Genomic DNA, 71,750 nt, shown 5'->3' on the forward strand with positions numbered 1-71,750 from the left:
AGCGCCGATTTGGCCTCTCAGAAATGAGCGAAGAGAGAGGAGTGCCAATTTCGCCTCTCAGAAATGAGCGAAGAGAGGGGAGTGCCGATTTCGCCTCTCTGAAATGAGCGAAGAGAGAGGAGTGTTGATTTCGCCTCTCTGAAATGAGCGAAGAGAGAGGAGTGTCGATTTCGCCTCTCTGAAATGAGCGAAGAGAGAGGAGTGTCGATTTCACCTCTCAGAAATGAGCGAAGAGAGAGGAGTGTCGAAAACTGTCGATTTCGCCTCTCTGAAATGAGCGAAGAGAGATGAGTGTCGATTTCGCCTCTCAGAAATGAGCGAAGAGAGAGGAATGTCGATTTCACCTCTCAGAAATGAGCGAAGAGAGAGGAGTGTCGATTTCGCCTCTCTGAAATGAGCGAAGAGAGAGGAGTGTCGATTTCGCCTCTCAGAAATGAGCGAAGAGAGAGGAGTGTCGATTTCGCCTCTCTGAAATGAGCGAAGAGAGAGGAGTGTCGATTTCGCCTCTCAGAAATGAGCGAAGAGAGAGGAGTGTCGAAAACTGTCGATTTCGCCTCTCTGAAATGAGCGAAGAGAGATGAGTGTCGATTTCGCCTCTCAGAAATGAGCGAAGAGAGAGGAGTGTCGATTTCACCTCTCTGAAATGAGCGAAGAGAGAGGAGTGTTGATTTCGCCTCTCTGAAATGAGCGAAGAGAGAGGAGTGTCGAAAACTGTCGATTTCGCCTCTCTGAAATGAGCGAAGAGAGAGGAGTGTCGATTTCGCCTCTCTGAAATGAGCGAAGAGAGAGGAGTGTCGATTTCACCTCTCAGAAATGAGCGAAGAGAGAGGAGTGTCGAAAACTGTCGATTTCGCCTCTCTGAAATGAGCGAAGAGAGAGGAGTGTCGATTTCGCCTCTCTGAAATGAGCGAAGAGAGATGAGTGTCGAAAACTGTCGATTTCGCCTCTCAGAAATGAGCGAAGAGAGAGGAGTGTCGATTTCACCTCTCTGAAATGAGCGAAGAGAGAGGAGTGTTGATTTCGCCTCTCTGAAATGAGCGAAGAGAGAGGAGTGTCGATTTCGCCTCTCTGAAATGAGCGAAGAGAGAGGAGTGTCGATTTCACCTCTCAGAAATGAGCGAAGAGAGAGGAGTGTCGATTTCGCCTCTCAGAAATGAGCGAAGAGAGAGGAGTGTCGAAAACTGTCGATTTCGCCTCTCTGAAATGAGCGAAGAGAGATGAGTGTCGATTTCGCCTCTCAGAAATGAGCGAAGAGAGAGGAGTGCCGATTTCGCCTCTCTGAAATGAGCGAAGAGAGAGGAGTGTTGATTTCGCCTCTCTGAAATGAGCGAAGAGAGAGGAGTGTTGATTTCGCTTCTCTGAAATGAGCGAAGAGAGAGGAGTGTCGATTTCACCTCTCAGAAATGAGCGAAGAGAGAGGAGTGTCGAAAACTGTCGATTTCGCCTCTCAGAAATGAGCGAAGAGATAGGAGTGTCGATTTCGCATCTCAGAAATGAGCGAAGAGAGAGTAGAGTCGATTTCGCCTCTCAGAAATGAGCGAAGAGAGAGGAGTGTCGATTTCGCCTCTCAGAAATGAGCGAAGAGAGAGGAGTGTCGATTTCACCTCTCAGAAATGAGCGAAGAGAGAGGAGAGTCGATTTCGCCTCTCAGAAATGAGCGAAGAGAGAGGAGTGTCGATTTCGCCTCTCAGAAATGAGTGAAGAGAGAGGAGTGTCGATTTCGCCTCTCTGAAATGAGCGAAGAGAGAGGAGTGTCGATTTCGCCTCTCTGAAATGAGCGAAGAGAGAGGAGTGTCGATTTCGCCTCTCTGAAATGAGCGAAGAGAGAGGAGTGTCGATTTCGCCTCTCAGAAATGAGCGAAGAGAGAGGAGTGTCGATTTCACCTCTCAGAAATGAGCGAAGAGAGAGGAGAGTCGATTTCGCCTCTCAGAAATGAGCGAAGAGAGAGGAGTGTCGATTTCGCCTCTCAGAAATGAGTGAAGAGAGAGGAGTAACGATTTCGCCTATCTGAAATGAGCGAAGAGAGAGGAGTGTCGATTTCGCCTCTCTGAAATGAGCGAAGAGAGAGGAGTGTCGATTTCGCCTCTCTGAAATGAGCGAAGAGAGAGGAGTGTCGATTTCGCCTCTCTGAAATGAGCGAAGAGAGAGGAGTGTCGATTTCGCCTCTCAGAAATGAGCGAAGAGAGAGGAGAGTCGATTTCGCCTCTCAGAAATGAGCGAAGAGAGAGGAGTGTCGATTTCGCCTCTCAGAAATGAGCGAAGAGAGAGGAGTGTCGATTTCGCCTCTCTGAAATGAGCGAAGAGAGAGGAGTGTCGATTTCACCTCTCAGAAATGAGCGAAGAGAGAGGAGAGTCGATTTCGCCTCTCAGAAATGAGCGAAGAGAGAGGAGAGTCGATTTCGCCTCTCAGAAATGAGCGAAGAGAGAGGAGTGTCGATTTCGCCTTTCAGAAATGAGCGAAGAGAGAGGAGTGTCGATTTCACCTCTCAGAAATGAGCGAAGAGAGAGGAGAGTCGATTTCGCCTCTCAGAAATGAGCGAAGAGAGAGGAGTGTCGATTTCGCCTCTCTGAAATGAGCGAAGAGAGAGGAGTGTCGATTTCGCCTCTCAGAAATGAGCGAAGAGAGAGGAGTGTCGATTTCACCTCTCAGAAATGAGCGAAGAGAGAGGAGAGTCGATTTCGCCTCTCAGAAATGAGTGAAGAGAGAGGAGTGTCGATTTCGCCTCTCTGAAATGAGCGAAGAGAGAGGAGTGTCGATTTCGCCTCTCTGAAATGAGCGAAGAGAGAGGAGTGTCGATTTCGCCTCTCTGAAATGAGCGAAGAGAGAGGAGTGTCGATTTCGCCTCTCAGAAATGAGCGAAGAGAGAGGAGTGTCGATTTCACCTCTCAGAAATGAGCGAAGAGAGAGGAGAGTCGATTTCGCCTCTCAGAAATGAGCGAAGAGAGAGGAGTGTCGATTTCACCTCTCAGAAATGAGTGAAGAGAGAGGAGTGTCGATTTCGCCTCTCTGAAATGAGCGAAGAGAGAGGAGTGTCGATTTCGCCTCTCTGAAATGAGCGAAGAGAGAGGAGTGTCGATTTCGCCTCTCTGAAATGAGCGAAGAGAGAGGTGTGTCGATTTCGCCTCTCAGAAATGAGCGAAGAGAGAGGAGTGTCGATTTCGCCTCTCTGAAATGAGCGAAGAGAGAGGAGTGTCGATTTCGCCTCTCAGAAATGAGCGAAGAGAGAGGAGAGTCGATTTCGCCTCTCAGAAATGAGCGAAGAGAGAGGAGTGTCGATTTCGCCTCTCAGAAATGAGCGAAGAGAGAGGAGTGTCGATTTCGCCTCTCTGAAATGAGCGAAGAGAGAGGAGTGTCGATTTCACCTCTCAGAAATGAGCGAAGAGAGAGGAGAGTCGATTTCGCCTCTCAGAAATGAGCGAAGAGAGAGGAGAGTCGATTTCGCCTCTCAGAAATGAGCGAAGAGAGAGGAGTGTCGATTTCGCCTTTCAGAAATGAGCGAAGAGAGAGGAGTGTCGATTTCACCTCTCAGAAATGAGCGAAGAGAGAGGAGAGTCGATTTCGCCTCTCAGAAATGAGCGAAGAGAGAGTAGTGTCGATTTCGCCTCTCTGAAATGAGCGAAGAGAGAGGAGTGTCGATTTCGCCTCTCAGAAATGAGCGAAGAGAGAGGAGTGTCGATTTCACCTCTCAGAAATGAGCGAAGAGAGAGGAGAGTCGATTTCGCCTCTCAGAAATGAGCGAAGAGAGAGGAGTGTCGATTTCGCCTCTCAGAAATGAGTGAAGAGAGAGGAGTGTCGATTTCGCCTCTCTGAAATGAGCGAAGAGAGAGGAGTGTCGATTTCGCCTCTCTGAAATGAGCGAAGAGAGAGGAGTGTCGATTTCGCCTCTCTGAAATGAGCGAAGAGAGAGGAGTGTCGATTTCGCCTCTCAGAAATGAGCGAAGAGAGAGGAGTGTCGATTTCGCCTCTCTGAAATGAGCGAAGAGAGAGGAGTGTCGATTTCGCCTCTCAGAAATGAGCGAAGAGAGAGGAGAGTCGATTTCGCCTCTCAGAAATGAGCGAAGAGAGAGGAGTGTCGATTTCGCCTCTCAGAAATGAGTGAAGAGAGAGGAGTGTCGATTTCGCCTCTCTGAAATGAGCGAAGAGAGAGGAGTGTCGATTTCACCTCTCAGAAATGAGCGAAGAGAGAGGAGAGTCGATTTCGCCTCTCAGAAATGAGCGAAGAGAGAGGAGAGTCGATTTCGCCTCTCAGAAATGAGCGAAGAGAGAGGAGTGTCGATTTCGCCTTTCAGAAATGAGCGAAGAGAGAGGAGTGTCGATTTCACCTCTCAGAAATGAGCGAAGAGAGAGGAGAGTCGATTTCGCCTCTCAGAAATGAGCGAAGAGAGAGTAGTGTCGATTTCGCCTCTCTGAAATGAGCGAAGAGAGAGGAGTGTCGATTTCGCCTCTCAGAAATGAGCGAAGAGAGAGGAGTGTCGATTTCACCTCTCAGAAATGAGCGAAGAGAGAGGAGAGTCGATTTCGCCTCTCAGAAATGAGCGAAGAGAGAGGAGTGTCGATTTCGCCTCTCAGAAATGAGTGAAGAGAGAGGAGTGTCGATTTCGCCTCTCTGAAATGAGCGAAGAGAGAGGAGTGTCGATTTCGCCTCTCTGAAATGAGCGAAGAGAGAGGAGTGTCGATTTCGCCTCTCTGAAATGAGCGAAGAGAGAGGAGTGTCGATTTCGCCTCTCAGAAATGAGCGAAGAGAGAGGAGTGTCGATTTCGCCTCTCTGAAATGAGCGAAGAGAGAGGAGTGTCGATTTCGCCTCTCAGAAATGAGCGAAGAGAGAGGAGAGTCGATTTCGCCTCTCAGAAATGAGCGAAGAGAGAGGAGTGTCGATTTCGCCTCTCAGAAATGAGTGAAGAGAGAGGAGTGTCGATTTCGCCTCTCTGAAATGAGCGAAGAGAGAGGAGTGTCGATTTCGCCTCTCTGAAATGAGCGAAGAGAGAGGAGTGTCGATTTCGCCTCTCAGAAATGAGTGAAGAGAGAGGAGTGTCGATTTCGCCTCTCTGAAATGAGCGAAGAGAGAGGAGTGTCGATTTCGCCTCTCTGAAATGAGCGAAGAGAGAGGAGTGTCGATTTCGCCTCTCTGAAATGAGCGAAGAGAGAGGAGTGTCGATTTCGCCTCTCAGAAATGAGCGAAGAGAGAGGAGTGTCGATTTCGCCTCTCTGAAATGAGCGAAGAGAGAGGAGTGTCGATTTCGCCTCTCAGAAATGAGCGAAGAGAGAGGAGAGTCGATTTCGCCTCTCAGAAATGAGCGAAGAGAGAGGAGTGTCGATTTCGCCTCTCAGAAATGAGCGAAGAGAGAGGAGTGTCGATTTCGCCTCTCTGAAATGAGCGAAGAGAGAGGAGTGTCGATTTCACCTCTCAGAAATGAGCGAAGAGAGAGGAGAGTCGATTTCGCCTCTCAGAAATGAGCGAAGAGAGAGGAGTGTCGATTTCGCCTCTCAGAAATGAGCGAAGAGAGAGGAGTGTCGATTTCACCTCTCAGAAATGAGCGAAGAGAGAGGAGAGTCGATTTCGCCTCTCAGAAATGAGCGAAGAGAGAGGAGTGTCGATTTCGCCTTTCAGAAATGAGCAAAGAGAGAGGAGTGTTGATTTCGCCTCTCTGAAATGAGCGAAGAGAGAGGAGTGTCGAAAACTGTCGATTTCGCCTCTCTGAAATGAGCGAAGAGAGAGGAGTGTCGATTTCGCCTCTCTGAAATGAGCGAAGAGAGAGGAGTGTCGATTTCACCTCTCAGAAATGAGCGAAGAGAGAGGAGTGTCGAAAACTGTCGATTTCGCCTCTCTGAAATGAGCGAAGAGAGATGAGTGTCGATTTCGCCTCTCAGAAATGAGCGAAGAGAGAGGAGTGTCGATTTCGCCTCTCTGAAATGAGCGAAGAGAGATGAGTGTCGAAAACTGTCGATTTCGCCTCTCAGAAATGAGCGAAGAGAGAGGAGTGTCGATTTCACCTCTCTGAAATGAGCGAAGAGAGAGGAGTGTTGATTTCGCCTCTCTGAAATGAGCGAAGAGAGAGGAGTGTCGATTTCGCCTCTCTGAAATGAGCGAAGAGAGAGGAGTGTCGATTTCACCTCTCAGAAATGAGCGAAGAGAGAGGAGTGTCGAAAACTGTCGATTTCGCCTCTCTGAAATGAGCGAAGAGAGATGAGTGTCGATTTCGCCTCTCAGAAATGAGCGAAGAGAGAGGAGTGTCGATTTCGCCTCTCAGAAATGAGCGAAGAGAGAGGAGTGTCGAAAACTGTCGATTTCGCCTCTCTGAAATGAGCGAAGAGAGATGAGTGTCGATTTCGCCTCTCAGAAATGAGCGAAGAGAGAGGAGTGCCGATTTCGCCTCTCTGAAATGAGCGAAGAGAGAGGAGTGTTGATTTCGCCTCTCTGAAATGAGCGAAGAGAGAGGAGTGTCGATTTCGCCTCTCTGAAATGAGCGAAGAGAGAGGAGTGTCGATTTCACCTCTCAGAAATGAGCGAAGAGAGAGGAGTTTCGAAAACTGTCGATTTCGCCTCTCTGAAATGAGCGAAGAGAGATGAGTGTCGATTTCGCCTCTCAGAAATGAGCGAAGAGAGAGGAGTGTCGATTTCGCCTCTCTGAAATGAGCGAAGAGAGATGAGTGTCGATTTCGCCTCTCAGAAATGAGCGAAGAGAGAGGAGTGTCGATTTCACCTCTCAGAAATGAGCGAAGAGAGAGGAGTGTCGATTTCGCCTCTCAGAAATGAGCGAAGAGAGAGGAGTGTCGATTTCACCTCTCTGAAATGAGCGAAGAGAGAGGAGTGTCGATTTCACCTCTCAGAAATGAGCGAAGAGAGAGGAGTGTCGATTTCGCCTCTCAGAAATGAGCGAAGAGAGAGGAGTGTCGATTTCGCCTCTCTGAAATGAGCGAAGAGAGAGGAGTGTCGATTTCGCCTCTCAGAAATGAGCGAAGAGAGAGGAGTGTCGATTTCGCCTCTCTGAAATGAGCGAAGAGAGAGGAGTGTCGATTTCGCCTCTCAGAAATGAGCGAAGAGAGAGGAGTGTCGAAAACTGTCGATTTCGCCTCTCTGAAATGAGCGAAGAGAGATGAGTGTCGATTTCGCCTCTCAGAAATGAGCGAAGAGAGAGGAGTGTCGATTTCACCTCTCTGAAATGAGCGAAGAGAGAGGAGTGTTGATTTCGCCTCTCTGAAATGAGCGAAGAGAGAGGAGTGTCGAAAACTGTCGATTTCGCCTCTCTGAAATGAGCGAAGAGAGAGGAGTGTCGATTTCGCCTCTCTGAAATGAGCGAAGAGAGAGGAGTGTCGATTTCACCTCTCAGAAATGAGCGAAGAGAGAGGAGTGTCGAAAACTGTCGATTTCGCCTCTCTGAAATGAGCGAAGAGAGATGAGTGTCGATTTCGCCTCTCAGAAATGAGCGAAGAGAGAGGAGTGTCGATTTCGCCTCTCTGAAATGAGCGAAGAGAGATGAGTGTCGAAAACTGTCGATTTCGCCTCTCAGAAATGAGCGAAGAGAGAGGAGTGTCGATTTCACCTCTCTGAAATGAGCGAAGAGAGAGGAGTGTTGATTTCGCCTCTCTGAAATGAGCGAAGAGAGAGGAGTGTCGATTTCGCCTCTCTGAAATGAGCGAAGAGAGAGGAGTGTCGATTTCACCTCTCAGAAATGAGCGAAGAGAGAGGAGTGTCGATTTCGCCTCTCAGAAATGAGCGAAGAGAGAGGAGTGTCGAAAACTGTCGATTTCGCCTCTCTGAAATGAGCGAAGAGAGATGAGTGTCGATTTCGCCTCTCAGAAATGAGCGAAGAGAGAGGAGTGCCGATTTCGCCTCTCTGAAATGAGCGAAGAGAGAGGAGTGTTTATTTCGCCTCTCTGAAATGAGCGAAGAGAGAGGAGTGTTGATTTCGCTTCTCTGAAATGAGCGAAGAGAGAGGAGTGTCGATTTCACCTCTCAGAAATGAGCGAAGAGAGAGGAGTGTCGAAAACTGTCGATTTCGCCTCTCTGAAATGAGCGAAGAGAGAGGAGTGTCGATTTCGCCTCTCTGAAATGAGCGAAGAGAGAGGAGTGTCGATTTCACCTCTCAGAAATGAGCGAAGAGAGAGGAGTGTCGAAAACTGTCGATTTCGCCTCTCTGAAATGAGCGAAGAGAGATGAGTGTCGATTTCGCCTCTCAGAAATGAGCGAAGAGAGAGGAGTGTCGATTTCGCCTCTCTGAAATGAGCGAAGAGAGATGAGTGTCGAAAACTGTCGATTTCGCCTCTCAGAAATGAGCGAAGAGAGAGGAGTGTCGATTTCACCTCTCTGAAATGAGCGAAGAGAGAGGAGTGTTGATTTCGCCTCTCTGAAATGAGCGAAGAGAGAGGAGTGTCGATTTCGCCTCTCTGAAATGAGCGAAGAGAGAGGAGTGTCGATTTCACCTCTCAGAAATGAGCGAAGAGAGAGGAGTGTCGATTTCGCCTCTCAGAAATGAGCGAAGAGAGAGGAGTGTCGAAAACTGTCGATTTCGCCTCTCTGAAATGAGCGAAGAGAGATGAGTGTCGATTTCGCCTCTCAGAAATGAGCGAAGAGAGAGGAGTGCCGATTTCGCCTCTCTGAAATGAGCGAAGAGAGAGGAGTGTTGATTTCGCCTCTCTGAAATGAGCGAAGAGAGAGGAGTGTTGATTTCGCTTCTCTGAAATGAGCGAAGAGAGAGGAGTGTCGATTTCACCTCTCAGAAATGAGCGAAGAGAGAGGAGTGTCGAAAACTGTCGATTTCGCCTCTCTGAAATGAGCGAAGAGAGATGAGTGTCGATTTCGCCTCTCAGAAATGAGCGAAGAGAGAGGAGTGTCGATTTCGCCTCTCTGAAATGAGCGAAGAGAGAGGAGTGTCGATTTCGCCTCTCTGAAATGAGTGAAGAGAGAGGAGTGTCGATTTCGCCTCTCTGAAATGAGCGAAGAGAGAGGAGTGTCGATTTCGCCTCTCTGAAATGAGCGAAGAGAGAGGAGTGTCGATTTCGCCTCTCAGAAATGAGCGAAGAGAGAGGAGAGTCGATTTCGCCTCTCAGAAATGAGCGAAGAGAGAGAAGTGTCGATTTCGCCTCTCAGAAATGAGCGAAGAGAGAGGAGTGTCGATTTCGCCTCTCTGAAATGAGCGAAGAGAGAGGAGTGTCGATTTCACCTCTCAGAAATGAGCGAAGAGAGAGGAGAGTCGATTTCGCCTCTCAGAAATGAGCGAAGAGAGAGGAGTGTCGATTTCGCCTCTCAGAAATGAGCGAAGAGAGAGGAGTGTCGATTTCACCTCTCAGAAATGAGCGAAGAGAGAGGAGAGTCGATTTCGCCTCTCAGAAATGAGCGAAGAGAGAGGAGTGTCGATTTCGCCTTTCAGAAATGAGCGAAGAGAGAGGAGTGTCGATTTCACCTCTCAGAAATGAGCGAAGAGAGAGGAGAGTCGATTTCGCCTCTCAGAAATGAGCGAAGAGAGAGGAGTGTCGATTTCGCCTCTCTGAAATGAGCGAAGAGAGAGGAGTGTCGATTTCACCTCTCAGAAATGAGTGAAGAGAGAGGAGTGTCGAAAACTGTCGATTTCGCCTCTCTGAAATGAGCGAAGAGAGATGAGTGTCGATTTCGCCTCTCAGAAATGAGCGAAGAGAGAGGAGTGTCGATTTCGCCTCTCAGAAATGAGCGAAGAGAGAGGAGTGTCGATTTCGCCTCTCTGAAATGAGCGAAGAGAGAGGAGTGTCGATTTCGCCTCTCAGAAATGAGCGAAGAGAGAGGAGAGTCGATTTCGCCTCTCAGAAATGAGCGAAGAGAGAGGAGTGTCGATTTCGCCTCTCAGAAATGAGCGAAGAGAGAGGAGTGTCGATTTCGCCTCTCTGAAATGAGCGAAGAGAGAGGAGTGTCGATTTCACCTCTCAGAAATGAGCGAAGAGAGAGGAGAGTCGATTTCGCCTCTCAGAAATGAGCGAAGAGAGAGGAGTGTCGATTTCGCCTCTCAGAAATGAGCGAAGAGAGAGGAGTGTCGATTTCACCTCTCAGAAATGAGCGAAGAGAGAGGAGAGTCGATTTCGCCTCTCAGAAATGAGCGAAGAGAGAGGAGTGTCGATTTCGCCTTTCAGAAATGAGCGAAGAGAGAGGAGTGTCGATTTCACCTCTCAGAAATGAGCGAAGAGAGAGGAGAGTCGATTTCGCCTCTCAGAAATGAGCGACGAGAGAGGAGTGTCGATTTCGCCTCTCTGAAATGAGCGAAGAGAGAGGAGTGTCGATTTCACCTCTCAGAAATGAGTGAAGAGAGAGGAGTGTCGATTTCGCCTCTCTGAAATGAGCGAAGAGAGAGGAGTGTCGATTTCGCCTCTCAGAAATGAGCGAAGAGAGAGGAGAGTCGATTTCGCCTCTCAGAAATGAGCGAAGAGAGAGGAGTGTCGATTTCGCCTCTCAGAAATGAGCGAAGAGAGAGGAGTGTCGATTTCGCCTCTCTGAAATGAGGGAAGAGAGATGAGTGTCGATTTCGCCTCTCAGAAATGAGCGAAGAGAGAGGAGTGTCGATTTCGCCTCTCTGAAATGAGCGAAGAGAGAGGAGTGTCGATTTCGCCTCTCAGAAATGAGCGAAGAGAGAGGAGCGTCGATTTCGCCTCTCTGAAATGAGCGAAGAGAGAGGAGTGTCGATTTCGCCTCTCAGAAATGAGCGAAGAGAGAGGAGAGTCGATTTCGCCTCTCAGAAATGAGCGAAGAGAGAGGAGTGTCGATTTCGCCTCTCAGAAATGAGCGAAGAGAGAGGAGTGTCGATTTCGCCTCTCTGAAATGAGCGAAGAGAGAGGAGTGTCGATTTCACCTCTCAGAAATGAGCGAAGAGAGAGGAGAGTCGATTTCGCCTCTCAGAAATGAGCGAAGAGAGAGGAGTGTCGATTTCGCCTCTCAGAAATGAGCGAAGAGAGAGGAGTGTCGATTTCACCTCTCAGAAATGAGCGAAGAGAGAGGAGAGTCGATTTCGCCTCTCAGAAATGAGCGAAGAGAGAGGAGAGTCGATTTCGCCTCTCAGAAATGAGCGAAGAGAGAGGAGTGTCGATTTCGCCTCTCAGAAATGAGCGAAGAGAGAGGAGTGTCGATTTCGCCTCTCAGAAATGAGCGAAGAGAGAGGAGTGTTGATTTCGCCTCTCTGAAATGAGCGAAGAGAGAGGAGTGTCGATTTCGCCTCTCTGAAATGAGCGAAGAGAGAGGAATGTCGATTTCACCTCTCAGAAATGAGCGAAGAGAGAGGAGTGTCGAAAACTGTCGATTTCGCCTCTCTGAAATGAGCGAAGAGAGAGGAGTGTCGATTTCGCCTCTCAGAAATGAGCGAAGAGAGAGGAGCGCCGATTTGGCCTCTCAGAAATGAGCGAAGAGAGAGGAGTGCCAATTTCGCCTCTCAGAAATGAGCGAAGAGAGAGGAGTGCCGATTTCGCCTCTCTGAAATGAGCGAAGAGAGAGGAGAGTCGATTTCGCCTCTCAGAAATGAGCGAAGAGAGAGGAGTGTCGATTTCGCCTCTCAGAAATGAGCGAAGAGAGAGGAGTGTCGATTTCGCCTCTCTGAAATGAGCGAAGAGAGAGGAGTGTCGATTTCACCTCTCAGAAATGAGCGAAGAGAGAGGAGAGTCGATTTCGCCTCTCAGAAATGAGCGAAGAGAGAGGAGTGTCGATTTCGCCTCTCAGAAATGAGCGAAGAGAGAGGAGTGTCGATTTCACCTCTCAGAAATGAGCGAAGAGAGAGGAGAGTCGATTTCGCCTCTCAGAAATGAGCGAAGAGAGAGGAGTGTCGATTTCGCCTCTCAGAAATGAGCGAAGAGAGAGGAGTGTCGATTTCGCCTTTCAGAAATGAGCGAAGAGAGAGGAGTGTCGATTTCACCTCTCAGAAATGAGCGAAGAGAGAGGAGAGTCGATTTCGCCTCTCAGAAATGAGCGAAGAGAGAGGAGTGTCGATTTCGCCTCTCAGAAATGAGCGAAGAGAGAGGAGTGTTGATTTCGCCTCTCTGAAATGAGCGAAGAGAGAGGAGTGTCGATTTCGCCTCTCTGAAATGAGCGAAGAGAGAGGAATGTCGATTTCACCTCTCAGAAATGAGCGAAGAGAGAGGAGTGTCGAAAACTGTCGATTTCGCCTCTCTGAAATGAGCGAAGAGAGAGGAGTGTCGATTTCGCCTCTCAGAAATGAGCGAAGAGAGAGGAGCGCCGATTTGGCCTCTCAGAAATGAGCGAAGAGAGAGGAGTGCCAATTTCGCCTCTCAGAAATGAGCGAAGAGAGAGGAGTGCCGATTTCGCCTCTCTGAAATGAGCGAAGAGAGAGGAGTGTTGATTTCGCCTCTCTGAAATGAGCGAAGAGAGAGGAGTGTCGATTTCGCCTCTCTGAAATGAGCGAAGAGAGAGGAGTGTCGATTTCACCTCTCAGAAATGAGCGAAGAGAGAGGAGTGTCGATTTCGCCTCTCTGAAATGAGCGAAGAGAGAGGAGTGTTGATTTCGCCTCTCTGAAATGAGCGAAGAGAGAGGAGTGTCGATTTCGCCTCTCTGAAATGAGCGAAGAGAGAGGAGTGTCGATTTCACCTCTCAGAAATGAGCGAAGAGAGAGGAGTGTCGATTTCGCCTCTCTGAAATGAGCGAAGAGAGAGGAGTGTCGATTTCGCCTCTCTGAAATGAGCGAAGAGAGAGGAGAGTCGATTTCACCTCTCAGAAATGGCGAAGAGAGAGGAGTGTCGATTTCGCCTCTCAGAAATGAGCGAAGAGAGAGGAGTGTTCCTCTCTGAAATGAGCGAAGAGAGAGGAGTGTCGATTTCGCCTCTCTGAAATGAGCGAAGAGAGAGGAATGTCGATTTCGCCTCTCAGAAATGAGCGAAGAGAGAGGAGTGTCGAAAACTGTCGATTTCGCCTCTCTGAAATGAGCGAAGAGAGAGGAGTGTCGATTTCGCCTCTCAGAAATGAGCGAAGAGAGAGGAGTGTCGATTTCACCTCTCAGAAATGAGCGAAGAGAGAGGAGAGTCGATTTCGCCTCTCAGAAATGAGCGAAGAGAGAGGAGTGTCGATTTCGCCTCTCAGAAATGAGCGAAGAGAGAGGAGTGTCGATTTCGCCTTTCAGAAATGAGCGAAGAGAGAGGAGTGTCGATTTCACCTCTCAGAAATGAGCGAAGAGAGAGGAGAGTCGATTTCGCCTCTCAGAAATGAGCGAAGAGAGAGGAGTGTCGATTTCGCCTCTCAGAAATGAGCGAAGAGAGAGGAGTGTTGATTTCGCCTCTCTGAAATGAGCGAAGAGAGAGGAGTGTCGATTTCGCCTCTCTGAAATGAGCGAAGAGAGAGGAATGTCGATTTCACCTCTCAGAAATGAGCGAAGAGAGAGGAGTGTCGAAAACTGTCGATTTCGCCTCTCTGAAATGAGCGAAGAGAGAGGAGTGTCGATTTCGCCTCTCAGAAATGAGCGAAGAGAGAGGAGCGCCGATTTGGCCTCTCAGAAATGAGCGAAGAGAGAGGAGTGCCAATTTCGCCTCTCAGAAATGAGCGAAGAGAGAGGAGTGCCGATTTCGCCTCTCTGAAATGAGCGAAGAGAGAGGAGTGTTGATTTCGCCTCTCTGAAATGAGCGAAGAGAGAGGAGTGTCGATTTCGCCTCTCTGAAATGAGCGAAGAGAGAGGAGTGTCGATTTCACCTCTCAGAAATGAGCGAAGAGAGAGGAGTGTCGATTTCGCCTCTCTGAAATGAGCGAAGAGAGAGGAGTGTTGATTTCGCCTCTCTGAAATGAGCGAAGAGAGAGGAGTGTCGATTTCGCCTCTCTGAAATGAGCGAAGAGAGAGGAGTGTCGATTTCACCTCTCAGAAATGAGCGAAGAGAGAGGAGTGTCGATTTCGCCTCTCTGAAATGAGCGAAGAGAGAGGAGTGTCGATTTCGCCTCTCTGAAATGAGCGAAGAGAGAGGAGAGTCGATTTCACCTCTCAGAAATGGCGAAGAGAGAGGAGTGTCGATTTCGCCTCTCAGAAATGAGCGAAGAGAGAGGAGTGTTCCTCTCTGAAATGAGCGAAGAGAGAGGAGTGTCGATTTCGCCTCTCTGAAATGAGCGAAGAGAGAGGAATGTCGATTTCGCCTCTCAGAAATGAGCGAAGAGAGAGGAGTGTCGAAAACTGTCGATTTCGCCTCTCTGAAATGAGCGAAGAGAGAGGAGTGTCGATTTCGCCTCTCAGAAATGAGCGAAGAGAGAGGAGCGCCGTTTTGGCCTCTCAGAAATGAGCGAAGAGAGAGGAGTGCCAATTTCACCTCTCAGAAATGAGCGAAGAGAGAGGAGTGCCGATTTCGCCTCTCAGAAATGAGCGAAGAGAGAGGAGCGTCGATTTCACCGATCTTAAAAATGACCAAAGTGAAGATAACCCATGAATCCTCTCAAAAATGAGAGAAATGAGAAGAGAGTCAACTACTTCTCTCAAAAATGAACGAAGAGAGAGTAGAGATAATTTCGCCTCTCAAAATCTCGCGAACGTGAGAGCTATGTATGACGCTAACGGTCCGCGAGCTGAGCGGTTCTCGAACGAAAGTGCCGATCCTTTGCGCGGGCTTTTTATTATGTAAATGTGAGCGTAATATAAGAAGGCATAATGTACGGTTGCGATTTTTTTATTTCTTTGCACGGGCCAAAATATTTCGCTTTTTACCAAACATTATTGCCCTATCGAATGTCATTTTTTTTCGCGTTGGGAACAATGTTGATTGATCATCGGACGAAATACGGGGTGCTGGCCTCAACCATTCTACTCCCGGCATCTCTCGATTTCAAACTTTTTTTCAGGAACGTGAAAATTTCGCTATAAAAGAAAAAAAATATATATGGAATTGGATTGAAATATCCTATAGTTCAAAACGGTGTTGGGTTACATTTAAATCAAAGGCCTGTCGACCGGTACAGTTTGTTTTTTATTTATTCGTCGATGCATGCGATTTGAATCTTGAAGAGGCTTTTTGGTGTAGTGTATCTTTGTTTAAAGCAAAATTCACTTTATCACTAATCGCGGTTTTAAATTTGTAATTTTTTATTTTAATTCGTTGCGTTTTCTATTTCAATGTGAAATTTGAGATTCTACTTTGTACCAAAAGTAAATAATGTTGCGTATGTAATATCATAAGTTTATAATATTGTTCCATCAGTTTGTCACTTTGGGGAATATTTTACTGAGAGCTAGTAACGGGGTGACGTCATCACAAGAAGAAAATCTCCCCCTAGCGAGGCGCTGTCAAAGGCTACGTGTGACGCGTTAGCAAGCGGACGCAAAACTGTGTTGTGAATCGCTCTCAGTAAAACTTTTGCATGTGAAGAATAGGAAGTGTCACACTTCTGTAACAATATTATACACATAATATGGTAATATTAATGTATTTTTAGTTAAACTGTAACTTTGTATATTTGAATTAAATTGGAAGAAACAATTTAAGGTTTTCTTAAGTACCACTCGGACTATGCAATTTTATTGGTACCAAATTTGTTTTATATTGATTTAGGGGTGTGCAAAATATTTGGTCAGACCAAATAATTCGATCGAATACCAAATCGAATATTCGATTCGTCGAATCGAATAGCGCTTGGAAAAGTTCGCGAATAATCGAATATTTGGATCAAATAGTCGAATATTCGAAAAGATAGGGAAAAAGTATTTGGTATTTTCAAATAGTTTGCAAACTGGTCGAATAACCGCGGGTCTTTTTCTAATTTGTTGAAGTTCAAGGCCATCCCAGGAGAGCGTAGTGAAATTTCCGAACTAGTCCTTATTTCTGGCACCTCTCTTTAGGCCGCAGCGCCAAGGACCATATAAAGAGTAGCTTGCACGTCCATTGTCCATACCGTTTGTATTAAAACTTCTTAGCGAAAGGCAGAAGCTGTTTATTCTAGCGCCTATTGGCCAGATTACTCGCGTGTTCTCTTTTGTTATGGAATTTTCTAGAATAGCAAAGTAAAACTAAAATTGAGTCTAAAACGTAAACCAAGTCTAAAAGACCAAAACAAAACTAAAAACCGGGAGGAAAGTTGAAGTAAGTAACTTTATGGATTTTTCTGTTTAGAATTTTTAGTTAACTAAATTAATAATTATTGATTTAAAATTAATATAAATGCAATTTTTTAATTTGTAACAAAAGATCTGCTCCCTCGCGTTTTACATATATTTAAAAACTTTAAATTTTAATTAAGTGTTTGCAAACTATGAAGTATGTAGCATGTCCTTTGATTTTAATTGTAGTTAGTAGTTACTAAAGGTTAAAAGTCGCTAGAAGACTTGGTCCTGGAGTGGTACCTAGGATATTAGCCTAGTTAATTATTATTATTATTATTATTTTGACATGGTACCCAATTAAAATATGTATGATAATTGATAAGTTGATATGCACTATATTTTTGTACGTTACGATTAACTCATTTTGATCAAATCGAAAAAATTGATCGAAGGAAGGTTGAAAATAAAGACATTTTGTACAACAATTAGAATTAATTTGAATGGTAAGTTAGAGTTTACCACAGTGGCGTAATATAAAATTCTGGGCCCGCCTGCAGCCTAAGACAATGGACCCCCTTCAGTGTTTTTTATTAAGAGCCTTAGAGAAGGCTAAGTAAAATTAAAAATTTAAAAGACCATCTTTTAGGACGGGCCCGTCATTATACCACTGATTTACCAAGTTTAACTATTTTCAAGTAAAATGAACAGTGATTTCATTTACTTTTTTTGACAAATATGCAAACTATTTGGCCATTTGAAAACCAAATACGTCGAATAATTTGATATTCGAAAAACTATTTGGTATTTGATCAGTTAACTGGTCTAATTTTTTGCCCTAAAAATATTCGACCAAATTATTTGACGTTATAAATATTCGATTTGGTATTTGCCGTGCTTTGAAAAAATATTTGATATTCGATTCGATCCCCAAAAAATGGTATTTGCACACCTCTATTTATTGAATGTTTCCTGTTCACACTGCTTAAAGGGAGTATGACCTTCCTAGTTTGGTAGGGTGCGATAAGCTTACTAAAAATCCACACGAGGCGCTTCGGTTAATCAGTAGAATTAATTCCCCTAGAACTTCTACTATCAAGCTATTGATGACCTACAAGCGCAGCCAGTTGCCTAGTTAAATATAATGATTTTACTTCAAAAACCTACTGATTTTACGGTTATATTTTAAAACAAAACCATCTTAACTATTGAAATAACTATTTACATAGTCACTGAGATATAGTTATGTTATAACCCAACTATATTTTGAAAAACAATCTATTCGTGTAGGTTATCTTAGCTTTATGTTAAAAATCGACTATAATCGGATTTAGAAGGAAAATGATAGGTTGAAAAATCCTAATAATTCTTCCAAAACTACACCTATAATTTTCTTCTTTCGCGCTCGGGGGGAATGAAGGACTCTTCTCCCTAAATATCGATAAAGGTTATACTCCCTTTAACTAAACGCCAATTAGTTGGACAGGTTTGGTATGCCAAACTAATTGGTTTTTAAAAGTTGTATAATCTGAAAGCTCCTTCAAATTGAAACGTTTTTTGGTGATTTAAAGGTATGATACTTTTTGGGTACTTACTCTGAAAAGTACCTGAATTTCACTAACACGAAGAGTAGAATGAAGAGCAGAGTCCATTGAATGAGCCGTCTCCAAAACCTAAATATATCCATTATACATTTATGTAGATTAAACCTTTTTTTAGGGGAAATGGATTACGTTCTTTCATGAAAAGGTTTTTTTTTTTCAAATGTGTCACTCGGGATAACTTACAAGGGGAGTACCCGAGGTGTTTATTGCCGATTTTGTTCAAAGTAGATCTAAATGAGATATGAAATTTCCCAAAAGGAGACGTTGCACTACCCATTCGAAAATGATTTTGACCACTTAAAACAAAAAAATTCCTTATTTTATCCAAAAATTCTTACAATTTTACCTTAAAAATGTTCCAATCTTGATGAAATTTACCTAAATATGGTTAAAATTACCCATTTTGCGATTTAAAAAAACCATTTTAATTAAAATGTTTTTTTTTTTTAAATTTTCGTAGTTGAAACCGAGAAAATCGCATGCTTTTTTAAATGGAAATTTTTTGTTTTAAGTGGTCAAAAACGTTTCGAATGGGTAGTGCAACGTCTCCTTTTGGGAAATTTGATATCTCAGGTAGGTCTACATTACGCCCGACTTTGAACTAGAGGTCGGCGTTTGAATAAGAAATTATACGATTGTTTATATTTATCCATAACCGAGAATTATTCAGAAATATTCGAAAAAAATTATTAATTTTGCATGTTAAATCGTTGTTTATTCGTATAATTTATTCGTATAAAACAAATAATACTAATTTTAATGATTAATTGAAATTTTTGCGGGTAATTTATTTGTTCCGCCGACCTCTACTTTGAACAAAATCGGCAATAAACGCCTCGGGTACTTCCATGGGTAGAGTATTAATAGTATCACTGTATAGTATAGGTTTTAGGGCGAGGCATAATCGTAGTTGTTCCGAAAACTTACCAATTATTATTCAATTTGCTTCTCGCGTAATTTTCCACGAGAGGCGCATCCACTCTTAAAGTGTGAAAGATAATTTTCTTTACCCTTGGTTTAAATTGTCTCGACCTTATGGGAGAATTTCATAATCAACATTTGCGTTTTCAATCTGGGTTAGCGAACGAGGTAATATCGTTTGAGGGTCGCGTGATTTTCAAAATATCGAAAATTGATTACCGGTAGCTTAGGTAATAATGCAGTCATTAATTGAAAATGACGTAAATTTCGCGCTTCATATTCAACCAATTAAAAGTATGGTCATAATTGACTCCGCCCTCCCAAGTTTACGTTTAAGTTATATAAAAAAACGACATAACTTTACATTGATTGAAAATGTTATAAATTTAGCACTTCCTATTCAACCAATTAGGAGTATGGTCGAAATTGACTCCGTCCACTTTTTTTGAAGAATAATAAATAAACGAAAGTGATAAAGCGACTGGTAAAACCTGCAAATGTTTAATCATACTTTCTTATCATTATAAATCTTTGCATAATAATTTTTGCTTATAAATATTGTACATCAACAATCGGTATATTATTTTAAAATGCGGCGCGCGATTCACTATTTCAAAATCGTAAGAAGAAGAAAAATAATGATAAAATTTTAATTTCGAATAATTATCTTTACCGTCCGTTCTGTTCATAGAAAAGAATATAGGCGTCTTCAGTGACGATTTCGGTCTCGTTGGCCGTAGTGACGCGCGTGTCGTCGTACAGGTGCCATTGAGCGTCTCCGGGACGCTGGCAATAAGCGGTGTAGTGGCCGGACAGCGGCGTGCCCCGGTGGTTGGACACGGCGTACAGACGGTACTTGGACGGATGGCAGTCGGGCGACACGAAACGACTCACGTCCAAGGAATCCACAGGGAATTCGACCAGATTGCTCAGCTTGGCCCTGTAGCGTTCGCCCGGCGAGAATCGTTTCAAATGAAGCACCAAAATATCTGGCAGCTTGTGAATGCTGAAGCTCTTGGTGCAAACTCTCCTCTCTTTGCACCTGGAACAAGTGGGTTTCTCGTCACCGTCCAGTCGTTCCTCTTCCACGAACGACGCGAGGCACTGGTTGATTGTCACCCGGCCGACGGATCTCGGGATGGGCAGCGACAGATCCCAGAAGGGGTCGAAGGTGACGGATTTGTACCCGCAAGTGGTGCACGTCAGGGTACTTTTCAGTTGTCCAACGAAGAGATCCACCATTTTGCTATCGTTTCCTGACGTATATCGTTTCCAAGCTTGCACCGCCTTTTGGGAATCGGACAAGTTGTCGTCGATGTCGGTGGTGTAGATGGGTGGCTTTCCCGTGACTCTGTTGACGTCTTCGTGGATGCCGAAGACCAAGTAGCGCAAGAACTCTTGGGCGTCCTGTTGACTGTAACCAGTGAAGCGAGGAGCGAATCGCTCGATCTGTCTCTTAAAGTCCAGCGAACTTACCGCCGTCGCGTCGCTGTTGGCCAGTTCCTTGAGCATATTCGCGAAATGCTTGACCAGATCGCCCTTCATGGTGCTGGTCGTCGTGTTAATGTCCGACGTGTATCTCTGATTGACCAAATACTCTTGCAAAGGACGCGTTCGGTAAAGGCACTGAATTACCGAGTTCATGAAGCAAGTGTTTCCCAAATTTCTCAACCCCGCCGGTTTCGACTCGCTGGAGGTCACATCGTCGGCGTAGCTACCCGCTCTCGAGTAGCGGCTCGAGCCGTAGAGGTCGCTTCTCGATGATCGCCTGCTGACCACCGGAGAGTAGGACTTCGGACTGCCAACCTCCGAGAGGGTTCCCCTGCCGGATGTGGACGTTGGGGACGTGTCCCGACTGCTTCTGGAGACGCTGAACGTCCTGGGAAGCGTTTGGTATCCACGGTCATAGGCGCTGTCTCTTCGACGGGTCAGTTGCGGTGACGACAAGACGCTTCTGGTGGAAGAGTATCTGCTTCTGCAAAATATGAGAATAATTAATATACTTTCTAGTAACGGGATCTCTATCCCGCGCTTATAACGTTGAAGGGGTACTCGTCAGAAATCGCTTCATTGGCTCGTTAAAGATTGACTAGTTGAAAGTTCAATTTCGCGGAACATTTCAGAGAGTATGGGTTCATTTGACAAATACATTTGAGGCAAAATGTCTGTCGCAATTAAGCCTATCATCCTTTTAACTTCTCTTTGGATGAAAGAAAAAGAAAACCAATTGAAACTTTGTAGTTTTTCCCTTCGAATCAAAGAAAGTGACTTCAAAGCCAGGAAGAAATGAACTCGACAATACTGATCCTTAGTTGGGTGAATCAAATCCCAAATTCCCAATTTTTCATTTCCATCCTCTCGAAAAGTTTACAATGAGTTGGATTACTCTCGTCAGTCCCAAGAATGTCATCCAACTTCCGGGCATCCTCCCATCCCACGCATCGTCCGATTTGAGCCAATAACCGCGGGTCTCCGAAGATTTGACTACGAAAGATTGGTTTCTTACGTGGTGGGTGGCAAAGACGAGGAGTCCGTGGCATGTCGACTGGCGACTTCGGAAGCGTATTTGCTGATAGCGGAGCTCGAGTAGTCGTTGGAGTACCTGCTCGAAGAGGAAGAAGGGCTGGTGGAGCGGCTCGACGAGTACTTGCCGACAGTCAAGGAGGAAGTCGTGACGGGGGAACTGCCGTACTTGGACGAGACGCTGTTGCTGATGGATGAAGTGTAGCGGGATCGATAGGTCGGCGTGTATCCGCTCGAAGCCGATGAAGAGACGCTGCTGCTAGTGTAGTCGACGGTGGAGCTGGGTCGATATCGAGAACGCACCGACGAAGAGTAATTGGATTCCGTCGAAAAAGACCTGCGACGTTTAAGGATAAAAGATTTTTTCACTTTAGACGTAAATAAGGGGACACTTAGGGCGGACTGTCTTCGAGAATGGATGGTCTAATACGAAGGGAAAGTAAAGACTCTTTTGTATTCGTACCTGGGCGGTCTCTCAGTGAGAAGAGGAGACGATGCGACTGGCATTGTTGCTGATTACGGACTCTTCTAATTTTCGTCTCGGTACTTTAGCCGCCTCTGATCATCGTTAATTGTTCAGCTTGGGTTCCTTTTGAAAAACCAAAGACACGAAAGGCTGTTCAGAAACTCGGGATTCTAATAGATAAGTTATTAGTCAGTTTTTAATGTATTCGTTTGAATGGATTTAAACATTAATTTTGAACTAATTTTTTATTAATATTCGATACGTAGTTAGTATTCACGAAATTAACGTAATAACTATAAGTATGACACTTCCTATTGTTTTTATGTTAAATTGCTTTCATAAACGTTGTTCTCGCCACACTGGCTAAAGGGGTTTTCTCCACAGGTGTTCGCTTTCCCCTTTCCATAAAAACTTGTAGAGGTAATAGTAAGCTGTTGGCTCGCGTGTTATGAAGGGCTTGCCACCACCCTCCTACGAATTGTAACCCGGTCACCTGAATTAAAGGCAATAAATGTCGCTAGATGACTTGGGCCTAGGGTGGTGCCTTGATTATTAGGGACCTAGGGTGGTGCCTTGAGTATTAGCCTAGCTGATTCGTCCTTGGTAGTAATATATTTAGCTTTGTCCATATACACTAGGGGGCTCTGTTGAACAAAATATTGATAACTATGAAAATCAGTTCGGTGTTAATTTTGGCTAATTGCCATACTCATTGTTATTATGTTACTTATGGTATTAGTTACTATAGACCCATTTAACTTACGCAAGCGGGTTTAAACTCCGTATATTTAATCAATGTACACTTTAAAACGAACTGTACCATAAAAAATAAACTTTGACTTACTTAACCTGGTTTTATAAGCCCCGTCTTAAAAAGGTACGTGCAGTGCAAGGTTAAACAACTTAACTCAACCAATTTCAAACGGAATTAATATTTTTGTACGGAAGATTATTTATAAAATATGAATCACTTTTTGTACCAATATTCGAGACCTTTCTGTCTCCTAGCTATAGTAACGCGTGGGAGTTTCGATTCTGAGAAATTTCCAACCTTTCCAAAGCGACCAAATCGGGCTGCGTTCGTAGTACGGAAATGGAACCTACCTTTAAATTTTAATCCAAATTGGCACTGAGACGACGAAGTAATTGTTTAACATATCCGCTCGGTAAACTACGCCGGAAATCGTGGATCTTTTTAGAGAGCGGATCGAAGCTGCTGCCGGTTGCGAGTCGCGCTTAGCAAACTGGCAAAAAACAGTCGCCTCCCCTTTTGAACCTTGGTTGGCAGTTGGAAATGAGAACGCGGTCGTCGAGAAACTGTGCCAAGTATAGCGACGTAGCTGACGCCGCTACCTCTGGCCTCGTCGACGGATTTTTGCACAGTCACAAAACACGAGGCGAAAATAAAACTGGCTCGAGGATTCTGAAAGTTCCTTCTCCTCGCCCGAAAATAGAGAACGTTTCAATAATTATAGACGTGAGGCAAAAACAAAGACGAAGTCGAGGCTATCCTAACTTTGTACCTACTGTCGACTGACGTTTATTCGACTATACCCCGAAACCGCTATCCCTCGCGTAACATTTAGCCTACGCCATACGAGTATGTAGGTTTATCCCACTTTCGTTTTTACCCCGTCCAAAGAATTATTTACCCTTTGATAAAACCAGTGGGAATTTTCACGCTACAAGCTATTGAAATTTTAATCACTGTAATAATTTTATAATCATCTTTAATAATTAAGCCGTGTTCAAAGTTTCAAATTGACTAAGTTTAGGATATTTACACGGGCCTTATTTATTATTTATTTTCATTTAAAAATTTCTGGAATATTTAAAAAGTTGAATATTTTATCATTTTCTTCAATCTTTACTTCATTTAAATTTACCAAGCTAAATTACGAATATGAAATTCATATTTGTTAATTTTATTTGTCTAAAGTTATTTGTATTTTTTTAAATGTTCTTAAACTGATTGTATATTTTTCATTTTACTGCTACCGTTAATTAAAATTTTTTGTTATGATAAATTTATTCATTTATGCCAAATAGTCGTGCGAAATAGATTTAAAAGCTATTTGATTTAGTTGAGTTTTCGATACAGCTATTGTGGCAGGCAATTTTAATAATAAACATTTAACAGCTGATGCGAAAAGGTAGACTTTGACCTTAGCCAAACGATTAAAATAAATTCCGAAAACAATATTTTATGTACAAAACCAAATATGTACATTATTTTATGTACAAAACCGAATGTATACATTATTTTATGTACAAAACGAAATATTTACATTATTTTATATAAAAACCAAATATTTACATTATTTTAAGTACAAAACCAAATATTTACATTATTTTAAGTACAAAACCAAATATTTACATAACTTTATGTACAAAACCAAATGCTTACATAATTTTATGTACAAAAACAAATATTTACATTATTTTATGTACCAAATAAAAATTTACATTAATTTATGTACAAAACCAAATATTTACATTATTTTATGTAAAAACCAAATACTTACATTATTTTAAGTACAAAACCAAATATTTACATTATTTTAAGTACAAAACCAAATATTTACATAACTTTATGTACAAAACCAAATGCTTACATAATTTTATATACAAACCAAATAAAAATTTACATTAATTTATGTACAAAACCAAATAAAAATTTACATTAATTTATGTACAAAACCAAATAAAAATTTACATTAATTTATGTACAAAACCAAATAAAAATTTACATTAATTTATGTACAAAACCAAATAAAAATTTACATTAAATAATGTGCAAAACCAAATAAAAATTTACATTAATTTATGTACAAAACCAAATAAAAATTTACATTAATTTATGTAAAAACCAAATAAAAATTTACATTAATTTATGTACAAAACCAAATAAAAATTTACATTAATTTATGTACAAAACCAAATAAAAATTTACATTAATTTATGTACAAAACCAAATAAAAATTTACATTAAATTATGTGCAAAACCAAATAAAAATTTACATTAATTTATGTACAAAACCAAATAAAAATTTACATTAATTTATGTAAAAACCAAATAAAAATTTACATTAATTTATGTACAAACCAAATAAAAATTTACATTAATTTATGTACAAAACCAAATAAAAATTTACATTAATTTATGTACAAAACCAAATAAAAATTTACATTAATTTATGTACAAAACCAAATAAAAATTTACATTAATTTATGTACAAAACCAAATAAAAATTTACATTAATTTATGTACAAAACCAAATATGTACATAAAGAAAAGATGTAATAATTGATGTATTGCTAAAATTTAATCATTTTTGGATCGCGTGAGTTATCACGTCAGGAAAAAAACACAAACAGAGAGAAACATATACTAAATGTTTATCCTGCCTGTTAAAGACAGCTTGCTCCACTGCACTTTCACTTATTTCAAGTTTAATAATAATCAGCTAGGCGCCACCTTAGGCAAAAGTCATCTAGCAACTTATATTATTATTATTATAACTATGTTAAAGCTAAGTCAGCAATGTAATTATTCTGAAATTTAAATGACATTCCTTAAATTTAATTGTTTATCTAAAATTTTAATACGTAACTTTCAAATTTGTTTGTTTCTAATTGAACTTTATTATTCCACCAGACACCGGGTTCAATATGTGTGTACACTTTGAATATCCTGTACAATAAACCCATATTTATTATATTAGGTTAGTTTAAAGCTTGTGTAACCCTATGGGTGTAACTTACAAGGAGACGACCCGAGGTAATTTTCACCGATTTTGTTTGAATTCGGGGGATAAGTAAACCTTTATGTAACTTGAAATTTCCCAAAAGGAAAAGTTTCGACGGGCTTTAGTTTTTGCCATGGCAACCAAAAATGTTATTGATTACTTAAAATCTACTTTTCCCTATGGAAATTAACATGGATAAATCACTGATTAAAATTTTTTTATACAATAGAAAAATAAATTATGTTTGGAAAAAATGTACATTGGGTAAATGTCAATTTACTTGCATTTACCTAATTTACACATTTTACTAATATTTACCGAAATGTACATTTACCCATTTTAAATAATATAACTAAATTTACTTGTATTTACCCAATTTGCTTATTTCCCCCCAAAATTTACACGCATTTACTCAAATTAACCTGAATTTACCCAATGTACAATTTCTTAAATATAATTTATTTTTTAATATTTGAAAAATTTTCAAACTATTAAATCTGTGATTTCTCCATGTTAATTTCCATTAGGTTTTAAGTAATCGAAAACATTATTGGTTACCATGGGAAATCTAAAGCCTGTAAGTTTTTTTTTTCCTTTTTGGGAAATTTCAAGTTACATATAGGTCTATTTATGCCCCGAACTTGAACAAAATGGTGAAAATCAGCTCGGGTCGTCTCCTTGTAAGAGGGGTGGTATCGTCTACAGCTGACACGCGTCCTCTTGTTCGGCATCACCGTCTCCGGATGTATTAAGGAGGATTATTCTCGTAGGCGAGTATTTGGGTGGCGAGCTTATGCTGTTCCGTCGGAAGAGCTCGAAATAAAGTTCTGGAATTGTGCCCTGAACGCGACCCACCGGAGACCCGAGAGGGGGGGTCTTCTATATCCCAAATATCTAGTTTTCTAGCTCGAAGAAGTTTTTGCCATCGTTTCCATCTCAACAACTTCTACATAGACATAGCGAACAAGAGTGGCTTTGGTACTGCGGGGGGGGGGGGGGGGGGGGTGGGCTAGCACGTAGAGAATATACGCCTACGCCTGCCCCCAAACCATTCTCTTCCAGGAGTTGCGTAAGTGAATGGAGATTTATTAATTACTACTACCATTTTCGACGCGCGGCAGATCAGACACGGTTGTGTTCGCATCTCAGCTGATCGTTCTTGATCAGATCTTGGAGGGTGATAGCGTTTGGTTAGGCTGTCGACGTCTCTTCATTGTTGACGTATCTCTGTAATTGTCGGGGCCGTTTTAACCCATGGCAGGGCCCCTAGGCTTCGATATTCTTTGGGCCCCTCAACTAGAGGCCTGCGCCGATCTGATATAGGTCAGCGGCGGCGTTTGACCCAAAATATACCGGCGGCGTACACCGGCGTTTGTATAAATTTTAGAGCTATTAGCGTTAGTTTAAAAAACACGCGACCAGAAGGGCAAGGGCAAATACCAACTCGTACAAGTCCTTCCATGGACTAATTAATGTACTTCACACAGGGACGCCCTGTTTCCGAATATTTGCTTCGGGCGATTGTTAAATGTGCGCTCTGGCGGCGAACTAACGGAAAACTAGGGTCAACCGGGGAAGAAGGAAAAAGAGGGGGGGGGGGGGACATATCGATAAACCAAGCAACATTTTAATTTAAAGGGAATTAAAATGTGGATAAGCCTTGGTTATATTAGTGACTCTCTCTATAGCCAAGATAGCAATGCTGGAATCTATTGACGCTAAGTGAAAATGCTATTACTCTACATCGACCGAAATCCGAAAACGAAAATTTGACGTTCGACGTCGTGTTCAAATATCGTTATTTTCGCGTAAATGAAAACCAAGCTTAATATACCAAAACAAAAAGTGTATAAAGAAAAAAAAAGAAATGGCGGCGCGTCGTTCTTTGTATCGGCGGCGTGCGCCGATTTTCGAACAATCGGCGGCGGCGAAAGCCTCTACCCTCAACCTAGGCTTCTGATTAGTCAGCCATATGGATAATTTGTAACTCATAATTGTGGTACGTAAGTGTGGTAGTTTGTGGAAATAATTACTGATAATTATGTGTGGAGTTACGCCAAATTGACGTCATATCCCACTAGATTAGCGCCTCTAGCGGGAAATATTCGCCACTTAAAGGGAGTACGAAACTAGGAATAATTAACTATAGTCGTTGCTATAGTGTTAGAGGACGATTTTCTGTTTGAACTCTGAGATTCACCAATTAAGTGTGATCATTCTGAAAATGGCTATCAGTAAAGGGTTTACGCCCGGAAGATTAGAAACTGGCATACTTTCGGGAAATATAATTATAAATTTATTTGGTTACCTAACATAAAGGGAAAGTTAAATTTTATTATTATATTTAATAAAATTCTTGGAAAAATACATGTTGAAATAAAAAAAATATTATTTTAATTTATTTGGTTTGGTTTTTGAGAATTTTTATTCATTTCTTTTATAATACAGAGCTAAAAGAACGTTTTAATATTTGGAAATTTTGGACTCTGTGCCTTGGAAACATTTTTATTTTAGGATTTAGGATTCGCACTTCTTATTTATGGTTCTGTATTTAACTATTTAATTCAAATTTAGGGTTATGTGCTTCACTATTTATGTAAAAATTAGTGTTCTGTACTTAACAATTTATTTAAAAATTAGGGTTCTGTACTTCATTATTTATTTAAAAATTAGGGTTTTGTACTTAACTATTTGTTTAAAATTAGGGTTTTGTACTTAACTATTTAATTTAAATTTACGGTTCTGTACTTCATAATTTCTTTCAAAATTTAGGATTCTGCAATTTTCTATTTATTTAAAATTTAGGATTCTGTACTTTACTATATATTTAAAATTTAGGGTTCTATATTTCAATATTTATTTAAAATTTTGGATTCTATAATTCAATATTTATTTCAAATTGAACGTTTTTAAATTTCGTATATTTGGGAGCTGTACTTTAAATCGGTTTTGGGGTGTTGTCCGAACGTATCTTAAACTATACATCGTTGTTATTCTCGGATAAAGGTTTAAATATAATATTTTTTGACATTTTGAGGTTTTTGTGGAAGGGTGAGCTTTGGTTTTGCCCCCCCCCCTCCAAAAAAACTGTTGTTTTCTTCATCTTCCGGGTCAAATAGCATCTACTCTCCGTGGCTGGCCGACATATTTCAAATATTTTTACTTTACCCTAACTGTGAGTCACACTTTCCGAAGACTTTATTTAGGTTTTTGGCCCGATTTTGCCATACATTTGATATATTTTTTCTAATGTGCCTCGGGTATTTATCCCGCTTTCGTCACTGGAAAATTCCACAACGTTATTTGGCACGAAGTAAAACGGGATTTTAAGCCCGCTACCTCGCATTTACAAATACAACTAAAACACGCAGACTTTACCCCGCGACTTACGCTTCGTCTAAACTGGTGACTTATATAATTAATTATCCCTGTTATTTTAAAATTTCGCCTATATTTAGATCGAATAATAAATAAGTGACTGCCTCGAAAGACGGCAAATTCGTCGAAAGTTCACTGACGCTCGAAATTGAAGCGACCGTTATTTAGTTAGTCGCGTTTAATATAGATGGCGCCAAGAGTTCCGTGTACGAAATTTGTAATACGACCTCTTTCGATATAGTCGTATTTCCGTCGAGATTAATTACTATAGTACTCGCCGCGCAACCTCCGAATGTAGGCGTTACAATTCATCTCGTATAATTTGAGTTTGACTAAACCGAAACCCATTAAGTCAACTTTTGAGAATTACTAATTTAAATATTGATGTTAATGGTTTTATTTCGCTTTACAGCAAACCGCAATGAAGCTTACAAGTTCCAAACATCAAATTTAATTAAACAATTAATTTTTAATTAATGGCCTTGCGAATATTAAAACTTTCATTATACGTTGGCGTTTTCGAAGGAATGTTTATGGATAAAATTAAATAGTACGAATAGAATTTAAAATATGTAAATTTACCTAAATATCCCGCCCTCACTTTTGTATATTTTACTAATTTGGTGGAAACTCGATTTTAGACCTACCCACGCAGTTTTAGCCTTAGAATTCGCATTATACTTTAAGCTGATTAAATTCTGGAAGTTGATGTTTACTTTTAAAAGTTGCACACGGACGATTTTTAAATTTGTCTGCTTTTAAAGAATTATCTTAAATTTTTAATTTTTATTTTTTTGTTGTTTTGAATCTGTATAAGTCAAGAAGTAAAAAAGGCAGGTTTTGGGGAAAACTAAGCTTTGCTTGGGGCAAATACATAGTCATAAATAAATACATACTTGATTGTAAATATAATACGTAATTATACAGGGTGTCTACATTTGATCGGCTCAGGCATTTTTCTCAAAAACTATACCTTCTAGAAGTGTGAAATTTTCAGTATGTACTATCTCGGGGGAAATCGTTGTTATTTGTTATTTTAAATGATTCAGAAGTGCAAAAAAAAGCTTTCGGAAATTCCTTAAAAACTACTTTTTCTTGTTTAATAAAAAACACCAACTTTTTGTCCCTAGAAAACGTGTGTGGGGTCCTACTGTAATTCCTTATTATAATAATTGCACTTGTTCTAACACTTTATTTGTAAAAGTAAAACAATGATTTGGCTCAAAACATGTTCATTTTTCACAGACAATCATTACCATAACATCAGGCGTAAAAACATTTGGGTAGTACCAACTTGTTATTTTTCATGACCTATTATTTCAGTGACAAAATGTACGATTTTGATCAGACCAACTCCATTAAAGGTTTTAGAGTATGCTCTACAACTTACTAATTGAAACTTTTCGTCTACCACCTTGCGTTCAAAAATTACAAATTCTAAAACCGTGACAAATTTCACGATTTTTCTGAAAATCACAAATAACAACGATCTCCACCGAGAGAGTACATTCCGAAAATTTCACATTTCTAGAAGGAATAGTTTTTGAGAAAAATGCCTGGGCCGATCAAATGAACCCTGTATATAATAAGGTTATAAGATCAAGGTACTGCCTTTGTAAAAGATCTGAAATGACTTAGACGTCGAAATTGCTAAGATGTAGGAACCCTTTGAATAATTAATATTTTTCTAACTACCGAATTAACGAAAAGTAATTTCATTGGTAAAAATATAGAGAAGCAAATGCAAATGAATCACACGGTATAAATTGTAAACATTCGAGCTTTTAATATCCAATTACGTTCGTTTTTTTCGTATCTTTGAATGAAGTATACCGAATTGAGTACGGATATTTGAATAAATTATACCGAATACCTTTGAGACACCGCAATATTGAGTACCTATCTCAAATAACCCAAGATTAATACCAAACAAAAATCATAACTTGATTAATTTTTAAATTGTATCACTATATTTTTTTATATGAATTTAATAAATGAGGAAATATAATGAAAAGCAATTTGTTTTATTTCGCTTAAAAATGAACATAATTTGGGTGAAATGAACAGGGGTGCGAAATCGGAAATATTTCGGTGCTGAACCGATAAATTTGACAGAATAGCCGGAAATATGAAAAAATGCAGCTCAAAGCGGAAGACTGTAAAATAAAAACAAATATCATCATTAATTTATATTTTTCATCATATTTTTAAAAGGGACAGATCGCACTGTTTCAGGGTGTCATAATAATCAAGATTAAAAATTTAATAGTGATTTAATCATTTTTAATCTTTATACAGCCAAAGCTACAGTTTTTAATTTAATCAGATATCATGATTTAATCATACTATGGTGTTCTATTAATCAAGATTAAAAATTTAATAGTTATTTAATGCTCTTTATACCGCCAAAGCTACATATTTGATTTTAATCAGATTGAATCATGATTGAATCACTCGATGGTGTCCTAATAATCAAGGGTGTGATCTGTCCCTAGTATTTAAACAAGGTATAATGAAAATTACCTAAGTTGAACCTCCTCTTAGCTTGGAGCTGGACGTTATAATTTGTCGGTCAGAGTTTCAAAACAGTGTTGCGTAGCGTAGAAACTTGAATATACAAGGACAATGAGACAGTAAATTTTACAAAGCTCACAAAGCGGTGCTACAGCCGCCACGACCAAGTATTTTCAATTTACACTCAAAATGAACCTTACCCGATACCGCAGTCAAAGTCTGGACGTACCCTCGTACTTAGACGCTGCTAATATCGGGTAATGTTTATTTTCGGGTTAGAAGATTGGTTCACGTAACGACGAAGGATCAGGGGGACTTTTGCAACTTAGACTTTTAAATTAAATTAAATTCTACCCCTTTCAACTAATTGAGCTTCATTTCGATCGTGTTTGACGTCTTTAATGGCATTACGTTAATTTGCTCCAATTAGAAAGCGCGCTCTCTCTAGCGCGGTTTGAAAATACCTCGTCGCCTGCAATATAGTCGAGTCCGTAGCTCTGTCAAAGGCGGGTTGATAGTGAATCCGAGTATAAATAAACCCTATCTTTTGAGCGAACCACGCACCGACTATAAACTTCGGCTGGCGTAGAGTTTTAGTAATAAGAATATTATTATAAATAATATTATATAATACCCCTGCATTTCCCCGGTATATCAACATGTAATATTTTCTTAAAACAAAACACGTCATAGTTTTTTTATACAATACAATGAAAAAAAATAATAATCGAAAAAGGTCTACGAAATTAATATAAAATATTAATTATTTTTATCTAATTATTTTTAAATTATATTAAAGACGCGGACCTTTGTGAAAGCTGCTTAAACGGATAGTCGACTTTTTATTATCATAGTTCGTTATATATTTTTATATTAATTCGGTTAGTTTATTTTCGCCTTTTTAATTTAATTCGCTTAATTTTATTTTATCGTTGTATTATTTCGATTAAATCAAGATTTGTAGGTGGAAATTTGGATGGAATAGTTTTCAAAAAGTCTACTCGATTATTGACTATGGTTTTACGGGGACAGTTAATTGTGATTTGTATTTGGTTGGTTACGTTTAAAAATCATCTTCGTAGACGATTTCAACGTGCTGCGTGCCGGGCGGGGTCCTGTAGGTGGGTGGCACGTTAACGCTGGCGTGCTGGTAGATGTAGTCGTCGAAGCTACCCGTTTTCCTGCGGATAACCTTGGGACTGTGTTTGGGAGATTCTCGTTGGGCGGTGTGGGCCGGTGGCCAGACGATGTCCTTGTTGCGACGGTTGGGGGGCGGCGACGTGACGAACGGCAGAGATCTGTGACTGGAACTTTCCTCCGGGTGCCAGGCGTTTTGCACCCCTCCCGTCGGAGTCGGTGGCTGGGCGTGCGAAACTTCGTCTTTTGGCGGTGGCCAGGTGAACTGTTTGCTACCTGCAATTCGAGGTAAAAGAAATTTAAGATTTAGTTAAAACAGTTAAAATTTCATAATAGATGTTATGAGCTTATTTGCTGTATTTGCCTTATCTAAGAGGAGCCGGGTTCGATCCCAGCTTGTGGCACTCAGTGAAAACTCAGAACAACTCCTTCCGCGTTGAGTTTGCAAGTTCTCTCACCTCTGGTTTTAGAGATTTTCCCCCGAGCTCTTCAGTTTCACCTTCCATAAAAACTTGTTGCGGTTAACGGTAATAGTGAGTGTAGGGAGCTGTTGGCTCACGTGGCTTGCAGGGCTTGCGACCACCCTCCTACGCATTGTAACCCGGCCACCTGAATTAATGGCTTTAAAAGTCGCTTGATGACTTAGGCCTAAGGTGGTGCCTTGGGTATTAGCCTAGCTGATTATTATTATTATTTATTATTATACTAAGCTTTGATTTTAGCCAATCGACGAAGAAGGGAAATTGTTATTAAATTTCATTTTATACGAAATCATCCATTTTGTACAAAACCAAAATTTTACTTGTTACGTAAAGGATTTATTCAAATTTTGGAAAAATTAATAATAATAATAATAATAATCAGCTAGGGTAATACCCAAGGCACCACCTTAGGTTCAAGTCATCTAGCGACTTTTAATGCCTTTAATTCAGGTGACCGGTTACAATGCGTAGGAGGGTGGTGGCAAGCCCTTCATGCCACGCCAGCCAAAAGCTCCCTACACTCACTATTACCTTTAACCTCAACAAGTTTTTATGGAAGGGGAAACCGAAAAACTCCTTGAACCAGTGGGGAGAGAAGTTGCAAACTCAGCGCGGAGGGAGTAGTGGCGCCAGATGGGATCGAACCCGGCTCCTCTTGCTGCGACGCAAAAGTGCTAGCCACTCCGCCAGCCCACTCTATTATTAGTGCTCATGCATGGATTAAACGCTAAAGGATGTTCCACGAGCTAAGATTTCAATGCCGAGTTCGCGTTGGCTCGGTCGTAACGTGTTTCCTCCACCCGCGCTTAACTCCCCCGGGGGCACTGGATATGATTTTGTAGCGCCATCTCATATTTAAAAAAAAAAAATTCGCGGGTTTTTGTAATTTCGTGCTTTTCGTCTGCTCTTTTAGTTGAAGGTTATAACCACATGGATCAAAACACGCATCTTTTATCAATCTTCAATTTCGTTTAAAATTACAAATAGTAAATAGTGAAAAGGTTGAAACTGCAAAGCTTCAAATCCTAAAATAAAGATCTTTGGTAAGTATATAAACGAAGTATCATTGCACGCATGTTTGTTTGCCCCTGGATAGAAAACGATTTCCGGTGTGTGGGCTCGCGCCGCTAGGTGGCCAGGTTACAGAGTATTTTTGCGTTTTTTCGCTCGTGGAACATCCTTATAGTGTTTAATCCATGGCTCATGTATTAATCATCGAAGAAACATATTAGTATTGGCAAAAGTAAATATGGGGAGAAAGTCTATCAATGCCTTCAGATTTTACCTTCCACCATGCTTGACACCCTTTTTGAAGAGCTAGTGATCACGTGATATTTCTAACCAATAAGGATAGCGCATTACGCGCGAAGTAGAGCATTTGTGGTATTCCGGTCCGCGCTCAAGATGAAAATTTTGAATTTTATTCCCTACAACCGATACCTTTGTGTCCCTGTAAAGAGGCGAGGGGGAAGTCATTTCCGAAGCCCAAAAATTTTACCCCTCAAATAAGACGTCGTGCGGTTGGACCCAAGTGCCAGACTTTCTCCCCCTATTTATTTTTGGTATTGGTCATAGATGGTCATAATCAGTCTGCGCAAGAACCCATAGACGTACTAAGAACACGTAATCATAGTTTTAGTCCGTCGTGGAGCCTCCTAATTTATATTTTCAAAATAAGTCCCGCCTTTTTATATTTTCCGCCTGTAGTAACTTAAGTAACCAAAAAATAAGCGGTCTAAGAACTACTTAAACTAACTAAAAACATACTTAAAAACCACTTAAAACCAACTCTAATTTCGCTTAAAGCCAACTTAGAGCCAACTTGAAAAATTATAACGACAACCTAAAGCCAACTTGAAACAAACTTATAAATAATATGTAATTTTCTGTATTTGTAAGGGTTCGCGCCTTCTTCTTAGAAGTAACAATAGTGGAAGAAGACTCAATAGCTCCGCCTCTTTAAAAAAATCGATTAGGAGGCGATCCAGCAAAATTTCCTTTCCTCTGTTCTTGGTACGTGTATGGGTTCTTGGTCTGCGCCATTAAAATAGTTGTAACTGCATTTTTAATTTCAGTGTCATATAAATGGATTCCAAAATTGTTAGTATTTATTCCGTTCTAACTAAAAAGTTAAAATGGCGCCACCTTGTTGAAATACAAGCTTGAAAACTGTACCTCTAATGGCGTTGGTCTATATATTTGTTTCCCTGTAAGTCTAACACCCTCATCCTACAAGATTGTGAGGCCATTTATTTACGTCGCCTTATTAATAGGTTTCATGTGACGTCATCAATCTTTACTTCCTCTGATTTATATTAGTCCCCCGTCTTTAAATAGAACTTAGATATTGATGCGCTAATGGGATTGCAGCCTTTTACGTGATCTAAGAAACACGTTGCTAGCACCATTTGTTAAAGAGGATTAAATAGACGAAGAGTTTCAAACTTTATCCTAGTAGGTCTATTTTGGCCGAAGCAAAGGATATTTCCCTATTTCAGTTTGTTATTTTATCCTATTGGTACGTCTTCAATTTCTTGTTGGTCTCGGTTAATGTTCTAACTCTTCATCGTTCTTTGATCTAAAAATAGTACTCGGATATTTTTGGCCTACTAGCGCCTGTAGAAGTGTTTCAACCACATTACAAGAATGTTCAGGGAGAAGCTAGCTACAAATCTTTCACGGTTATCCTTCTCGTGATTAAAGCGCGTCTTTGATATATTTATGGTTCTCCGGATTGCCAAAACTATAGTTACTGTTCTGTCTTTAATCTTTTAGTGAGGAAAGCCAGTGAAACGAATTTTCGAGTATTGTAAGGAAAAAAATGTTGGTGTTCTTTTAATATAAGCGTGACTAAATGACGTAGAAGTACGCGAAGACGCTAGAAAAGGTTGACTTTGAGGACATAACTTCGGAGGGTGAAAGTTGCTCTTATTCTAAGCAATATCGCGCAGCCCGCCAAACTTTAAGGAAACGTTTTTCGACGAATACTAAAAATAGACACTGAGAGGAGAGAGAGAGAGAGAGAGAGAGAGAGAGAGGGGGGGGGGGGTATTAAAAGTTAGCTTTTTAACGAGTTTGGCACAGTTTTTAGGCCCTATGGTGAGTCGTTCGTTGCAGTTTGTTATGGTAACCTCTATTCCGCGACTGCACCCACGGAGACTGGAGCAGTGACAGGCGCTAGCGGCGAAATTCAACCAAAAGTAGTTTGCTGGCGAGACCATCATTTTTTCAAGCGCTTCGTTTCGTATTCGTCGAGCGCTCTTAATTTAGTTTTTAAGCGCGTAAAAGAAAAGATAAAAAACAAAGAGTACCGGGAAAAAAAACTAACGCTCGTAAAGTTGGAATTAGAGAAAATTTTCTAGTTACCTTTTTCGTGCGCTAGATTTGGCGAAAATCCAGTTCGTGGGTGATCCCGCGCGCTGGAATTCTACAAGGAAAAGAACGAGACAAAAAATTATTTTTCAATTAGTTTTAAGTTTGCTCAGTGCCTAGGGCCTATTCTTGGAAGCTTTAAAAGGTTGCGATTTAAAGTTTTGGAAGTTCTGAAATTTTTTGTCCGCTTTCGGATATTAGTCCCCTTCCATAAAAACTTGTCGAGGTTAACGGTAATAGTTAGTGTAGGGAGCTGTTGGCTCGATCTCGTGGCATGCAGGGCTTGCCACCACCCTCCTACGCATTGTAACCCGGCCATCTGAATTAAGGGCTTCAAAAGTCGCATGATGACTTAGGCCTAAGGTGGTGCCTTGGGTATTAGCCTAGCTGATTATTATTATTATTAAAAGGATTCGAAGCTCACCTTTGGAGGCCAAACGGGCACGCCCCCACCTCTTCTGGTGACATTGGGCGATCCCATTGTGGGCGTGTCCGGTGTCATCCTGCTGGTTGACGTCAAAGGTACTCTGTCCCCCGTTTTAGTCATTGAGCCGACGTGGGCTGCGTAATCAGGGTTGCTGACTACGCGGGGGATTTTCCTCCGACTTTGTGGTTGCTGAATGTTTGCTCTTTGTTGTTGCTGCTGCTGTTGCAATTGTTGTTGCCTCAGTTGATCCTGCCTAATTCTCTCCTGCTGTTGTATCTGTTGCTGCCTAAGTTGTTCTTGTCTAATTTGTTCTTGCCTAGCCTGTTCCAGTAATTGCTGCTGCCTCAATTGCTCCTGCCTAGCTGGTTCTTGTTGAAATTGTTGCTGCCTCAATTGTTCTTGTCGTTGTAGATCCTGCTGTTGCCTCAATTGTTCTTGTCGTTGTAGATCCTGCTGTTGCCTCAGTTGTTCTTGTCGTTGTAGATCCTGCTGTTGCCTCAGTTGTTCTTGTCGTTGTAGATCCTGCTGCTGCCTTTGTTGTTCTTGAATCGCCAACTGACGTTGGTATTCCTGTTGCTTCCTCTGTTGTTCTTGAATAGCCAACTGTCGTTGATATTCGTGCTGTCTGATTTGCTCTTGCTGTAGTTGTTGTTGTCTGATCTGTTGTTGATCTTGTTGAGTAACAACGCGATGTTCGTGCTGGCTGACCACCCTCTGTTGCGTCTGATACTGATACTGCTGATGATACTCCTCCTCTCGCTGTATCTGTTGCTGTTGAAACTGTTGTTGCGTCTTCGGCTGAATGCTGATCGTCTGTTGACTGGTGAAGGCGTTCTGGCTCTGGTAGCCTGGCCTCGTCTGAGGCGGGTTCTGCTGGTACTGCGCCGTGGTGGCTCGCTGCTCTTGGTTATAACTAGAGGCGTAGTTTTCTTTCGCCTGTAAGGGCACCCGAGTGGCCTGCCAAGAAACGTGAATAACGGTCGTGAGTTACTCCTTCAAGAATGTCACTCACTTCAGCTCGGAAACCCCCCGAACGAAATTAAACGAAAGAGAAAGAGAGAGTTGGGAACCACTGAACCCCCCGTTTCTTTCCCCGTTTTCTATCTCTCGGCGAGGGAAAAGGGTGGAGGCTTTTCGTTGATCCAATTCCGATGTTTTGTTATAACGAAAAAAAGCCTTGAAAAAACAAAATATTTCGGAGGCGGAGTGGGTGATAACTCTTCCCTCAACTTTCTCCTCGTTCCATCCCCGGATCTCAAATTAGCCATTGTCTGTTTTTCATCCGTTCTCCGTAGTCACCCGTCACTGACTCACTGGATGATACAGTCGAAGACGGGCTGATAAGGTTTACTTAAAGCCAGCGCGTTCTGCCGCGTGGGTCTAGCCTCATTTTCGTTTTGGAATTGTTCTCCAGGGTGGCCTCCCTTTTAACGACTCTGATTTAAATCGGCCATCCTAATTTAAAAGCTATTTTAAGGCGCTTTATCCGTATCACCCATTTTAAAGTGCCGAGACTAAATCTCGGTCTGGTCCGAAATTGAAACAAATACTTTAACGGTGTAACGGATTTAGCCTAGATTTTGGCAGAAAAATCTCTTTTGGTCCTAAACGTTTGGTCGGTCGCTTCGACCTTGGGAAAATTATAATTGCGTGACGTCACATTTGGCGTCATAATGAAGCTATACCGTAATTGCGATCGAGGTAGTCATAAGTCTAAAAATATATCTTAGCAGTAATATTACCTGTTGTTGAGTCTGTCCCGGGATAATCTTGGGCTCACCCCAAGTTTTCTGGTAATCGTCTTCTCGAATGTACTTGGCCTGTTGGTATCTGTTCGGGTCTTGGTAGTAGCTCGGCGGCTGGTGACTTTCCTGGTAACTGTTCTTCTGGGTCTGATAGCGCTGTTGTTGAAGCTGGTACTGCCGCTGTTGGTAATTGTCGTCCGAGATGGTCGCGTATTCTTTGATGTCTATGGCTGTGGATGGCGGATCTCGGAATCGGACACTCGGCTTCGGAGGTGGAGTTGGCGGGCTCGCTTTTCTATTGGCCAAACGGAAGATCAAAAATTATGATTGAACTTTGATATTCGGGAAATTTTCCAATTTTTAATTTACTTTCTGGCAGTTTCCAACGGGTGGGCGGTGCCGTTAAACAACCCTGAAATGAATATTACACGTATCATGTTACGCATTGTAACGCCGTCACCTGATTAAGGGCGTTAAAAGTCGGTAGTTGACTCGGACCTAGTCTAGCTGATTATGATTATTACTATTTCTGATCTAATAATTTAATTAATTAATTTAATTAATGTAAAAGCACTGGAGAACTGCGAAAGTAAAATTTCAATATAATGAGATTGTTATTATCATAAGTGTACAATATTATTTCATAAGTGAGACACTTTCTGTTCTTCATTTGCAAAAGTTTTACTGACAAGGAGAGTACCCGAGGTGTTTATTGCCAACTTTGTTCAAAGTCGGGCGTAATGTAGACCAATATGAGGTATGAAATTTCCAAAAAGGAGACGTTGCACTACCCATTCGATTTACCATGGCAACCGAAAATGTTTTTGACCACTTACAACCAAAAAATCGAATGGGTAGTGCAACGTCTCCTTTTAGGAAATTTCATATCTCATATAGGTCTACATTACGCCCGACTTTGAACAAAGTCGGCATTAACACCGAGCTATTCAGAGACTGCATTACGGGCTTCGTCGCCGTTTTGCGCCCGCTTGCTCCCGCGTCACACGTAGCCTTTGACAGCGCTAGGGGGAGATTTTCTTCTTGTGATGACGTCACTCCGTTACTAGCTCTCAGAAAAATATTCCCCAAAGTCACAAATTTATGGAATAATATTATAGGTTTTGGTATTATTTAACCCTATACCCTTGGGATATCATATAACCCTATGGCCATGGTTATTAGACTACCTGATTATTATTATTATTATTATACTTCTGTTAATACTATTTGCTAGTTTTAAATAAGTATTATAATGTAGTTCAAATGATAATTGTTAATGCTATATTGAAAGGATTGAGTACCACTTTTTCCAAACTCTTCTTCCTTGAGGAACTTCAGAACGTCTGATTGAGGTATCACCGGCGGTGAGGTGGGACCCAAATGATTCAACCTGTGGGACAATTTCAATTTCACTTTTTCAGTTTCGATACATTTTAATTTTTTAATGGAAGCGCCATGCTTTATTTCGACCAAAGTCCTAATTAAGATTAAAAACGCATTAGATGTTTGAAAATAATTTTTTTTTTCGGTGTCAAACCAAAAGTGACATAATTACCAAAAGTGTGTCAATCGGACCTATTTCTAATGAATATTACGAGCGAAATACAAGTTGGGAGGGGAGAAAGGAATGTATGCCTTGGGGAGGGAAGGAAGTTAAAACCAACAAATAACGCCTACGGAGGAACTAAGTAGTACTGGTCAAAGTTAGTGTATTTTTTTATTTTTCGTCGTTCTGTGGAGATGCCATCGCCATCTACCTACGATATAATACCATAGACTAAAAAAAGATCCAGAAAGGCGACAATAAATAGTCTTTTATGTGGTCGATCTCGAGTCGATCATTCATTAAACCTTTAGCATACGAAAGTACAGGGATTGTCACACTTTTGGTAATTATGTCACTTTTGGTCAAACTATAATAGCTGCAAAATAAGAGCCATTTTATTCTAAAGGGCCACATTCGCGTTTGGAATTTCTGGGTTTGAATTAAATAGCTTCACTTTTTCTTTACTTCGTGATATGGTATTCGGCCAATCATGTTCTGGATTGAGCCATATTACCAGAGCTTGAGCCACGATGTAAAATTCAAATATTCGCCTTAAATTTCAAATATTGGAGCCGAATAGTCGATAGTATAAATTCTTTGTGTCTCGTTCAACTTGTTAAAAAGTTCCACGCGCTCCTTAATATTTTAGCGTAAATGGCTCGCGAATTTTTTTATTTTAGAGAGCTCGCGCAAAATTGCTCGAGCCCCATTTACGCTAAAATATAAAGACGCGCGTGGAACTTTTTAACAAGTTGAATAAGACATAAATTAAGTTTATGCTATCTAGGAGCAACAAACAGAAGGAGAACGCAGCTAGACTTTAAGCACGCTAACGCAGTGTTGTGTACAAATTTCATTGGACGAGCGTTTACGGAAAGGGGGAAGACAATTTCCGAATTTTCCCCTTCCTTCGGCAGCAGGCGCTAAAGCGTCTAACTTATGAAAACTGTACACAAGAAAATGCATGAGTTTCGACCGGTTGCGTTCTCCTTGTGTGTTTGTTTCTCCTAGATGCTATCGTCTGTTTCAGGTAACTCCTCCCCTTCCGTCACGTGACTCAAGAACATTTTCACGCTTCTAAAATCACGTGATATTGTAGTCCCAGCCAAAGATATATGAAATAGCAGGGACACTTTACCCTACATACAAGCCCGTGGGAAGAACATGGAAGAGACAGCTAGCAGAAGACCCATATATTCTGGATTCGCTACGTAATAGTGCCATCTATCGGTGAGCAAAATTAGGATTTGGAAAATATATTCTGGATGCGCTACGTAATAGTGCCATCTATCGGCGACTAAAATTAGGATTTGTAAAAAAGAACGTGGTAGATTAGGCCTAATAATGTTGATAGCCCAAGAGTAGCCTGGAGTTGATGTCTAGTGTTATTTTTATTTGCTTTTGGTGGAAAGATGGCGCTATAACGTATCACATCCAGAAAATAAGCGTTGTCTGCTAGTTCTAACTTCCGTATCAGTCCCTCGTAGAATTGTAGATCTATACTATTTCATATATCTATGGCCCCAGCCTCAAAATTCAAACTATTCTGTGACTTTTTAATACGAATATCCTAGGACGCAAAAATAAGCTTAAACAGGTTAATACTAAAATGCGCGCTGCTGGCACGAGATACTTCGCAACGTCCGCCAAATCACCATGGTTACAGACGGAATTCCGAGGTGGCTAATTAATGTTCTTCAAATTTTCAGAAGAGGGCGCTTCGATCACTCCGAAATAAAGAAAGCTACAGTTTGAAAACTAATTAAAAAGAGGGCGCTTGATATATTTTAACGGCTCTTTCGCGTCTATTACAATCTAGCTACCTCTGTCCTACGTTTCAGAAACGCATTATCTCCAAAAATGGCATTTCGAGATTTTTGTAAATCGTAAGAAAAATACCAATAACTGAAAACTAGTTGTTATGGGTTTCATTTAGTTCGCAATCTAAATATGACAACGACTATAGCCAAAATTAAGTAAATCTCAGAATAATTTGACATAATGCGTTTTGTACGTTTATATTTGGCTAAAACTCTTGGCAGAAACGCATTATGTGGTATAATAATACTGAGTAACGGCCATGGCGACTGTTACCCTGAGAATGCGGCTGAAGAAATTAGAGCAGACGAATTTATACGAAACGAAGACTCTTATTGGTTAATAACGACATAATGCGTTTCTGGAAAATTTCCCACTGTCGTTAATGCGTTTCTGCGGAGTAATTTCGACACTTTTCGATTGTAATGTGTTTTTGCATTTTAACATCTCGGAAACTAGACCAGATAGAAAAAAAAAGGATTTTAAATTTAGAATCAGCGCCTTAAAATTAGTACGAGGCGCATTCAAACTCCAAAAGTCAAAAATGGTCGATAACGCGTTTTGGAAACGTAGGGCAGTACTGGCGTTTTCCAAGCTGAACGTACGACTTTGAAGGACTGTCGGGGCGTTCGGTCAGCACTGTCGTTTGCTGCGCTAAGGTATCAGCCACGTTCTCGGTGGAGTAGAGGGAGAAGGGAGAGTTGTACGGAGAATGGACGACGGCTTTCACCACTGGCGGCTCGTTCTGAAAGAAATAAACAAGACCCGGATGAAATATTTCGCTTAATTTTTCTCCCACTGTTGACACGAATGAGAATTTCTTGGCGGCCATCCACCGAAATTTCACTCCGAAATTCCCGGATAAAGGCTCTTTTTCAAAAGTGACATACCTCTTTCCTGCTCCTCAAAAGGTCTTCCCTGCGAGAGTATACGTTCGAGGTCCAATTGAGGCGATGAACGGGCCAGGAAATATAGGGAAGGGTGGAAAGAGAAAAAAAAAACATTTTCTAGTCACTCTTCGGCGTTGAAAAATAAAATAAAAACTAGTAAGAAATTTTGCAGCTTTCTACGGCGCTCTGCTCTCACGCCTTTTTTTCTTTCTTTAAATCGCGAAAATATTTGGTCTATTGGCGCTGCAACATCGGAATCTAACGCCCTCTATCTGAAGTTGCAGATAGCCCAATTTCTCGAATTCCAGAATCGGCATTCGTTGGCTTGAATTACACTCTTAAAAACGTTGGGTTAAATGATTTTGGTTATTTCATTTATAACTAGTTTTTGAGTCAAAAATAACCCAAATGTAGTTGAAAATCTTGAAACGCAAAATTGTGGTTAAACAAAATTAGGTGGTTTTTAAGATAATATAATAGCAACCCAAAATTGGGTCATACTATCGAATTTAAAGTTCCCGCGCGCCAAAGACGATATGAGCATCGAAAATGTGTCCATCGAACTTGTAGTCATTGGAAGACTGGAAATTAAAAATTTTGCGCCATTCTTGCATCGTTTCCATGAGTGCTTGAAAGGATTCTTAATTTATGATTCTAAAGGTATTGAATATTATTAATTTAATTTACTTTTTTAATTTAAATTTTTCAAATATTTTAAATTTATTTTTTTATGTTGTGTTGATATTTAAGCGGAAGAACGTAATGAGCTCCTTTGTTTAAATTTATTGCAAATTGACAAGGCCCTACAATATTCTTTCCAGTGTGATCAAATTTATAAACCAAATTAATTGTTAATTTATAACCCAAAATTGAGTCATATATTAACCATATTTTGGGAAACTTATAAATTTAACCCAAAATATCGTTATTAAAATAACCCATTTTGGGTGAAAACGAAAACCACCCAATATTTTGTTTGTTTAAATACTGACCCAACAATGGGTAAAAAAAAACAACCCAATTAATTGTTAAATTATAACCCAAAATTTAGTCATATATTAACCATATTTTGGGCTAATGTTCAACCCATATTTGGGTAACTTATAAATTTAACCCAAAATAGCGTTATGAAAATAACCCGTTTTGGGTGAAAACTAAAACAACCCAATATTTTGTTTGGTTAAATACTGACCCAACAATGGTAAAAAAACAACCCAATATTTTTAAGAGTGTACTTTTGTCGTTGAGTTGGCAAGTTCTCTCACCACTGGTTAAAGCTGTTTTCCGTCGAGTTGTTCGGTTTCCCCTTCCCATAAAAACTAAACTTTTTACCTTAAAACGTTTTATTCGCCTGTTCTCGGGGTAAGATTTACCCTGTCCCGAATTTTGTTCGCTTGTTCCAGAGCTCAAACGTTACACTTTTTACTCCTCCTCGAAAGGAGGTGTAGAGGGAGTAATCAAGCTTATATAGAAAATTCGTCTGCTTAAATTTCGTTTCACGAAAACATAACGGGTTTTGAACATCTTCACATGTCGCAAGCTTTTAATAACGAATATCCAATTGACGGCTTTTAAAATTCATTTTGCGCGTGAAAATATCTCTACATGTTATGGTAAAAAAAGCACGCAAAGAAGGCTGTGCGCCCAAGACATGTACCTGTAGTGTCGCGCGCTAAAACGTCATTTCAAAATCCGTCAATGCTATTTAATGACTTTAAAAGTTGCTTGATGACTTAGACCTAAGGTGGTGTCTTGGGTATTAGCCTAGCTGATTATTATTATTATTAAATAAATAAGAAAAATGAGTCCTATATTGATGATCTCACCACCGGTCGCCATCTTAAAAACCAAACAAATATATAACCTTTAACCTCTAACTACTCCCTTCTTACTCCAACTCGTTTTTTTCGTCAAGATAGAATTGGAGTAAAATGACGTCATAAAGCTACACTTTTGAACCTGCTCAAAAAACCCAGAACAGGCGAAAAAAAAACCACCTATAGAGTGTAGGGAGCTGTTGGCTCGCGTGACATGAAAGGTTTTCCACCACCCTCCTACGCATTGAATAATAATAAATAATAATTGTAACCCGGCCACCTGGGATAAGGCAATAAAAGTCGCTAGATGACTTGGGCCTAAGGTGGTGCCTTGGGAATTAGCCTAGCTGATTATTATTCTAAGAATGGAGGTCTTAACGAAGAAATGTGTCATCTTGCCCTCTTGGTATTCAATAGGTTTAGTTGAATGTGTAGCATCCTTATCACCGACTCAAAGGGCGAAATGTTTGTCCTCGTGGTAGGCCGACGTTCTAACCACTTCCTGTTTATTTGTTTACCGATTAATGACTTATTAAACCGAGTACAGCCTTTCTAAATTAGTTAAGTAATTACAAAGGTATCGCCTCTAAGGTTAGTAAACCCATTACAAGAATATATTGAGGTTAACATAGAATATGTAAAAACAACTACACAGTCTATGTTTACATGATTCTCGGGATATATTCTCTGAGAGAAAGCCTGCGTTCACCGCAGCACCGTATAGTGTCTTCGTGGTTTGAGATTTAATATTATCTTTATTGTGTACATTAACGTTACAATATTAACGTTACAACATAGTTCTGACCGAAAACAAATACCCTATCAACAATTTATTTTTTAAATTTAGGTATTCACTCACCGTACAGGTAAAATATTTAAATAATTAAATGATATTTAATTAACCATAGTAATAACAGAAAAGTCTACATTAACCTCTGACTGCGTGAAACAAATAATTAAGTAAATATTTTGATTTATGGATATGTACATTCATTTCGTTATATTTTAATAATATATTTTATTTTTCGTTTTATTATCGTTTTTATTATAATATATTTTTGATTGAGGTTCTTTATTTTTAATATCAGTCGAATAAATCCAGTTTCTTAAAGGGTTCAATTTTCAATAGTTTTTAGCTCTAGTCTCCGGAAATAGGGGTGTAAACTACAAATTAGGATTGGTTGGACCTCTTATCATGAGGTACTGATTTTGCGATAATTCAAATAATTCGATTGATAATCTGATTTAAGGCTTGTTCTCCGTGTAGGCGGAGATTATTTTCAAGGAATCAAGAAAACAGTGACTACAGTTGCTGCTACAGTTCACCTGTATACATTCTTGGTTCGTAGTGCTAAAATTTACCTTTTTTTTCTGCTAATTTTACATGGTGCTATTGAATGAACTTTCATATTCAGAATAGGTTTTCCTTTTGTGTGACTTTCTTTATGAGATATTTTACAGTTGTTATTTATAATAATTATAATGATTAATGTCATTAAATATATATTCTTAATAATTAATTTCATTAAATATATATTTTTAAGAATTAATTTCATTAAATATATATTTTTAATAATTAATTTCATTAAATATATTTTAAGAATTAATTTCATTAAATATATATTTTTAATAATTAATTTCCTTAAATATATTTTTTATTAATTAATTTCATTAAATATATATTTTTAATAATTAATTTCATTAAATATACTTTTAATAATTAATTTCATGAAATATATTTTTAATAATTCATTTCATGAAATATATATTTTTAATAATTAATTTCGTTAAATATATATTTTTAATAATAAAATGGCATTAAATAAATATTTTTAATAATAAAATGGCATTAAATATATATTTCCATAATAAAATGACATTAAATATAAAATTTGTATAATAAAATGACATTAAACATATATTTTCAATAAAAAATGACATTATATTTAATAATAAAATTACAATAAATTTATATTTTGAATAATAAATGCCATAAATTATATATTTTGAATAATAAGTGCCATTAATTATATATTTAACTAATAAAAAGCCATTAATTATATATTTTAATAATAAAATGACATTAAATAATTTTTATAATAATAAAATGTTATTAAATAATGTTTTAACAAAAATTTCATTAAATAATTTTTTAATAATAAAATGTCATTAAATATACATTTTTTATAATAAAATGTTAATAAATAATTTTTTAATAATAGAATGTCATTAAATAAACATTTATAATAATAGAATGTCATGAAATATACATTTTTCATAACATAATTTCATTAAGTATACATTTTGATTAATAAAATTTTATTAAATAATTTTTTAATAATAAAATGTTATTAAATATTTTTTAACAATAAAATGTCATTAAATATTTTTTAATAATAAAATGTCATTAAATATTTTTTTAATAATAAAATGTCATTAATTATATATTTTTATTAATAAAATGTCATTAAATAAACATTTTTCATAATATAATGTCATTAAATAAACATTTTTCATAATATAATGTTATTAAATAAACATTTTTCATAATATAATGTTATTAAATAAACATTTTTCATAATATAATGTCATTAAATAAACATTTTTCATAATATAATGTCATTAAATAAACATTTTTCATAATATAATGTCATTAAATAAACATTTTTCATAATATAATGTCATTAAATAAACATTTTTCATAATATAATGTCATTAAATAAACATTTTTCATAATATAATGTCATTAAATAAACATTTTTCATAATATAATTTCATTAAATAAACATTTTTCATAATATAATGTCATTAAATAAACATTTTTCATAATATAATGTCATTAAATAAACATTTTTCATAATATAATGTCATTAAATAAACATTTTTCATAATATAATGTCATTAAATAAACATTTATCATAATATAATATCATTAAATAAACATTTATCATAATAACAAGTGATATGGCGTTTTCTTAAGATTTTCCTCTCAACTTTATAAATCTCACAATGCCATAAATTATAAATGTACCTATCTTTATGAACTTTATCGAATCATTATCAAGTACAACATTCTATTGAAAATCTAAATTAGAACGTAAATCCGGCAGACGATTACGTCAATTGTAACGCAATTAAAAGCCCATTATCATTGCCACCCCACCCGCCACCCGCCTGAACCGATCGATTGCGCTGCCGTGCAAAGCACAAAAGCATTAACGACCAAATTTTCGATTTACAAATTTTGGTTTTATTTCACCTTATTTTATATACGTTAAATTCAATTTTGAACTAATTTTCGAATTTAAAATTTTTGTTTTTAGAGAAATGACTTGTTGCAAAACGCATTATTTTAGGTATTTGCATTATTTTCAAACCAAAAACGCATTATTGTGTTTATTTTCTTTAAAAGTCAAATCAAAACGCATTTTTTTCGCGTTTTAAGACATGGTTTTAATTATATTTCTGAAATATCGTTTGGCCTGTAAATTGTTTAGTACCAGAATATAATTTGAGTTGAATCTAAAGGCAAAGAAAGTTTGAATTTCGCGGGTTTTCTCCATATTTTGGTTTTGGTCGTTAATGCTTTTGTGCTTTGCACGGCAGTGCGGCTCTTAAGACAGATCGGAAGTAGTCGCTTTTGATGTCAGACCACAACAATATAAAAGGGGTGTGCTGGAAGGGGGTAACATTAGGAATTTCTGGAGGCGAGAAATTCGGAACTCCATCATCCAGACGAGTGTAACTTTGGCGCCAGCTCTCTTAATGAGATGCGAGGATGAAAATTTTAATCTTTAGCTTAACTTCATCCGCTTTCAAAGTCCCTCTTTAATACTAAATCGGATGGCATAGTCTCGCTTCTCAAAGTGCACGCGTGGCCTAAAAATAGCTGGCACCGAGTTTTTCGTTGAAAACGGAGAGATGTCTTGGCCTCACGGCTATAAACTCTGAGGTGAAACGATATTATTATCATATCAGTTTTTTGAAGTCGTCGAGGTTTAGCAGACGGTGAAGAGAAGGGTTGGATTGGAATTTTGTCTACCACGCGCCTTTCCGTGAACTATTTAGTGAGGTCTTACCTAGGGTATATGAGAATTTAACCTTGCCAGAGTGGGCTAAAATAATTTGAGGAGGTGCACGCGTAGATACGTTCCACAAACCTGACAATTTTGTTTCAGTTTTAAAGCTTTCTGCGCAGTTTATTTGAAGAAAGGAAGTGCATGGAACACGTAAATAATGATTGTTGGGCAGGTTATCTTCAGGGGGTTTAAATTTACGCTATTTGGTTATTATTTTTAAACTAAGTTCAGTATATATTTCTTATTTTTAAAATTTAATTTTAATGTATTTTGCTGCATAATTAATATTGTTTTAAAATTACTATACTTAAAAACTCTTCATAACTAGTGCACGAAATTGTTTATTCATTATCCACAAATTTTCCGATTTATTTAAAAAACGTTGGTAAAAAGAATATAATTTTAACTTATTTAATTATGTTTTTTACGCAACCAAGCATTTATTTGAATAAAAGTGGTATTTATTTAAATAATTGTTTGTTTTATTTAAATAATAGGCTTATTCACTGTCGATTATTTAAACATTTTACAATTTTTATTCAACTATTGGTTATTTAAATAAATATTATTTAAACATCGCCGAGCTTATTTTATTCATGGATAAAAATTAATCGAATGCCGAGCACTATTTATAACATCTAATATTTTAATTTATGAGCTATGTTTGGCCAATTATTAGATTGATGTTAATAACGTGGTAAATATTATTATACTAAGTTCCTTCTCTAAATATTTCTTATACTTAAAATTTAAATTTAATCTCTTTTACTGCAAAATAATTAATATTGTTTTAGAAATACAATATTTAAAAGCTTTTCATAATATCTAATGTTTTATTTTTGTTAGCTATTTTTGGTTAAATTATGAGTGATGTTAATAATGTGATCCATACTATAAATACTGTTTATATTCATAATTTCAATTAAATAACTTTTACGGTATAAGAACAAACAAAAATCTATACTTTTTTATATAGTTATGGTTAAATATCTCTTCATTTATTATCTAATATTTAAATTTATTTTTAACCTCTTACTTTAAAAGATAATTTATTATTCTAGGCGTTCAAAAAGAAAACTAATAATTTGAATACTTCGAAAAGCAAATTAACGCGTATCATATCGATCGCCGGTTCGTAATTTCATTTCATTCTGTTTACTTAGATACGTAATTACGTTAAAACTTTAGTTTTGGAATTAATATCGTTAAATTTAAAGGTGGGAAAATGGTTTAGATCATAATTATTAAACTAATAATTCAACACGAAAGCAAAGAACTTACTCTGATTCGTAAACTTTGCGTCCGACGAAGGTGTACGGAGTTCTCGCGTCAGGGAAGTAGAGTGTATACTCTTGTAATTAAGCCTTAACGTCCACCGTGTCGCGATAATAATGATTAAGAAGTCATTTTTGCGCCGAACTCGTTGAGCCGCCCGGGAATTCGCTTGTAGCGAAAAAGCCTCTAGAGATAAGGATGAGGATCCGGAGCAAAAAATGGGGAGGAGGACCTTCTCTTCCACCCCCTCTTAGACACCCTCCTGCAAACCTCATCCCTTCGCTATTTTGGGCATCCCTGAGGAAGCTTAGTACCAAGACGTAGCCGACATTTCAGGGGTTGCTCGAACTAACAGGTGATATTTCGTATGCCAGGCGCGAGCTCTCCTTCTCATATTTTTTGGCAGGTCGGGGGTGGCCTCCGCAACGATTTCTTATCATACACGCGCCAATTTGAACTCTTCAAAATACAATGTATATAAGAATGTACGTCGAAGCGAAGCGCTACTTAACAACACCAAATTTTCAAAGGTTAGAGGGAGTCGGCACGTTACGAATCCGCTTGCCAAAATTCATCCCTACTTTTTTGGCGTTCTTATAAAGTGGGTTATTGTTATTAAATTTCGTTCGCATTTTTGGCAGCATCCGGGGTGTGTCTACGTCGCTTGGCTAACTAATGCGTTAAGTAGTTCAGTGTTACGGAATTCGTAACCAAGATATGTGTAAACACGTTGTTATTGATTCAAATAGCATGGAGGTCGTTTAAAAAAACGAACTAAAGTTTGGCAAAAATCGGTTATTCGTGAGAAATTAATCACTTCATTTTCGAAATAAACTGAATCAGTTAAGTATTCGTAGATTTATGGCTAAATATAGCTATCACAGGCTAAATTAAGTCAGAGATTTCAACAGTAGACCCCCCCCCCGAAGCAAAATCCTGGCTACGCTACTGGCTAATGACTAACCTCTCAAAATTGTCGGTATCAATATAACCAAGAATAATTTTATATAGGTTAACAGGTAATATGTGGGAGCACCCTGATCAGCTCATGATTCCTTGGAGAATAACCACACCCCTCTGCTTTGCCTCGCGTAATAATAATAATCAGCTAGGCCCAAGTCATCTAGCGACTTTTAATGCCTTTATCTCAGCTGGCCGGGTTACAAAGCGTAGGAGGGTGGTGACAAGCCCTACATGCCACGCGTGACAACAGCTCCCTAACACAGTAAATCTCAGATTGTTCCACAAGTAACATAACTGTTTTAAGTATGACGCTGAACGATATCGGTTAAAGATAGTCTGTCGCGCAATAATTTCGTAGTCGTAGCTTGTGCAACAGGAAATGCGTCAGTCCATACTCTCTTAGGTACCGGAATGCAGGGCCGGATTAACCAATAGGCCTAGGGCACCAAGCCTACAAGGGGAACCAAGCCTACAAAACTTTAATCATTTGCTTTTCACAAAATATTTTCTGGAGTTATTTAAGTAAATGCGTCCACCCCTATGAACCAAAAACGTTTGATTGTCACATACTCTGGCGGACTGCCGTCTAGCCCTTGACGTCTGAAGACAAACTAAATCTGGCAGCAAAATGAATTTTCCACCCATTTCTCAATTATAAATTGAGGAAGCGCCTAGCTCGTTTCGCTCGCTATTGAAAAGGGGGCACCAAAATTAACTTGGGCATAGGGCCCCATAAAGTCTTAATCCGGCCCTGCCGGAATGCATTCTAGATAACAATCAATGATAATAATAATAATAATAATAATAATCAGCTAGGCTAATACCCAAGGCACCACCTTAGGCCTAAGTGATCCAGCGACTTTTAAAGCCTTTAATTCAGGTGGCCGGGTTACAATGCGTAGGAGGGTGGTGGCAAGCCCTTCATGCCTACACTCACTATTACCGTTAACCTCTACAAGTTTTTATGGAAAGGGGAAACCGAAGACGCCGGGGAGAAACCGCTTTAACCAGTGGGGAGATAACTTGCAAATTCAACGCGGAAGGAGTGTATAGTTCCTAGGTTTCAGCCAATGCCACAAGCTGAGATCGAACTTTTGAAAGCGTATCAATTTTCAATAAGTTTTGACTAATAGATCATTCTATAAAATACTACTTATGTGGTTTGTTACTTATGTGTATTATTCCAGGCAGAAGGAGTAGTTCCAAGTAATCATCCAGTGCCACATGCTTGGATCGAACCCGGCTCCTCTTGCTGCGAGGCGAAAACTAGCCGCTCCGCCAGCCCACTCTAGTATTAGTGCTTATGTATTAGTCATCGAAGAAACATACTATTATAGGTCACATATGGTCACTATCAGTCTGCACCATTAAAATAGTTGTAAATTATATAATTAACTCTATTTCTAATTTCAGTGGAAACCCCTTTAACCAGTGAGGAGAGAACTTGCAAAGTCTACGCGGAAGGAGTTGTTCCGGGTTTTCACCCACTGCAGGCTCCCCTGAATAGCTAACAAATAACCAACATAATGATTATATAATTGGTTATTATATAGAGATTATTTGATGTATTTGCCTTATCTAAGAGAAGCCGGGTTCGATCCCAACTTGTGGCACTGGGTGAAAAATCGGAACAACTCCTTCCGCGTTGAGTTTGCAAGTTCTCTCCTCACTGGTTTAAGGAAATTTCCCACGAGTTGTTAGTTTTACCCTTCCCTAAAAACAAGTAGAGGTTAACGTTAATAGTTAGTGTATGGAGCTGTTGGCTCGCGTGGCTTGAAGGGCTTGCCACCACCCTCCTACGCATCGTAACCTGGCCACCTGAATTAGTGGCTTTAAAAGTCACTTGATGACTTAGGCCTAAGATGGTGCCTTGTGTATTAACCTAGGATATTATTATTATTATTATTATTATTATGGTGATTATTATTATTATTATTATTATTATTATTATTATTATTTGATCCAGAAAGAAATGGAACTCAAATAACTTTAGATCAAAAATAGTCGAAAGCTCGTGTATATTAAGCAGAAATGACCCCATGCATTTAAGGACCTTAAAATAACCACATTTCGTGATTTTTTCGGTAACTTAGCTAGATATTTTGCTTATGTTAGCAGTTTAGCTTTCCACTAGGGCCAATAATAGTAATTCTCATGAATGAAGAAAATAAAACCCAACAGATGGCGACACATATTGCTATTTTAAAGATGGTGGTATTCCTTAGCGTAAATATCGAATTATCTTGGTTCCTAAGAAGGAACATAATCGTAAAAACGTACGTCTTGGAAGACATAAATTAGATTTATACAAGCCCGTTGGATCTCTTTTATTTCTCTGGTTGTTGGTGGATGTCCGCTTCCGGTTCGAATACATTACCTAATGACAAACAGTTCCATGCGGTTGCGGCACTGCGCGATGACCTCTTGAACTTCTCGGTGGTTGAAGCTCTGTACGTTGAACCTGCCCACTTGGATGACCTCGTCGCCTTCGTGCAAGCCGGCCTTTTCCGCTTGGCTGCTCTCCAGAACCTCGACGGCAAGACAAACAAAAGTTAAGTACAGTTACTCGGAAACGACCGTCGCGGGAAGAAAGAGAATTATGATTGTTGATATTTCTCTACGATTTAGGCGTAGTTCCGCCTTTTTTACTTTTTGAAGTATTCCTTTTGGCTCTTCGCCAAGACCATCAAGCCCCGACATCTATTAACTAAACTCTTTTAATTCGATTAAGTCTACGCGCGATTTGAATAAATATTATTTTTAATAGTCTCCGTGAACCGTAAAAGGGTTACCGGCTTCTATTCTCCGAAATCTTGGGAATTTTTGTTGTCGAAAATCTCGTTGTTATTTTAATTTAAAATTAAACTTATTTAAAATAAAAAGTTAGAAGTTACTCAGGCGGCACATGTAGATTAAAAAGTTTAAAATAAATAAAAATTTAAGAAACTACTAATTGCACAATAAGTGGTATAATTTATTGTACAATAAGTGTTTTTTTTTAATTTTTTAATTTTAAATTAATTTAAATTGTTTATTTGGATAATGGTAAGTTATAATTTCAACTAATTGGATGATTTTAAAAGTAATTTGTATTGTATTAAAGTTTTATGTTGTTTTCCATTCTTAGAAACCCTTTTAAAAATGGGTTCGTATATATAAACTAAGGTTGGTTCGGATTCTCAGAAACTCTTTTAAAAATGGGTTTGTATATTTAAACTGAAGTTGGTTTGGATTCTTAGAAACTCGATTAGAAATGGGTTCATATATTTATCATTAAGCTGGTTTTGATTCTGATAAACCCTTTTAGAAATGGGTTCGTATATTTATCATTAAGCAGGTTTGGATTCTTAGAAACGGTTTTAGAAATGGGTTCGTATATTTATCTAAAAGTTGGTTTGGATTCTTAGAAACTCTTTTAGAAATGCGTCCATATATTTATCATTAAGCTGGTTTGGATTCTTAGAAACGGTTTTAAAAATAGGTTCATATATTTATCACTAAGCTGGTTTGGATTCTTAGAAACGGTTTTAGAAATGGGTTCGTATATTTATCTTAAAGTTGGTTTGGATTCTGAGAAACTCGTTTAGAAATGGGTTCATATATTTATCATTAGGCTGGTTTGGATTCTTATAAACCCTTTTATAAATGGGTTCGTATATTTATAATTAAGCTGGTTTGGATTCTTAGAAACGGTTTTAGAAATGGGTTCGTATTTTTATCTTAAAGTTGGTTTGGATTCTTAGAAACTCTTTTAGAAATGCGGTCATATATTTATTATAAAGTTGGTTCGGATTCTTAGAAACCCTTTTAGAAATGGGTTCATATATTTATCATTAAGCTGGTTTGGATTCTTAGAAACCCTTTTAGAAATGGGTTCATATATTACTCATTAAGCTGGTTTGGATTCTTAGAAACGGGTTTAGAAATGGGTTCGTATATTTAACTTAAAGTTGGTTTGGATTCTTAGAAACTCGTTTAGAAATGCGTTCGTTAATTTATCATAAAGTTGGTTCGGATTCTAAGAAACCCTTTTAAAAAAAGGTTCGTATATTTATCATAAAGTTGGTTTGGTATCTTAGAAACCCTTTCAAAAATGGGTTCGTATATTTATAATAAAGTTGGTTTGGTATCTTAGAAATCCTTTTAGAAATGGGTTCGTATTTTTATCATAAAGTTGGTTTTGTATTTTTAGAAAACTTTTAAAAATAGATTCGTATATTTATCATAAAGTTGGTTTGGATTCTTAGAAACTCTTTTAGAAATGCGTTCATATATTTATTATAAAGTTGGTTCGGATTCTTAGAAACTCGTTTAGAATTGGGTTCATATATTTATCATTAAGCTGGTTTTTATTCTTAGAAACGGTTTTAGAAATGGGTTCGTATATTTATTTTAAAGTTGGTTTGGATTCTGAGAAACTCGTTTAGAAATGGGTTCGTATATTTATAATTAAGCTGGTTTGGATTCTTAGAAACGGTTTTAGAAATGGGTTCGTATTTTTATCTTAAAGTTGGTTTGGATTCTTAGAAACTCTTTTAAAAATGCGGTCATATATTTATTATAAAGTTGGTTCGGATTCTTAGAAACCCTTTTAGAAATGGGTTCATATATTTATCATTAAGCTGGTTTGGATTCTTAGAAACCCTTTTAGAAATGGGTTCATATATTAATCATTAAGCTGGTTTGGATTCTTAGAAACGGGTTAAGAAATGGGATCGTATATTTATCTTAAAGTCGGTTCGGATTCTTAGAAACGGTTTTAGAAATGGGTTCGTATATTTATCTTAAAGTTGGTTTGGATTCTTAGAAACTCGTTTAAAAATGGGTTCATATATTTATCATTAAGCTGGTTTGGATTCTTAGAAACGGTTTTAAAAATAGGTTCGTATATTTATCTTAAAGTTGGTTTGGATTCTTAGAAACTCTTTTAGAAATGCGTTCATATATTTATTATAAAGTTGGTTCGGATTCTTAGAAACTCGTTTAGAATTGGGTTCATATATTTATCATTAAGCTGGTTTGGATTCTTAGAAACGGTTTTAGAAATGGGTTCGTGTATTTATCTTAAAGTTGGTTTGGATTCTGAGAAACTCGTTTAGAAATGGGTTCATATATTTATCATTAGGCTGGTTTGGATTCTGATAAACCCTTATATAAATGGGTTCGTATATTTATAATTAAGCTGGTTTGGATTCTTATAAACGGTTTTAGAAATGGGTTCGTATTTTTATCTTAAAGTTGGTTTGGATTCTTAGAAACTCTTTTAGAAATGCGGTCATATATTTATTATAAAGTTGGTTCGGATTCTTAGAAACCCTTTTAGAAATGGGTTCATATATTTATCATTAAGCTGGTTTGGATTCTTAGAAACCCTTTTAGAAATGGGTTCATATATTTATCATTAAGCTGGTTTGGATTCTTAGAAACGGGTTTAGAAATGGGTTCGTATATTTATCTTAAAGTTGGTTTGGATTCTTAGAAACTCGTTTAAAAATGGGTTCATATATTTATCATTAAGCTGGTTTGGATTCTTAGAAACGGTTTTAGAAATGGGTTCATATATTTATCATTAAGCTGGTTTGGATTCTTAGAAACGGTTTTAGAAATGGGTTTGTATATTTATCTTAAAGTTGGTTTAGATTCTTAGAAACGGTTTTAGAAATGGGTTCGTATATTTGTCTTAAAGTTGGTTTGGATTCTTAGAAACTCGTTTAGAAATGCGTTCGTTAATTTATCATAAAGTTGGTTCGGATTCTAAGAAACCCTTTTAAAAATGGGTTCGTATATTTAAACTAAAGAGGGTTTGGATTCTGAGAAACCCTGTAAAAAAAGGTTCGTATATTTATCATAAAGTTGGTTTGGTATCTTAGAAACCCTTTCAAAAATGGGTTCGTATATTTATAATAAAGTTGGTTTGGTATCTTAGAAATCCTTTTAGAAATGGGTTCGTATTTTTATCATAAAGTTGGTTTTGTATTCTTAGAAATCTTTTAAAAATAGGTTCGTATATTTATCATAAAGTTGGTTTGTTATCATAGAAACCCTTTTAGAATGGAATAGTTTAATTATTAATAAAATTCCTAATAATTTAAAATATTTAAGTTTCATTACGCTCCGTTAGATGGCGTTGACGCGTATGAATGTTTCGTGGCAGGTTTAAATCAGAATATTTCCGAACAAAAGTTATAATAATCGGTAGAGTCGTAAAGCCTAAGAGTCATTAAATAGAAAATAAGGATGAACGCCCTTAGTTAATATAAATCGACGCAGGCGTATTTTCAAAGTATTCTAACAATATTCCTACCCGCAGAGCCCATTGCAAACAGAAAGTAATTCTTATCACAATGAACGATTATATCAGAACACGGTTTCCATATCTTACCGTGTCCCACGAGACACATTTTACAACAACGGAATAATATTTGTCCAACGAATAATGATAATAAGACTGAGAGGCACCTGAGAGTCCGCTTTCCTACACGACGGCGACACTTGCCCCGATATCCCGACTTGATAAGATTATAAAAGTAGGTACGTAAAGGGGACCCCGGAGAATTTCCGACGTTAGGATTACCGCCCTCCGAGGTACCGAACAAAGGCTTAAAGAAGATAAATTTATGGGACAGAGAGAGAGAGAGTATTCGGCTATTACCTGTTGCACGACGTGTTGAGGCTGCGAGTCGGTGCCCCCCACCAGGCGAAATCCCCAGGACGTTCTTTCATCTTGTCTTCGTAACGAAATCAAGAAGGGCCTTTGAAACGCCATATTACTTTATATCACTAATATTAATATAAATATCGATTATTTTCTCTCGATTTAAAGATCGTTTTTTTTTGTATACGTCGGATAGACCGTTTTCGAATATTTCGCGCCGTGTCGTAGGAGCGCCGGTCTAACTGGCGTTCGATTCGCGCTTTTAATATACTAAAAATCCTCGCTCAAAGTGCCTCCACACTATACGTTTCTGAGATTGCGAAAGAGAAAAGTTGGAAAAAAATCATCCTCTTCTTGATGAAGGGGATCCTGCCAACAAAAGTTTCTCTTCAAGGGTATATATAGTTGTCAAGGGCTATAGACACCCACTTCCCACGAAGGCAGGGGAATGGGTTCAGTTTACGACTCGTACGTATGTTGGATGTAGAATGTAGACTTTACTCCTGGCTTAGTCGTCCTAGTCATCCCCCGCGTTTCTTACGTATATTTTCTACCCGGATCAGAATAGAGTTACGACGTAGCTATACGGTCTTGAGGGACCTATTTTGTCTACCCAATTTTAAATCCCAAGCGGACACACTATCAGTTAGAGTAGATTACAAAATATTAGGTGGTTTCTTTTCGCCTATTCTCGGACTAAAAGTGTACTCTTTTTACCCTAAAACGTTTTATTCGCCTGTTCCGGGGATGAGAATTACTCCGGCCCATAAACTATTGGCTTGTTCCGGAGTATTAGGGCTACTCTTTTTACTGTTTCTGAAAAGGAGGTGTAAAGGAGTAAATCGGAGAATTTATCCGCTAAAAAGGTTGCAGACAGCCATTTTAGAAAAACGTTTTTAATCCGACTCAAACTATTCGCCCTATTGAAGGTTATTTCCCGCGTCTTGTGGTTCCACGAAGAACTGCGTTTGACTTGGGGATCACCTGAAAGCCATCTTGGGTCATGGGTGTCCCTGAAGAGTGGCGTTTGACTTAGCAATCGCCTGAAAGTCAAATATTGTTACTTACTCTCGTTACTTAGCTTAAAGACAATGTGGAGTACGACGTTAGATTGTGGATCAACGAATTTTATGTTTTTGCCACTAGAAGCGCTGTTGATTGACGTTTATGGTGAAAGGTCTGTAGGAACCCCTATTCCTAATGTCTTATAAAAACTAAAACGCGTGCGCTTTTCCCTCGGGCGTTTTTCGGAGGTTAAAGGTCAAGATGAATCACTGGTAGAAGATTCTGATGAACAACTTTGGGCAAAATTCCCATCGCAGTATACTAATAATAATAATAATAATAATAATCAGCTAGGCTAATACCCAAGGCACCACCCTAGGCCTAAGTCATCGAGCGACTTTTAAAGCCTTTAATTCAGGTGGCCGGGTTACATAGCAAATGAAAACCTCACCAGTGTTAGTGATTACCTCGGCAATAAACCACTACGCAGCGCCCAAAGTGTCAAAAGTATTAGAATGGTACAGAGATGGGCACCCTCCACTCTTCAAAGAGCTCCAGTATTTGCTGACGTTACAAATCAGAGGAGCATGACCCCCCAAATATGGTTTAATAATCAGCTAGGCTAATACCCAAGGCACCACCTTTGACCTAAGTCATCAAGCGACTTTTAAAGCCATTAAACAGGTGGCCGGGTTACAATGCGTAGGAGGGTGTTACCAAGCCCTTCATCATGAAGGTTCACTCGCGTGGCATGAAGGCTTCATGCCACGCGAGCGAACAGCTCCCTACACTCACTATTACCGTGGCACCTTCATAGGTTTTTTTATGGATAGAGGAAGCCGAAGAAGAAGCTTGTAACCAGCAGGGAGAGAACTTCCACAGGGTTGCCACGCGTCAGGGAAAACAGGGAAATCAGGGAAAAGTCAGGGAATTTAAAAATGGGCCTAAAAAGTCAGGGATATGTCAGGGAATTTTAAGAATTGGTAAAAATACAGGGAAAAGTCAGGGAATTCAATTTTATCTGGGCACTTTTTGAAGGTAATTTAACTCTAGATGTACGACAAATTCCACGATTATCATTTATTTCCTGAAAGTTTGGCTAATTTTTTCAACATTGCAATAACCTTTTTACTGAAATATAAGGCCATCTAAATTTATTAACTTCTGATAAAAGTAAAATATAAAAGAAAAAATTTGGCCTTAATAAGTCAGGGAAAATCTCTTAAAATGGTCAGGGAAAACAGGGAATAGTCAGGGAATTTGAATCTGAAAATTTCGTGGCAACCCTGTTCCAAAACACAACGCGGAAGCCGGTTACGAGTTTTCACCTAGTGACACAAGCTAGGCTCGAACCAGGCTCCTTTTGATGTGAGGCAAGAGTGCTAACCTTTTCATCACCCCACAGAATCTGAGTTTGTCCTGCCATCTCAACTAACTGCCCATAAGTGGTTTTTAAATATAAATTTAACCTTAATAAGTCCTAGGAAAACCCCTATGGCCAGTGAGGAGAGAACTTGCAAACTCAACGTGAAAGGAGTAGTTCCCAGTTTTCACCCAGTGCCACCTGTTGGGACCGAACCCGATTCCTCTTGCTGAGAGGTGAAAGTGCTAACCACTCTGCCACCCCACTTTATAGAGGTTACATTCCCTTTAACGAAGCGCGTAGGGTTTTTCCACTTTGGAATTTCTGTTGGGACGTGTTTAAACGATTTAGCTTGCCCGTCTTGTTCCTCCAGTCGCGGGCCAACTCTGTCAATCACAGGCTCTTCCTCTATCTACGTCTCCGCTTTGCGGCGTACGTCCCTCTCGAGGGAATAATCCGGAAGATTTTTCTCCGCCGCACGCATTCCCGCCTCCCTTCTTATCCCTAATAATAGGCTTAGCGCGTCTTAAAGCCTACTGGATGCCATATACTACACCGCTCCGAGCTGAGAGCTGAAGCGGGGGTGGCATTACGTGTTCCTTGGCAAGGCTCCCCGCAAGATGACACACGAGGCTGGGTGTTGTCCGAAGCTTTATGTCGCGTCGTGAATGTGGGGAGAATCCTATATGTGCCTTTGTTGTCTCGCTCTCTTACGGTTTGTTTTGTTTCGGGTGTCGTTACCCGCGATTCGCCAGATTGCGATACCATTCTAGAAATGTCGTTTATTCGATGCGCGGAACGTCAGAAATTTACTTAATAGCGTCGTTATACGCCGCTGAATTGTTTTGATATTAAGTTACGTACGAACATAAGTATGGCACCTTCTGTACTACGTGTTAAAAATTCTGCTTATACTCATTCCTATTTGATTTGTATTCAATAAAGTCGCCTGCGTTAAGATAGTATGTTTCAAAATATAAGTGGTTTCCCCTTCCATAAAAACTGGTTGAAGTTAACGGTAATAGTTAGTGTATAGGGAGCTGTTGGCTCGCGTGGCTTGCAGGGCTTGCCACCACCCTCCTACGCATTGTAACCCGGCCACCTGAATTAATGGCTTTAAAAGTCGCTTGATGACTTAGGCCTAAGGTGGTGCCTTGGGTATTAGCCTAGCTGATTATTTTTATTTTTATATAGTAAGTCCATAGCTGAAATATTTACAGAATCTATGAGATATATAGTTAATTATCTATTTATAATGGTTTGTTTAAAACTATAAGGAGTAGGATTATGATAAAAAATCCACTATTTATCCAGACAATTAGGTTGGCAGGTTTGCCAGATAATCCTTTTTGAACCATCCAGGTTCATGAAAAATCGGGCCAAACCTTCTGCCTCTCTATACACAAAAGTAAATAACAACACAAGTAGTATTTTATAGAATGGTCTATTAGTCAAAACTTATTGAAAATTGATACGCTTTCAAAAGTTCGATCTCAGCTTGTGGCACTGGCTGGAAACTTGGAACTACTCCTTTCGCGTTGAATTTGCAAGTTCTCTCTGCACTGGTTAAAGGAGTTTTTCCCTTTCCATAAAAACGTCTTGAGGTTAACGGTAATAGTTAGTGTGGGGAGCCTGAATTAAAGGCATTAAAAGTCGCTAGATAAGTGGGGCCTACAATCTTAAAAAAAGGGTGTTTTAATGGTATATTAAGGGTGTAATATCTGTAAAAAAACACTCTTGAATGTTAATTTAAACGCCCTAAAGGGATTTTTATTGTCCCAAATTAAAAACTTGAAAAGGTGTATAAAGGGTGTTATATTACCCCGTAAATTGAGTGATTTAACACCTCGTAAGGGTGTAGCTCCCTTAAGGCAGTAGTTTAGTACCCTAAAAGGAGTATTTTAACACTTTAAAGGGAGTATTGTAGCACCCTTACGGCAGTAGTTTAGAACCTTAAAGGGAGTAGTTAAAAACTTTAAAGGAGTATTATAGAATCCTTAAGGGAGTATTGCAGAACCCTGAAGGGGGTAGTGTAACACCCTGAAGGGAGTCGTTTGGTACCCTTAAAGGAGTGGTCTTGTACCCTAGAGGGAGTAGATAATAACCCTGAAGGGAATAGTTTTATACCACAAACTGTTAACAAAGGAACCAATACGGAGGACATCAGCACCCCAAACAGTGTAAATAAACACCCTAGCAGGAAAACTGCTTTTTAAGGTGTAGAATAACATCCTTTATAAACCTGTTAAGGTGCTAAATATGGGACAAGAAAAAACTCTTAAAGGTTTGAAAATACACCCTTTTTTAAGAGTGTAAGGTGGTGCCTTGGTATTAGCATAGCTGATTATTCTTATTCTTATTATTAAAAGTTAAAATAACGTGTACTAAGACTAAGAGAGTATGGAGTGACGCCTATCCTATTCCACAAGTTACGACTACGAAATTATTGCGCGACAGACTATCATTAACCGATATCGTTCAGCGTCATACTTAAAACAGTTATGTTACTTGTGGAACAATCTGAGATTTATTGTGTTAGGGAAAATATTTATTTCTGGTTGTTATTTAGGTAGAAATCACGTATCTCCAATAGCCCAAAACGTCGACTAAGTACACCTACCCTGGTTGGTCTCACGCAGGATCGAAATAAGACCTATAGAGGTACTAAACACGTATAATAGTTCACGCACCTCTGGCTCACACTCGATGTAAAGTTAATTGGGCGCCTTCGTAAAATCGAAATGGCGGTAATTTTACGCTCGTGATTCCGTTACATTTTCAGTCGCGTGTCAAAGCAACCTTTAGACTTTGCAGTGCACCGAAATGAATAGTTCTTCAGTTCTATAGCTCTGGTCACGATGGATCATTTATTTTCAAACGCGTCTTGTAAATCCCACTCCGAGTTAAAGTCCCTATGATTAAGTATACGCTGGAAACGCATTCATCGATTAAGAATTTATCCGACTCAAAGAAGTCCCAAAGCCCAACTTAAAGTAATATATAACAAATCCTTATTCCAAAAGAGCCGAGCCATTCGTTACCATTACTTCAATGTTTATATTAGAAAGAGCTACGGGTTAGACAAAACAAATGATGCCGGAGGATTCATTTCCGAAGGGTCGTATTGGTAAACCAATAAGCCCGCTGTAGACGAATGGGTAAGGAATTTGTCCGTGTCAGCTGCGATATTTCACTTTGGGAAATCCTAAACGACCGCGATACGACGCAAAAACGTTATTGGCTTTTTAAAGAAACGCTTCTATAAAAAGCCGATTTCCAGCCAGTCGTTTTCATCGTCGCCAATAACAACTTTTTTCTAACGAGAGTCGGATCCAAAACGGTAATCGAATCTATGGCTGCCAGCGAAGTACTTAACACGGGGTTCGACGGATAAATTAGGAAGATAAATAATTTCTTTTATTTCCGCGCGAAGGGGGTGTCTAGTCCGCGTCACGCTGAGTGACTCATTTGTTTTAAGAAGAATTGCTTTTAGCGACGCGCTATGCAAATGATCACTCACGCCTTCTTTACTTTGGCACCTTTTACGTTTCTTTTACTCGTCTCTCCACTTACCCTTTAAGAAGAATGAAATTTCATCTTTTTTGTATAAATGTCGTTAGATTTCAGGGTTAAATGTGGGCGTGCTTAGATGTATTTGTTATTTATTACTAATTTTTTATCGGCTAATATCTCTTTCGCAAATTTAACATACGCTGCAATGTAAAAGGTGCTTTTGAGATAAATGCTAAATAACACCTTATTGAGGTTATGTTTTTAATTCAAGTTCCAAAAAATGCTTTGCTTTTGGGTGAATTTTAGAAACTTTAATGGCGACGTACAATGAACGTTCTATACACTAAATAATCGAACTTTTCGAATTTCGATCGTAATGACAGGGTGCGCCTCCAAGTTGACAAGTTGATTCAGGACCCCAAACTAAAGATCACGAAGAAAATCATCCCTATTTGGATCGCGTGACCGATAATGTAGTTAAATGATGTTTAGGGCCCGTAACTGTGTTAGATAATATCTAGGGCCCCTTTGAAAGTTAGATGATGTGTAGGGCACCTTTTCAGGTTAGATGATGTGTAGGGCACCTTTTCAAGTTAGAAGATGTCTAGGGCACCTTTTCAAGCTAAAGGATGTAACTAAGCTAGATCTGGTAAGGAGACTAGGTGATGACTAGGGCCCGTAAAGAGACTAGGTGATGACTAACTTGACTAAGGTCCGTAACGAGAATGTGATGATTAGGGCTCACATCGAAGTTATATCGAAGTTCCACGGGACGAGGGCCCGTGGCTAGGGCTTGATATGTCTAGGGCCCGTTACAAAGCTAGATAAAGTACGTGACTAGGGTAAATGTTGTCTAGGCCAGTATTGTGGTAGATGATGTCTATGGCCCGTATAGAGATTATAACATAAACAGTTATTCGAACTGAAAAAACAGTTTAGAGCTCGTTATAGAAGCAGCCTTAAAGGGACATATATTATTTTTATTGTTGATTAATATGTCAAATTCATTGAAAGTATTAAAAAATATTCTTGTGAACAACAGAATGACGTAATTCAGCCTTTCAAATCACAGTCCACTGCTCCTCCAATTTTTAACACAAAATATTTGATCCAATTTTGTTATGTATTATTTATTTATTGCAGTAATCTGCAACAAAAAATAAAATAATAATAATAATAAATTTTAAAATTTTAATGTTAAATGTGTAGGGAAGAAAATAAATATAAATATGGATACCTTGGTGGGCAAAATTGTATCAAAGATTTTGTGTTAAAAATTGGAGGAGCAGTGGACTGTGATTTGAAAGGCTGAATGACGTCATTCTGTTGTTCACAGGAATATTTTTTAATACTTTCAATGAATTTGACATATTAATCAACAATAAAAATAATATATGTCCCTTTAAGGCTGCACCTAAAACGAGCTCTAAACGGTTTTTTTTTTCAGTTCGAAGAACTGTTTTTGTTATAATATATGCCCATTTATTAGAAGTGTTGCTTTACAAGAGTTGCAAAAATAATATTGAAGTTAAGAAACATTACCAAGAAGTTTATGATTTGTTCTCTCCAAATAACAACAGCCATTTTACTGACTGACTGTCACTGACAGTCTGAAACCAAAACCAAAACCATCCCAACAAGATTTATAAAAGAAAAAATTAATTCTGAAACCATTCAGTAGATGGCGCATTAACCGCCATTGTCAAGTACAGGTCAAAACTAAGAAAATACAAAAAACACACTAAAAATCTAAGAAAATACAATACTACTCTCAAATGTTTTTTAAAGAAATAAATAAATTTTTTAAGAATAATACCAACGTAAAAAAAATACTTCCGAAACCCCAAGTAGAGGGCGCACTAAGCATCAATTTTCGAAATTGTACTGCACCGTGTCGAAGTCGAGGTCAAAAAACTCAAAACTATATGAAAAATGTTTTCAAAAAAAATACATGCTTTCAGTTTCAAATGTGTTTTAAAGAAATATAAATTTTCGATGTTTCAAATACTTAATTTTTTGACGGTGTTAACTAATTAATTAGTAAAAAGTGTATACGAAAGGACATGCTCCAAAATGCAAGGAATCCAAATCTGGTCTCAAAAGTAAAATCAAGCGAGTGGTTCATTTTATAATCACCGGCAAAAACAACGAGTTTCAATTCGAGGATCCGTCCCGATTGTCCGCACGTTAAGTTGACGTGTCGCGGATTCCCCCGTTTCGGGCAGCATCGAAAAGCATCCTATAGAATTCAGCGGGTTTTTCACAGGGTTTAAAAAACCCGGGTTTTTTTAAAAACACCCAGCCCATTGGGCTTTTTTGGGTTTTTTAGGGTTTTTTACCTAAAATGATACCCTAAATCGATGATTTACTTCATTTTTATTTTTTATTTTCAATTTAACACTACTTATTTATCGCTCTTATTCTTATCTTTCGTAGACGTAAAGTATCGTCTGCTCCATGTTCTGCTAAATATTTATTGAAAGTTGGAGAAGTTTAAAACTTACTGTTTAGTTAACACTGTTAACTTGCTACTGTTAGATTAGTGTTTACCAAAACACTGGTAATGTATTTTGTGTAAATACGTTTTATAAAAAAGCAATATTTTTGTATTATTATAGAATTTAAAGAATTAAAGTTTAATTTTTTAAATTCTTTAATATTGTTTAATATAGTTTAATTATTAAACAATAAATTTAAACTTTTTTCGTCGTTTTTGAAACTATTTAAGGTGGGTTTTTTTAAGTGGGTTTTATTGTGGGTTTTTTAAGGTGGGTCCAACCCAAAATAACCCGTGGGTTTTTTTGGGTGGGTTTTATAAATTCGAACCCTGGAACTTTTTCAGGCGGAGGGAAAAGTGAGCTTTAAATACACTAAAGGGGAAGAAAAGCCCACCCACATTTAACATTTTGGGGGTCATTTTGAGAAATATTGATTAAAAAATTTCCAAGATTATGGCATAGTTAAGGCACTTGCATTGTATAAAAATTGATATATTGGAAAATATTTGTGATAACAGACTAATATTTTCACCACTGTTATCAGAATTCCTCGCAAAATAACCAACTTCAAGTTACGTGGTTTTGGTTTTCAGGCGTTTTATTTTGAAGAACCTTTAATGACCTTATTTCTTGAAAAAAGTAATACAATGAAGTTAGATTTATTTTTCCCTAAAACTGTAAACAACGTTAGGGATATTATTAATGCTTTAAATTTAATGGGTTTAAATCTGAAATCCACTTTAATCTTATTTTAGAACCATAGTGTTATTTGAAAATATTTACACGGCCAAACTTCAAAGGAGAGCACTTAAATTCTTTAAATTTTTTAAAATGGACTGGAAATTACATTACTATATGGATAGGTATAATGTAAGTTATAGTTCCTAAACAATAGAATATATTTAATCGATTTGGTCTTTTTATAGAGTAATCAAGTGTAATTGCTTTAAGTCATTTGCGAAGAGAGCTTAAAAATAATAAATTATTTAAACAATTTGATTGTACGATATTGCGGAGCTTTTTCTCAAGAATATTTATGGCGGCGCACGACGCACGCTCGGTGGAAAGTTCTAATTAACTCTTGCCATCGAGCGTCCGTCACGCTCCGTTATTAACAATTGTGTAGCGCCATATAGTCTTAGTAAAACTCTTCCTCATTCTAACTTATAGTAGTCTAATTATATCTTAAGATAGTTAATTGAAAAACCAATGTATCCAAAGTGAGGAAACACAAGGTCCACGTCAAACACTAGTTGGTCCCATATTAGACTGCCATAAATATTTCCAAAAAAAGTTATGGTTTTACATAAACGAAAATTTAAATACTGAAAGAAAACTGTGTATGAAAGGACATTGGTTTTTACAAACTGTTTGTTTTTAAATTATCTACATTCAAAATAAGTTGAATGGCCAATTCATGTGTTGAATATTGAAATAGTGATTATAGATTCAAATTTACGCAACAATTTTAAATGAAAATAATTACACGGGTGCGAATTAATTGGGCTACTTTTTAAACCTTTTAAAATGAAACTTGGCTACTATGAAATTTGTACACTTAACATTCTGTGCTGCTTTTATAATGAAAATATTAAAAAACTTAGTAGAAATTATGTTTAATTCAGAGAAAACGGCATGGTATTAGAAGATAAAACTTATTTTATACAAGACGTTTCGAGCCGAGGCTCTTCTTCAGTCGTTCGTTAGTTTTAATTTGATTTAAAATTTTACCACGCGCCATATTCAAGTTCTAATATCACGCGAGCAGAAGGTCAGCGTGTTAAAAAATAAACAAAAGTTTTACTGATTTTAACAATTTACGTGTGTAATAGAATCAATGTAACCGATAAATCCAAAGTATATGTAAGTCAGTGTGAATTATTAAAATATAAATATAAAATAAAATAAAATTTTAAATCACAATATTACCCCAATTAGTTACTTCTTGACATCCTTTATCTAAATTTAAATTACCTAGTTTACGAATATACAATCCTTCATAGAATTTTCTTTTGTACCAATTGGTTTCCCGTTTTAAAATTTTGTAATCATCCCATTTAATAGAGTGGTTTAACGTAGACCAAATATGTTTTGAAATTCCGTTATTCATATCGCCCTTAGCCACGCAGGATTTATGTTCACGTATCCTGTCTAAAATGGAACGTTTTGTTTCACCAATATACGTTTTTCCACATGAGCAAGGGATTTCATAAATAACGCCTCGAATGGCGGAATCTTCTATTTTAGGTTTTAAATGAGAAATTTGATTTTTTAGTATATTAGTGGTTTTTGATACTAAGTTTATTTTATAATTTTTCAAAATACGTTTAAGTTTCTCTGTGGTTTTAGGTATATAGGGTAAAACTAAAACCTCCTCTTTAGGTTTACTTTTCATATCAGAAGGCATGCTGATTAAGTTTCTGTCAAATATGGTTTCTATAAGTGTTTTTGGATAATCTGATTCAATTAACTGATTTTTAATTTTTAATTTATCCGCAATTGGGTTATCAGATATGGATTCAATATGGTGTTTTAAACCTTTTACGACTGATGTTTTTACATGGTTGGGGTGGTTTGAATTAAAGTTTAAAAAGGTTTTTGAATGAGTAGGCTTTTGGAATAATGAAAAGGTTAGTTTACCATTAACATTTTTAATAAATAGGTCTAAAAAAGGAATTTCGTGGTTAACTTCTAGTTCAAGAGTGAAGTGAATAGAGTTATGTAAATTATTTAAATCATTGTGAAAAGTCGTTAATGAATCCAAGTCTCCCTTCCATACAAAAAATATATCATCCATAAAACGAAGCCAGCAAGCCAAATGATTTTTGTCCATGTCCGACCCAAAAATGGTATCCTCTAGATTTTCCACGAAGAGATTTGCTATAACCGGTGATAATGGATTCCCCATTGCTAGGCCGTCTTTTTGTTTATAAATTTGGGAATTAAAGTCAAAATAAGTACTATTTAAACATAATTCCGAAAGCTTAAGAATTGTATTGATTTTAAGAGGAGATCTTTGTAATAAATTAGGGTCATTTCTCAATTTAGATTCCAATAATTTAAGGGCTTCATTTATAGGGATACTACCATACATATCGGTTATATCAAAACTCCCTAAGACGTCATTCTGGGATAAGACAGGGCAATGGGATTTTAGTTTTTTAATACAATCTTCAGAGTTTTTTAAACAAGAAATATTGTTTCCAATTAAAGGGGAAATTATATTACATAAAATTTTTCCCGTGTTGTACGTTGGGTTTCCATATGAAGCTACTATAGTTCGTAGTGGGTTATTCGGTTTATGAATTTTGGGTTTTCCATAAATATGAGGGGTCTGAACATTGTCATTATAGAATCTAAATCTCTCCTTTTCCGTAATTTCTTTTGATTTCACCGCTTGATTTATAATAATCCTAAGTTTCCTATCAATGTCCTGAGTACAGTCATTTTTTAGCTTTAAGTAATTGTTCTTATCTAAAGACTCAGCCATCTTGTGAACATAATCAAGTCTATCCATAACAACTACTTTTTTACCCTTATCCGCTTCTAAAACACCATATTGAATCCATATCTGATAACCCAATTGCGGATAAATTAAAAATTAAAAATCAGTTAATTGAATCAGATTATCCAAAAACACTTATAGAAACCATATTTGACAGAAACTTAATCAGCATGCCTTCTGATATGAAAAGTAAACCTAAAGAGGAGGTTTTAGTTTTACCCTATATACCTAAAACCACAGAGAAACTTAAACGTATTTTGAAAAATTATAAAATAAACTTAGTATCAAAAACCACTAATATACTAAAAAATCAAATTTCTCATTTAAAACCTAAAATAGAAGATTCCGCCATTCGAGGCGTTATTTATGAAATCCCTTGCTCATGTGGAAAAACGTATATTGGTGAAACAAAACGTTCCATTTTAGACAGGATACGTGAACATAAATCCTGCGTGGCTAAGGGCGATATGAATAACGGAATTTCAAAACATATTTGGTCTACGTTAAACCACTCTATTAAATGGGATGATTACAAAATTTTAAAACGGGAAACCAATTGGTACAAAAGAAAATTCTATGAAGGATTGTATATTCGTAAACTAGGTAATTTAAATTTAGATAAAGGATGTCAAGAAGTAACTAATTGGGGTAATATTGTGATTTAAAATTTTATTTTATTTTATATTTATATTTTAATAATTCACACTGACTTACATATACTTTGGATTTATCGGTTACATTGATTCTATTACACACGTAAATTGTTAAAATCAGTAAAACTTTTGTTTATTTTTTAACACGCTGACCTTCTGCTCGCGTGATATTAGAACTTGAATATGGCGCGTGGTAAAATTTTAAATCAAATTAAAACTAACGAACGACTGAAGAAGAGCCTCGGCTCGAAACGTCTTGTATAAAATAAGTTTTATCTTCTAATACCATGCCGTTTTCTCTGAATTAAACATAATTTCTACTAATATTCACCATGGTAAATAATAAGTTTAATATATATATTAAAAAACTTACTTTATTATAAATCCAATTTAAACCATAAATACATAACTTTTTCATTATATTTTTAATTTTAAAACTATGAATGTATTCTTTGCGTATCTACTATAAGTTTTATTAACTAGTAAGAACTTTAAAGAAATTTCAAACTGTGTGAAGCTCAGAGTGGTCGAACTTGTTCGTAGTCTATTTTAGACTGCGCTACGTCTTCACGATTACACGTTGACCCGTCGCGTTGACCCAACTCGTTCGTTTTGAACCGGGCTCAATCTCTAAATAAACTTTGTCCAAGAAATATTTTACCGAATATGAATATTTTATCAGTTTAATATTTTACGATTCAATTCATATACAATTCGGCCTAACCATTTTAAATATTTTATTTCGTTGAAAATTAAAAAAGTCAAGTGAAGTATCACGACACGCGATAGATTTTATTCGAATTCGTTTGTCTGTAAACCTGTTCCTTTTAAACGAATGCTCGTCGAATAGTGTTAAATCTCCACCGCAATACGATTTGAAGTAGTTATCGTTAAGTGTCGATCTTCGGTTTAACTTTCTGGGAAGCCACGCGCAATAACAGACCAAAATAACAACTAGATCCCGCTTGGTGATAATTATAATCTACGACTCAACTTGGAGGAAAACACTGAGAGAGTTTTCGACGGAATTTTTTGGCACCATAGCAAGGTCTCGACGTTATTTTCCTCTCTTTTAAGACTCTTGTATCGAACTCCTAGAAAAGTCGCCGAGGCCTGGGACTTTCGAAACGTGTCGTCGGATAATAAAAGGTGTAGTTGCTCGCTCCCTGGTAACGTTTTGTTCTTATCTAAGAGCAGAATTTTTGCTCTTATTTCTTGGCTGCTACCGATTCCATTAGTCACGGAATTTCGTTTCTCATTTATATTTATCATCTTGTGAGGATTTTCAAAGTGAGCTGGCGAAAATAAACCATTTCTGTAATGCAAATGAAACGTTTAGTCATCTACGAGATCATTTTAATTTGAAATGCATAATTTAGTTTATTTTTGTAGAATGTGTAATTTGCGTTTTTAGACATAGATGTTTTTGTTAGATTAAAAACTCATTTTATTTTGTTAGATTAAAAGATAGTTTTATTTTGTTAGGTTTAAAAAATAATTTTATTTTGTTAGATTAAAAAATAATTTTATTTTGTTAGATTAAAAAATAATTTTATTTTGTTAGATTAAAAAATAATTTTATTTTGTTTGATTAAAAAAGTTATTTCATTTTATTAGATAAAATTTCATTTTTTGTTAGATCAAAAAATAATTTTATTTTGTTAGATAAAAAATTATTTTTTGTTAGATAAAAAATCATTTTTTTAAGATAAAAAATCATTTTTTTAAGATAAAAAATCATTTTTTTGTTAGATAAAAAATCATTTTTTTGTTACATAAAAAAATCATTTTTGGCTAGAATATAAAAATCATTTTTTCTTAGATTAAAAAATCATTTTTTCTTAGATTAAAAAATCATTTTTTCTTAGATTAAAAAATCATTTTTT

The 71,750-nt window shown here is 38.1% G+C and overlaps 2 protein-coding genes across 5 annotated transcripts; both read right to left on the minus strand.

Annotated features, from left to right (window-relative positions):
• Window positions 1–14,588: 14,588 nt before the first annotated feature.
• On the minus strand, window positions 14,589–22,824 carry Usp2 (Ubiquitin specific protease 2). Of its 3 annotated transcripts, none has more exons than XM_090158464.1 (7): window positions 22,585–22,824; window positions 21,478–21,603; window positions 20,998–21,351; window positions 19,165–20,466; window positions 18,498–18,602; window positions 17,562–17,639; window positions 14,589–14,790 (listed from the first exon to the last, which is right to left on the minus strand). In XM_090158464.1, the coding sequence occupies exons 2-7, from the start codon at window positions 21,519–21,521 to the stop codon at window positions 14,700–14,702; spliced, it is 1,974 nt and encodes a 657-aa protein (XP_090014590.1). In that variant the 5' UTR covers window positions 21,522–21,603; window positions 22,585–22,824; the 3' UTR covers window positions 14,589–14,699. The 3 variants fall into 3 exon arrangements, with proteins under 3 accessions (XP_090014590.1, XP_090014591.1, XP_090014592.1); XM_090158465.1 differs by lacking the exon at window positions 22,585–22,824 and adding an exon at window positions 22,325–22,559; XM_090158466.1 differs by lacking the exons at window positions 14,589–14,790; window positions 17,562–17,639; window positions 18,498–18,602 and having other exon boundaries at window positions 18,979–20,466; window positions 22,585–22,820.
• A 7,791-nt stretch (window positions 22,825–30,615) lies between these two features.
• On the minus strand, window positions 30,616–57,633 carry LOC149927389 (uncharacterized). Of its 2 annotated transcripts, XM_090159134.1 has the most exons (12): window positions 57,325–57,633; window positions 53,050–53,201; window positions 42,539–42,566; window positions 42,230–42,393; window positions 39,586–39,674; window positions 38,654–38,696; window positions 38,282–38,579; window positions 36,537–37,496; window positions 36,107–36,167; window positions 32,183–32,534; window positions 31,131–31,214; window positions 30,616–30,763 (listed from the first exon to the last, which is right to left on the minus strand). In XM_090159134.1, the coding sequence occupies exons 1-10, from the start codon at window positions 57,436–57,438 to the stop codon at window positions 32,185–32,187; spliced, it is 2,259 nt and encodes a 752-aa protein (XP_090015260.1). In that variant the 5' UTR covers window positions 57,439–57,633; the 3' UTR covers window positions 30,616–30,763; window positions 31,131–31,214; window positions 32,183–32,184. The 2 variants fall into 2 exon arrangements, with proteins under 2 accessions (XP_090015260.1, XP_090015261.1); XM_090159135.1 differs by having other exon boundaries at window positions 31,131–32,534; window positions 42,254–42,393; window positions 57,325–57,631.
• Window positions 57,634–71,750: the final 14,117 nt, after the last annotated feature.

This window comes from Leiobunum rupestre, chromosome 9 (assembly GCF_980474605.1).
Source record: "Leiobunum rupestre chromosome 9, qqLeiRupe1.1.hap1, whole genome shotgun sequence".
Classification (NCBI taxonomy): domain Eukaryota; kingdom Metazoa; phylum Arthropoda; class Arachnida; order Opiliones; family Sclerosomatidae; genus Leiobunum; species Leiobunum rupestre.

Coding starts and splice junctions, on each gene's coding strand:
- LOC149927389 (XM_090159134.1), bottom strand. CDS start 57,438: ATGGCGTTTCAAAGGCCCTTCTTGATTTCGTTACGAAGACAAGATGAA. Junction 38,697..39,585: donor AGAAGAGTTTGGAAAAAGTG/GTACTCAATCCT, acceptor TATTCATTTCAG/GGTTGTTTAACGGCACCGCC. Junction 37,497..38,281: donor CGGGACAGACTCAACAACAG/GTAATATTACTG, acceptor GTTTCTTGGCAG/GCCACTCGGGTGCCCTTACA.
- Usp2 (XM_090158464.1), bottom strand. CDS start 21,521: ATGCCAGTCGCATCGTCTCCTCTTCTCACTGAGAGACCGCCCAG. Junction 20,467..20,997: donor TCGTCTTTGCCACCCACCAC/GTAAGAAACCAA, acceptor CATATTTTGCAG/AAGCAGATACTCTTCCACCA. Junction 17,640..18,497: donor AGCAAATTGAATAATAATTG/GTAAGTTTTCGG, acceptor GGATATATTTAG/GTTTTGGAGACGGCTCATTC.